This window comes from Lepidochelys kempii, chromosome 3, assembly GCF_965140285.1.
Source record: "Lepidochelys kempii isolate rLepKem1 chromosome 3, rLepKem1.hap1, whole genome shotgun sequence".
Classification (NCBI taxonomy): domain Eukaryota; kingdom Metazoa; phylum Chordata; order Testudines; family Cheloniidae; genus Lepidochelys; species Lepidochelys kempii.
The window spans coordinates 176,671,787-176,743,875 of NC_136382.1; the positions used below are offsets into that span (position 1 = coordinate 176,671,787).

The 72,089-nt window shown below is 44.2% G+C and overlaps 1 protein-coding gene across 1 annotated transcript; it reads right to left on the reverse strand.

The window, feature by feature from the left end:
- Positions 1-343: 343 nt before the first annotated feature.
- Positions 344-16,674, reverse strand: LOC140909558 (GTP cyclohydrolase 1). Its single transcript, XM_073339122.2, has 6 exons — positions 15,832-16,674; positions 13,109-13,218; positions 8,713-8,768; positions 7,134-7,165; positions 6,167-6,251; positions 344-4,830 (listed from the first exon to the last, which is right to left on the reverse strand). Exons 1-6 carry the CDS (start codon positions 16,100-16,102, stop codon positions 4,704-4,706), a joined length of 681 nt encoding a protein of 226 aa, XP_073195223.1. The 5' UTR covers positions 16,103-16,674; the 3' UTR covers positions 344-4,703.
- Positions 16,675-72,089: the final 55,415 nt, after the last annotated feature.

The following is a 72,089-nucleotide window of genomic DNA, read 5'->3' on the forward strand; positions in this document are numbered from 1 at the left end:
CATCTGCTTCAGCCCCAGGGGCTGTGTGACTCCCTCGCAGCCAGCAGGGTCCTGGCAGGGTTCCAGCGACATGTGACAGCCTCCTGAGGGGGCCCTCTTCAGGGCTGTAGTGACAAGCAACAGCCTCACTGGGGAGTGGAGGGGAGAAGAGTGTGCACCTTGGGTGAGCACCTGGGGAATATGGTCACCCTGCAGCTCCAAGTTGCTGTGGGCAGAGGGGGGGTGGGGCCCATTGCAGCTTCCAGCTGCTACAGGCAGAGGGGGAACCCCACAGTTCCCAGCCACTATAGTGGCAGGAGAAACCATGGAGCCAAAGCAGCAAAAATCACAGGCAGATCATGGCTTCCTTGAATTTTTGTTTATTGCCCGTGACTTTTACTAAAAATCACCATGACAAAATCTTAGCCTTATAGTACTCTGTTTTGCTCCTTTTAATCAAATCCAAATTTTTCATTATCACTGCTTCCTCGGCAGCTGGCTGAGAAACACACGTGTTAACACTGGGCTTTGACTAAGACAGTGATAGCTGCACAGAAAAGAAGTAGACAACTCAGCATTATGGTAGATGAAGTGTATATATATCTTTTAAAAAAAATGTTACATACATTATAAAATTGAAAACATATTTTGGCTACTGAGCTCAGGTTAAAAACCAAAACATACTAATGTTATAAAGTACATAAAATCATTTAAAAACCCCTGTGTTAATTTCCCACTTCATTTTGATCTCTGGAAAGATTAGATGAAGGTGATAGCCTTCAAAACCATGGAATTAGGGGCCTGTGTATTTAAAGGGGGTAATCATTAGGCTTCTGTATTTATGAAAATATTTTAAAAGTATCAGATCATTTGAAATGTAGACCACAATATTGCAGGATCATTTGGATCTGAATTTATGGGTTACTCATATTTTAGCATAAATACCACACACTGCTGGATTTGAGGTGTGTGTTTGGTTTTTTTTAAATTTCCATCCTACATTACTGGGTGCACTAGCTGCATTTTGTTTCCTGTTTTTCTGTTCTATGTGTAATGTAAAATCAGGGCTCAAATTGAGGGAGTAGAGCATAACAGTAACACTCAGCACTGACTATTTTCCTCTTCAGAGCACTTTGCAAACATTAACTTAGCCTGACAACGCCCCTGCAAGGTAGCATTCAATCCATTTTACAGAAAGGGAACCTGAGGCAGAGTGACTTGTCCAAGGCTACAAAGGAAGTTATCTTCCTTTGGGATTAAAACTCATGGAAAATTCATGGCTCCTAGATTGCTAGACAAACATGTCTTTGCCTTCTGTTAATGCAAAATAACTAGGGCTGTCAAACTATTAAAAAAATCATGATTAAAACTGCAAGTAATTGTAATTTTTTAAATCTCATGATTAATCACACCATTAAACAAAAGAATAGCATTTATTTAAATATTTTTGGATAGTTTCTAAATTTTCAAATACATTGATTTCAATTATTACACAGAATAAAGTGTATAGTGCTCACTTTATTACAAATATTTACACTGTAAAAAAGATAAACAAAGGAAATCATATTTTTCAAATAACCTTTTACAAGTACTGTAGGGCAATCTTTTTATCATGAAAGTGCATTACAGGTAGGACCCCGTAAATGTCAACAAACATGTTTGTCTTAGTGATTGGCTAAACAAGAAGAAGGACTGAATGGACTTTATTTTTGAGTGCAGTTATGTAACAAACAAACAAATCTACATTTGTAAGTTGCACTTCCACAATAAAGAGATTTCACTGCAGTACTCATCTGCGGTGAATTTAAAAATACTATTTCTTTTGTTTATTATTATGGTGCAAATATTTAAACAATATAAAGTGACCACTGTCCACTGTGTTGTAATTGAAATCAATTTATAATTTTTAAATTAGTATTCTATTATTGTTTAACAGTGCAATTAATTGCAATTTTTTAATCGAGTTAATTTGTTTTGAGTTAATCGCTAGAATTAACTGTGATTAATTGACAGCCCTAAAAACAACATGTCTGATATATGTGAGAAAAAAAGAGAGAAGATGGAGGAGGCAATATCTTTTACTGGACCATCTTCTGCTGGTGAGAGGCAAGCTTTCGAGCTTGCACAGGTCTAAATTTCCTGATCCAACACAGCTACAACAACACTGCGTATGTGAGAATAGGACACACAAAAGAGTTTGCCCCACAATCCCCATGTAACAAAGCAAAAGGCTAATAATATGCATATCTGTGCTTCAAAACTTTTTTGAAAATGCATTAATGCAATTTCCACAAAACTTGTATATGTATTTTAGCACCACTATTGAACACTGTTATGCAGCTCTTATTGATAGAAAACCTTCTTCTCTAAGACTGTTCAACATTTACCTTTGAATCAAATGAGCTGCAAAATGTTTCTCTATTGAACATTTCATTTATAAAACCAGTATTTACCAGTTTAAAAGCAGTGTCTGAGTAAATGTTAGCAGTAAATTAATGTGTTCCCCCATTTTACCAAAGATTAAGGCAGATTCTCAAACTGATTTGGCATATGGATAGTAAAGATATCATTCTAGTACATTTAGGATATACACACAGATGTATCTCAAAATACATTTGCTTGAAAAATACAGCATCTGTAGGGTCCTTTTTGTTTTTTATTTTATTTAATTTTTCCCAGGAATTTCAGTGTTTTACTACAACAAAAACAGCTGAAAATCAGAGCAAAAACCCTTAATTTTTCTGGGTAAATACTGGGGTTTATTTTGGTGAATTTTCATTTTCTTCCCATTTTAGCATCAAATCTTTAAACTGTTGTCTGCTAACAGCTTGAAATGTTTATGCCATGAGATTCATCAGTATGTTCACATACACATGCGCTTCAGAGCTTGCGTGCATGCCTGTTTGTTTATTGTGTGTATCTTTTAAACTAATACAGAGCCTTACTTCAACAGGCAGCTTTGCACATACAAGAATACATTAGTCGGTGTGTAATACATATATCTCATGAAATGTATTTTCCTAATAACCAGGTTGTTTTATTTATTTTATATATACACATATATAATATAAAATTCGAATGATACAAAAAGTAGGGTGAAAACCAGAAAACCAATACTTTTTGTAAAACCCGGGATTTTTTTGGTAAAAATCAGCTTAAACTGAAAACGAAGGGTCTTAAGAGTGTGTGAAATGATATTGTTCTAACACTGAGGAGTAGATATTAAAAATCAAGCATCAGTCAGATAGGGGACAAAGCATTTAAAGAAAACAAACCTTTATTTGAAACTCTGTTATGGCCATATTCTGCTAACTCTACTCAGGTTGAGTAGCAATGCCTCACTCCACGAGTTGTCTCATTGAAATGAAAGGGATTAACTGCACAGTAAGGATAGCAGAATATGGCCCTCTAGTGTTCTATATTTATGATCTCCAGGAGGAAATTCCATAGCTACATCTTTGTTCTGACTGGTTTAGTAATGCTATGAGGCTTACTATCAAAACAAATGTCAGTTCTGTTGGAGGGTTAATAGCAAGCCTTTATAAGAATTCAGCTCTCCAACATTATACATACATTGCAGTTTAAAAAGAGCTGATCTTTTATCTATGCATGGGATCTGAAAAACTACTCAATCCCAGAGACAATTCTGGACTCAGATTATGGTATCAAAAATTTGTATCATGACCTTAAGGAACAATCCTAGTGCCATATCATCTCCTGCTTTTTCTTCAGAAGGGATCAAAGCAAGGTTAAGAGTGAGCTGGACTGGGACTTAGCCATAAACAGATCTTTGTGATGGGTGAGAGGTGTTGGGATATTATGCATATATTGAAAAAAATCTGCTGGAGCACTAATGGGTCACTAAGATCTAATGAAGCACTATTGTGTGGCAATGACAAACCTAGGCCTTCTGGGAGACTGGTTCAGCTCAGGGGAGCTTAGCTGGGCAGGAAAGAGGCAGAGCTAGAGAAGTGCCATTTTCCACACTGTCACCTCCAGGCACATCCATGGGGACTCCCATTCATATTCCTAATGGTGGCTGTGGGGAATCAGCCTGGCCTTGAGCTCCCTACTACTCCATGCTACACCCAGCTGGCTATGGCTCCCAAAGACCATTCACCAGATAGGAATTGGTGGAGCACAGTGGTCATGCCCCTTCCCATCCTGCAATTTTTCTCTCATGCCCCCTACCCTGGGGGCCAGAAGAGGATGGTATAGGATCAGATTCAACAGTTCCATGCCTCCCAGACATCCCCTTACACCAGATGAATCTCCAGTTGGGGAGATCTGTTGGCTTTCTGACCCCTTTGTCTAATACAAGGAGCACAAAGGGGCTGAAGATTGAGTGATAAAGGCCACAGGATTTTGTGCTTAATTTCACCTTCCTGTGGCTGCTTGTTTTTTTGTTTTTGGGGGGGGGGTGAGGGGGGAGAAGGGGTGGCTTATTTTAGCTCCCATCTAGCAACATGTTTTCATAGCACTCTATGGTTAGCATTGGGAAACAGCTAATCTCTTTTCAGTTCAGTAATTCTGATTGAGGCATATTCATTCTCTACCAAAAATATTTTATGACATTACGAGGCATTAGTGAGAACCAAGCTGTCACACAGCTATTTCTAATACACAGACGCTACAGACAGTCCTGCATCACACATGGTAATTAATTTCTGGCAATTGGTTTTACTGTTAGAGCCAACAAACAGTGAGTGGGAAGCCGTTTCCATTTAATTCTTGATCAGCGTAAGAAATTCTTCTCTGGCTTTTGGATCTTCTCGCAAGACTCCGAGCATGGTGCTGGTGATAGTCTTACTGTTCATTTTCTGAACCCCTCGCATAACCATGCACATGTGCCTAGAAGGTAATTAGTTAAATAGCCAACCTTCAGTTTAATACGTTGTTAACCTGCACACTGGGATAACTGGATCTAATTACCATTTTGATAATCAGCAATACACTGTGTACCAAGTAGTGCCTTTGATTCGTTAAAGCATGTCCAGATATTATTGGGAGCTACCAGTTCACTCACAACTATTGATAGGAGAATCATTCTTGAATTCTATTTTCTTTAAATGTTGTAGTATTTCAAAACATGTAGTGAGGGGGGTTGTTTGTTTACAACCATACTTGTTGACTGAAGTTGAAATAAATGAATAAATATTGACAGGAAGCTTAAGCAGATTATGTTTGAACTATTCAGTCTACATTCACCACTTTTGCCTTGCAGAACAGCACAAACCAGGCCAATAAAAGGTATGTCTACCCTACAATTAAACACCCATGGCCAGCCCGTGTGAGCTGACTCAGGCTCATGGGCCTAGGGCTACGGGACTGTAAAACTGCAGTGTAGATGTTTGGGCTAGGGACCCCATGTGGGGTGAGGATCCCAGAGCTTGTGCTCCAGTCCAAGCCCAAATGTCTACTCTGCCATTAAACAGCCCCTTAGCCCAAGCCCCACAGGCCTGAGTCAGCTGACATGGGCCAATCACAGGTGTTTAATTGCAGGGTACACATATCCTAAATGTATTGGTGCCAGATGTGACTGGTCCACATGTTGTTAGAATACACTTGGACAAGTTTTGGGGTAAGCCTGAAAAAAAATGTACACATACATGTCTGTATCCGTGCAAATGACTAACCATCAGCATCCACAACTACTAAGACTTGTACCAAATTTGAGCACACAAAGTGACACAGTGCAATATATGCCAAAATCTTTATAGCCCACTTTTAGTCACTTTCACTTTACATTGTCCGTTCAAGCCAAATTACCCGTATATACCCTGCAGCAATTGTTGGAGTGTGTGAGAAAGGCAGATATCGACAGAGGTCACCATTTCTCATAAGCTAGTATCTGAAGTACTGTAATATTTCTCTATACTCAGAAGTTATCTATCCAGGTACTTAAATGGCCCCATCACCATGGCATCTGAATACCTCAGAGTTATTAGTGAATGCATCCTGATGTGCCCAGTGAAGAGCAGTGATATTAGGATCCTCATGTTACAGATGGGGAACTGAGCTAGAGAGATTAAATGACTTGTTTAAGGTCCTATAGGAAGTCTGTGGAAGGAACTGAAACACAACTCTCCCAAGTCTGTTTAGGTAACAATGACATCTCAGATACTGTGGTGTGGTAACTGTTCTCAGAGGTTGACTTTAATGAGACTAACAATAATGAATTACTTACGACGCTTCTACAATCACAGCCACCCCAGCAGGTTTCAGAGCCTCAGTAATTGCCAGAGCGATCTGTCTGGTAAGCCTCTCTTGAACTGAAAAGAGAACAGTATGATTTTTCTATATGTAATTGCCACTCTTGGTACTCCTTGCAAATTCTTAAAGAAAATACATTCCTAAGGTGCTCTAAATACAGTCCCTCAAATTCTCCCACTAGCTAACTAAAGTAAAATGAGCCCCTATGCTAGAAATGTTTTTTTTAATTATTTTTTCAATGTGACTTTAGTGTTTGTAAAAAGTGCTGGAATGACACCTTTGGAGCCCTGAAATCTGTTCATCCAGTGAGCAGATATTTATCCACCTTGACTGCCCGCAGAATTTTTAATAGTTAACAAAACCACCCTTACACCCTGTGAAATACATTATCCAAAGTCAGTTTTCCCCCTACTTCAGTGACTGCTGTCCTTCTTGGCTACTTATCAGGGGTGGCCTATGCACCTGAGTATCAGAGTAGCAGCCGTGTTAGTCTGTATCTGCAAAGAGAACAAGTACTCCTGTTCTTTATGCACTGAGTACACTTCCTCATTCTTTCAGAAAAGAGAACCCAACACACTTCTTATTTTATATGCATACCTTCCCCATTATACCGACCCAGCTGTTTATTCCTGAGTCCAGAACCTCACTGATCGACACCTCAAGCTTCCAATAAAGGCAATAGACTGTTAAGGTGTAGAATCAGGCTGCTTTAGTTGGATGTTTTCTGCTTGGTCCCTTGACAACTTTAACAAATATGCCACACTGATTATGGTCCCAGTTCAGGAGAGTACTTAGGCCTATGCCTAACCTTAAATACATTTACTTCAACAGAAGTAGTGTCAATTAAAATTAGGCATACGCTTAAATATTTTCTTCAGTTGAGCATCATCTAGCTGAAATATAGTTTAGCAGAACAGAGATATTGTAGAAAGGATACACACCTTGCAGTCTTCGACTAAAGATTTCAACAATTCTGGGGGGGGGAAAAATGTAAGAATAATAAATATTTCCTCCTGATTTAAACACAAAATTTCAGTTGAACTTAATAGACTCTTTGGGTATCACAGGTGTTAGAGTAGGATTTTATCCTGGCTATTTAGAAGGCTAAATATATTGTAGTACAAGTGATTTTACATTACAGTATGTAATGTGATTTACATACAGCTGATATTCAGTCTATTTTAGAATACCTTATATATTGAGTATTAATATATTCTACTTTATACCACTTATTTTAACCCAAGTACCTTATAAATGGATTTAGAATCCCTTAGAGAAAGCATATTTTTAAAAAATAATTAAGTACTCCCTCAAAAAGATCTTATTTAACCACACTATAATCTGTTTTCAGTCTGTGGATTATCAACCTATGTGTCACATTTGTAAAGCAGCCTCTGATTAACCATTAACATGCTGGTGCTCAGAATGCAGAAGACTATAACAGGGCTACTACTAGATACTTAATTATAGGCTGCTATTGACATCGGGACTGTTCTTTTAAGATGTATAGGCCATCAACTTTTACTTAAACTCAGCCTGTTAAGTAGAAAAGTAAATTTCATTTATAAAAAAAATGTTCCTATGGAAAAAAAAAAAAAAAAGAGGCACATAGCTGAAAACTGCAGGCAACTCTGATATATGCTAACAAAACAAATAAATTAAATCCAAAAGCGAAGGCAGCACCATTTGCAGCAGCTGCCAATAAACATAAAACTGCCAGCCATTCACTTAGCTGAACTATTCACGTAAGTCCTTAGACACGGTCAAGCCCCTCCTTCCTGAGAGGCAATACCCAAGCACTGCAGCATGCCCACAAAGCTGACACAGCAAGGCTATTTCAGTCCAAAGTGGGGAGCCAGTACCAAAACTGATGATCCCTCAAAGAGAACGCTCTCCCACTAGCCCCCTTCTGTTAGCAGGTGATGGAGTGCTCTGTATGCACAGATTGAGGGGTCTCAGTGGTTGGGGGACATTACATATTCAGCACAATTATGGGATAAAAGGTTCATATCAGCCACAAACATTTATGCAGTTTCTCTTATGAGAAGTCATCCTTAAGAATCACAGTGAGGAAATCCAAATTCTCGGTCCTTCTCAGCTCACCTTCATAATCCTGGTTATTGGCTTACACAAACAGTGGAAAATCCTGCCCCCTGGAGCCATAGAGGACCCCACACCACTGTGAAAGGGAGATCAGAATGCCATACAGGAGTTCCACATCCCTCTGCAGCAGCTCCACAGTAGACTCCATGCACTCCAGTGTGCAGGGCAAGTGGGAACAAGGGATCTGCTACTGCAGACCCACCAGACCAAAGGAGCCCCAGGGCTTACTGCAGCCTTAAAGCCTCAGTAGTGCCTCTGGAGCAATAACTTTGTTGCTAGCATACATCTCAGGGGAAGTATTCTTGTCCCTTTCCCTCTGCAGAGCATCCCAGTACATGGCATCCTCAATTGGGCTGTGCACTGAGAACAGGATTTCGCCTTTACACCTTCACTATCACATTGCATAGATGCACTTACCTTGCAAGCTTGCTTAGTCCAACCACTTTCTTTATAGGTAAATATCCAATATGTACCTGCAAATATGAACAGGAGTCTAAGTGCTGAATGGTTACTACACACCTGATTCTGCAGGAAAGTTGAAGGTCTGAATAAACTCAGGGCTCTGAGGTGCAGTGTACAACGCACAGTCAGATGGCTGTGTCTGAGAAGCTCTAGCCTAGTCAATGGGTCTCCACATTCATAGCAGTCTGTCCACTCCAGTGGAAATTGCAGGATCAGGGCTCCCAGAACCTAAACCTGCTGACTTCAGGCCTGATCTTTCCTCTAGTGATGTCAATGGGAGTTTCAGTGCAGCTTTTAATGGAATCAGGACTGGATCCTTAATGCAGACAAAGTGCCCTGTGAAGTCAGACCTGCACCATGTAGTAGAGGGAGAAGATGCTTATGTACAGATGCTGTGTAGCTTATGGGCATATGTAGAGCAAGTAGATTTATTGGTAAGGAAGAAGACAGTTCATATTGTTGTATATTCCAAACAGTTTGAGCTCTCAAGAATTATCAGTCTTCATGGAAAAAGTGTCAGAGAGGCACAAGAAGGGAAAGAGGCAAGTAGGAGAGGAGGTTTATTGAGCGAGAGAGAGAGAGAGAGTGAAGCTGGAGAAAGGAAAGGAGGCTGTTACAGGAGAAAAAGCAATGTGGAAGGGACAAAGATGGAGCTGGGAAGAAGCAGGAGTAAGATACATGGAACTATTTGTTTAATCAGTCTTCATTCTAGCAGACCCGTGCATTGGGAGCTTTGGTTGTACAATGACTGCCAGTTTGGGATGCTGAGTGCAATCACTTTTAAGGAGTTTAAGTTGTGTTTGGAAGAGACTTCAGGGAAAATTTCCCTGCCCATACTCAGACAAGCTTGATCATATATCTATGCAGGCAATGCCCCGCTCACAAATTGGCTTCCGTGGATATTTAGTGGGTGCAAGGGGCAGGAATCCTAGTTTTCCATGATAAAAAAAATCCAAAATTCTCAGATTTACAACAAAAAAAAAAGACCTGTGTTTTTCCACAATTAAAATGAAATGTTGCACTTTAGTTTCCCTAGCTACAATATATATAGGTATCAGCTGAACACAACGTTTTATTGATATATTTACAATTTTAAAGCAAGTTCCAATTCTACCAGCATCACCAATCATAAAATCTTCCAGTCACAGTGTATTGTTTCTTTACTGTTGTTGATGGCCCTCCCTGCTGTTTCAACCTCTTCTTTTCATTGTTTGTTTAGTGCTTTCCATGTGTTCTACAATTGTCTGCCTGTAATCTACAGCCTTGCTGCATACAGTACAGAACAGCACATTACCATTAACATGAAATTTGTCCTTGCCAAACTTAGTGACATGGGCTTTAGGGGTGTTTTTTAAAGCTTTTTGGCATATTTTCATAACTTCAATTACTCACGGCTGGAGGCTGAAGTGAACTCAATAAGAATGGGGGATTTCAGCTATCCCCATATTGATTAAGAGCACATCACCTCAGGACGGGATGCAGAGATAAAGTTTCTTGACACCTTAAATGACTGCTTCTTGGAGTAGCTAGTCCTGGAACCCACACAAGGAGAGGCAATTCTTGATTTAGTCCTAAGTAGAGCTCAGGATCTGGTCCAAAAGGTGACTACAGCTAGACTTCTTGGTAATAGTGACCAAAATATAAATTAAAGTTAACATCCTTGTGGTGGGGAAAACATCACAGTAGCCCAACACTCTAGCATTTAATTTCAGAAATGGGGACTTCATAAAAAGTTAAACAGAAATTAAAAGGTACAATGCCAAAAGTGAAATTCCCTGCAAGCTGCATGGAAACTTTTTAAAGACACTATAATAGAGGCTCAACTTAAATGTATACCCCAAATTTAAAAAAAAAAAAAAAATAGTAAGAGAACCAGAAGTGCCACTGTGGCTAAACAAAGTTAAAGAAGCAGTGAGAGACAAAAAGGCATCCTTTAAAAAGTGGAAGTTAAATCCTAGTGAGGAAAATAGAAAGGAGCATACACTGGCAAATGAAGTGTAGAAATGTAGTTAGGAAGGCCAAAAAAGAATCTGAAGAACAGCTAGACAAAGACTCAAAAAGTAATAGCAATTTTTTTTAAAAGTACATCAGAAGCAGGAAGACTGCTAAACAACCAGTGGGGCCACGGGACGATCGAGATGCTAAAGGAACATTCAAGGATGATCAGCCCATAGCGGAGAAACTAAATGAATTCTTTGCATCGGTCTTCATGGCTGAGGATGTGAGAGAGATTGCCAAAGCTGAGCCATTCTTTTTAGGTGACAAATCTGAGGAAATGTCTCAGATTGAGGTGTCATTAGAGGAGGTTTTGGAACAACCTGATAAACTAAACAGTAATAAGTCCCCAGGACCAGGAGGTATTCACCCAAGAGTTCTGAAGGAACTCAAATGTGAAATTGCAGAACTACTAATTGTAGTTTGTAACCTACCATTTAAATCAGCTTCTGTACCAAATGACTGGAGGACAGCTAATGTGACGCCAATTTTTAAAACAGGCTCCAGAGGTGATCCCTGCAATCGCAGGCTGGTAAGCCTGACTTCAATACCGGGCAAACTGGTTGAAGCTATAGTAAAGAGCAAAATTGCCATAGAGACATAGATGAAGATAATCTGTTGGGGAAGAGTCAGCGTGGTTTTTGTAAAGGGAAATAATGTCTCATCAATCTACTAGAATTCTTTGCTTGTTCATCGCCTCATGTGGGCCAGGGGCATCCAATGGATACAGCGTACTTAGATTTTCAGAAAGCCTTTGACAAGGTCCCTCACCAAAGGCTCTTGAGCAAAGTACGCGGTCATGGGATAAGAGGGAAGATCCTCTCATGGATTGGTAACTGGTTAAAAAATAGGAAACAAAGGGTAGGAATAAATGGTCAGTTTTCAGACTAGAGAGAGGTAAATAATCCAAGCTATACATAAAAAATGAGGGGATATAAATTAGCTGTTACCACTCAAGAAAGATCTTGGAATCATTGTGGCTAGTTCTCTGAAAACGTCCACTCAATGTGTAGCAGCAGTCAAGAAAGCAAACGGAATATTGGGAATCATTAAGAAAGGGCTAGATAAGACGACAGAAAATATCATATTGCCTCTATATAAATCCATAGTATGCCCACATCTTGAATACTGTGTGCAGATGTAGTCATCCCATCTCAAAAAAGATATATTGGAATTGGAAAAGGTTCAGAAAAGGGCAACAAAAATGATTAGGGGTATGGAACGGTTTCCATATGAGGAGAGAACAATAAGACTGGAACTTTTCACCTTGGAAAAAAAAAAACAACGGGGGGGTGGGCAGGATATGATCGAGGTCTATAAAATCATGACTAGTGTAGAGAAAGTAAATAAGTGTTATTTACTCCTCATAACACAAGAACTAGGAGTCACCAAATGAAATTAATAGGCAGCAGGAAGGAAGTATTTTTTCCCACACATCTCAGGGTCAATCTGGAACTCCTTGCCAGAGGATGTTCTGAAGGCCAAGACTATAACAGGGTTCAAAAAAGAACTAGGGTAAGTTCAGGGAAGATAGGTCCATCAATGGCTATTAGCCAAGAAAGGAAGGGATGTTGTTCTTTGCCTGTTTGCCAGAAGCTGGGAATGGGTGACGGGAGATGGATCAATTGATTATCTGTTCTGTCCATTCCCTCCTGAGCATCTGGTATTGGCCACAGTCAAAACAGAATACTGGGCTAAATGGACTTTTGGTCTAACCCAGTATGGCTGTGCTTATGTTAAATTTGAGATGCATTAAAACATGAACCCCTTTATGCCGTTGAGTAACTTATATACGCCAGAAGCAGTTTATTGGGGATGTTTAGCTATGTAGATTTAAAATGCATTCAAAAAATCAACCACAAGAGGGGAGGTTGCATGCACTGAATAAGTGACACTGGTACTTTCAGTAAAATTTAGTTACTAGTTAATACATTTTTAGTTTTCCACAAAATGTAAAAACTAAAGAGTCTCTGTAAAAATGCATATTCCATGTTTTTCCCCGCAGCAAACGGATTTCTAGGAGCCTGCTGAGGAGCCTCTCTGAGGGTAATCAATTTCCTATTACCATATTGTAGAAAATATGGCTCTTATTTCCTGTTGCTAATATGCTTCATACTGCAGATGCAGTTAGTCCACAAAATAAATCCTCTACTTATCACCTCAAAATGCCCACATCATAGTTTTCATGTTTTAAAACTCTTCCTAAGAATGATTATTCTGAATTCTATAGGACTACACTGGCTATGAGCAAGAACTCACCCTAGTTTTTCAAAACACATTTTATTTCCCTTTATTCAGTAGAACACACAAGACCTCTGAATGACAAATATTTGCTATAAGGCAGATGGATAACTACCTTGCCAAAGAAGGGTACCAAGTGGTGCTCACAAAGGGAAAACATATCAATATCCTTAATGATAACCATTTCATTATGATCTTCATCAAAGATTGCATCATTGAGTATATCTGAAAGGACAAGATGAGCAGTTAATGAAAGATCCTACACAGGATTCTATCCTAAATAGCATTATGCATGTACTGCAATTGGTAAGTACTTTTCTAAGCACAAAACAAAATCTGATGTGAGAGAAAAGCACAACCCCAAACCTTTTAAAAATAGTTTAAAATATGGACATATTCTTAGCTGATATTCAATGGTTGTATAGAACTGACAGTATATTTTTAAAAAATCAGTTTTAAGTACAGGTAGACTCCTACATTCAACTCACACACCCCATCTTACATGCATATAAGTAACTTTATACACAGGTGTCATCTAATGTACTTCAGCCCTGCCAAGCAGTGCTAAACTTCTTTTTATGCGGTTCTTACTTTTGGGGGCCTACTGAATGCTCCCAGTCACAGACAGGGTGAAGGGAGCATTGATCACAGCGCATGCCTATAAAGAGAGAGGCCAGCACCCATTGTTAAGGTGTATATGAGCTTATTTCCTAATAAACTAGTATAGAATTTTATCTGTTTGGAGACAATGGGTCCCTAGTACATACATTCTTTATCAAATCTGTACTTCAGAAGCTGCAAAGCCTTATTTGTTTAAATTAATTTGAAAGAAAAGTCTAAACATTGAAGATGAGAAAAATTTGTCATCACAGAGACCAGCTCCTATTGTGGATATTAAGATACAGAATAGAGAACCAGAAAACTACAAAATGTGGGGAAATGTAACTACTATAAATGCCAACAGTGGAAAAAGAAGATTAAGATAAAAATCTCTGAAAGGTAAAATTGCAATTGATTCTTACTCCTAAATATAAGTGTTTGCATAATTTCACTTCTGCAAATAGTAACATTAAACTTAATTGCATGTCCCCCCCAAAATGTTTGCAGTCTCAGGGCCTTATTTTACAAATTTAAGGTAACAAAGATACTATTTAAGTTTAAACTTTATTAGTATACCTCCAGGAATAATTAATACACAACCCTCGAGCCTGCTGCCACTTGCCTTCCCCCTCCCTCTTTTTTAACTGATGTTCAAGCTGAAATTCTTGTTTCCTGTTGTTTGTATCGCAGTAGTGCAAAGGAGCATCAGTCCTGGACCAGGACCCCATTGTGCTAAGCGCTGTACAAACATAGCACAAAATGGCAAATTAGTTTTCTATGAGTAATGCATCTGACTGTGTTTAGATTCATTTATTTGAAAATTACTTCCCACTTCCCCCCCTCCCCATGGCACTTATACATATGATTATCACCCTGAAGCTGGGGAGTAAAATGGAGAAGTTTCCCTGTTTTTAATTCCCCCATTTCACTGATAGAACATTTCATACAGTCAAGTTTGAGAGACTGGGAAGGGTTTTGAAGCTTTATAGAGGTGAAGGCTGTTAAATGCAAGAACTGAAAGCCATAGAGCACCTTCCAGGAATGTGAGAATCTGCCCCCTTAGTGAAGTGAAAAATGATGTGTGATTGTAGCGCCAGGATATCAGAGAGATAAGGTGGGTGAGGTAACATCTTTCATTGGACCCACTTCTCTTGGTGAGAGAGACAAGCTCTGGAGCTTACACAGAGCTCTTCTTCAGGTCTGGGAATCTTAGTCACACTGCCACAGCTACATACAAGGTGGAAGAGATTGTTTAGCAGAAGTAGTTAAAATGTATTTCAAGGGGCCTGTCAAAGTGAAGTGGTCTTTAACCCTCCAGTTGAGGGAAGCACCTGGGGGCGAGGCGCTATTAGTGGATTACAGATTGCTGTAACAAGCCATAAATCCAGTGTCTCTATTCAGTCTCTGACTTTTAGTGTCTAACAGAGTTATGAATTTAAGCTGCCAGGCTCCTTTTTCAAAAGTGTTGTGCAGGTTTCCTTTGAGTATGAGGACTAAGGGATCAGCTATAGACAGACTGGATTTATGGCTTATTACAACAATCTGTAACCCACTACCCCCCACCGCCTTTTCCCCTCCCTTTCCCCCTTATGACTGGAGGGATGTTAACAGGCCACTTCACCTTGAATGATCCCTGTGAAATGTATGATTAATGTGATCGGTATGATTAATGTGTCTTTTGCTCAACAAAACCCCAACCACTAAACTTTTGCTCAACAAAACCTTTACCCTAACCACTCTGTGCCACCTTGTGGTGAGCTGTGACCCACTGAGTCAGTTTCCCAGCCCAGAAGGGGCGCTTGGTGTAGCTCTCACCCCCAGCCATGAGTCCAATACAAGCTATACCCCCACCCCCTTGTCTCTGGAGGACGGGTGGAAGGCAATGAAGCAGCAGCTGAGAGGAGAGGAAAGGGTCCAGCTGAGGGTCCCACTTGGTGAAAGGCCATCTGGGCTCAGGGCACTTTGGTTTCCATGAGCAGGCCGGCAGAGACCAGGGGCACTTGCAGGTTCCCCTTCATAGGCTCACAGAAGATTAGGGTTGGAAGAGACCTCGCTCTGGAGGCCATCAAGTCCTAGGGTGACCAGACAGCAAGTGTGAAAAATCAGGACAGGGGCAATAGGCGCCTGTATAAGAAAAAGACCCCAACATCAGGGGTCCCTATAAAATCGGGACATCTGCTCACCTTACCTAGTCCAACCCCCAAAACCGCCACAGCCAGGCCGGCCAGCAGGACTCACCCTCGATGGTTTCTTGGTAGCCTTTCGTGAGGAACTGCATGGCTTTGGCAGCCCTCCTGGGCGTCAGGAGCAGCCCCTGCCTGGCAGGGTTCTCGCCCAGGCGCTGCAGGATGCTCAGGTAGGCGTCCTCCAAGGCCGGCAGCTCGCCGCCCTCCGCCGCCTCCTCCGGGCCGTACCGCACCAGGGCCCGGCGCGCCTCGGCCGACGGCAGCTCGCTGTAGCCATTGCAGCAGGGGCGCGGCAGCTCCTCGCCGGCCGCCGGGCACGCCATGCTGCGGGGCGGGGCGGCGCCGGGTAGCGCCTGGGCTTGCCGGCCTCTATTTATCCCCGCTGCCTCTCCACGGCTATTTCCCGCGCTCGGCAGGTGACGTCCTCGGGGCTGTCAGCTGGGCAGGCTCCTCTGAGCGGCCATTGTCCCCGGCGGCCGCTGTGCCCGGCGGCCAGAGCCCATCTGACCTGCCGGCAGTAATCAGAGGACGCGGGTGCTAGTCACGCTCCCAATGCGCCTCCTCTCCCGGGCCTTTTCAGCGGCTCCGGGACCGTAACCCAGCCGCGAACCGCTACATATCCGCCCGGCTCCTTGCCTCCCGCCGCCGCGCCCGGCTTCGGGGTGCTTTGCTGGGGGGCTGCTGGCCCCTCTTCCTGGCCGAGGGCGCCGCGAAGCAGGAGGATAAGCTGGTTCCTTATCCCCAGCTCCTGATGCGTGGTTCCCAGGCCCTTATTGCAAGGTCAAAACTAGTTAAAATACATCAGCATGGGGTCTTATACAATCACATTGCGTCACATTTCTGTGGTCAAAATTTAAATTACAAGCCAATTCTGCATTCATTCCATACTCAAGGAGCTGGGATGTGTCTGACCGGAAATGTAATGTGTCATTCAGGTCTCCCCAAGTGACCCGTCCCCACAACCATCAGATTTTGCTGAAGGAGCTGGGACATGCCACTCCATGACCCAAAGCTTGGTTCCTGCACAATATGCTGCCACATGTCATGCCTCTGCCCCTCTTCTACACTGTAAGGAGGGCTTGAATAAGAAACTGGGGTTTTACAGCCTGTATATGACAAATTTTGTCTTGGGTCACCACAGGCACAATGTCCCCATGACCTTCAGGCCGTTCTGAGGGAGCTGGGACACTGGGATATGCCACTCACCCGGCTCCACCAATGTTTGGGTCTGGGTCTCTGCCCCATCCCCGCCTGCCGTCCCCATGCACCTCCCTCGAGTGTCCCCCGACCTTTCCACCAAATAAAGACCAAAAAAACAAAAAAAGTTAGAAGAGGACAGAAATAACTGGCAAATGGAGCAAAATGAAAGAGGCTAATTCAATATTTACTCCTGAGGGCATTCTGCACCAAAAAATTAAAAATTCTGCACACAATATTTTAAAATTCAGCAAAATTCTGCACATTTTATTTGTCAAATAAATGTGAAGGATCCAGCATGGCATTGGGAAGCACACGCCACCGGCTGCACAGAGGTGGCTAAAATTGGCCTTCAACATTGGTTCTCCACTTGTAAAGTACCTCCCTTCTCTTCATTTGCCAATTTATATTTATGCCTGTATCTGTAATTTTCACTCCATGCATCTGAAGAAGTGGGTTTCTTACCCACAAAGGCTTATGCCCAAATAAATCTGTTAGTCTTTAAGGTGCCACCGGACTCCTCGTTGTTTTTGTGGATACAGACTAACACGGCTACCCCTCTGATATTCTCTCCCAGAGGTGAACCTTTTTATTTCTGGTCTGACAAATATATTACCCCAACTTTTATTTTGTGTTTTCTTTGTCCGTTAACATACAGTATGCATGTAAAAACCAATAAAAAGCTGTCATAAATATAAAGGGAAGGGTAAACCCCTTTAAAATCCCTCCTGGCCAGAGGAAAAAATCCTCTCACCTGTAAAGGGTTAAGAAGCTAAAGGTAACCTGGCTGGCACCTGACCAAAATGACCAATGCGGAGACAAGATACTTTCAAAAGCTGGGAGGAGGGAGAGAAACAAAGGGTCTGTGTCTGTCTGTATGCTGCTTTTGCCAGGGATAGAACCGGAATGGAGTCTTAGAACTTTAGTAAGTAATCTAGCTAGGTATGTGTTAGATTACGATTTCTTTAAATGGCTGAGAAAAGAACTGTGCTGAATAGAATGACTGTTCCTGTCTGTGTGTCTTTTTTGTAACTTAAGGTTTTGCCTAGAGGGAATCTCTATGTTTTTGAATCTAATTACCCTGTAAGGTATCTACCATCCTGATTTTACAGAGGGGATTTCTTTACTTCTATTAAAAGTCTTCTTGTAAGAAAACTGAATGCTTTTTCATTGTTCTCAGATCCAAGGGTTTGGGTCTGTGGTCACCTATGCAAATTGGTGAGGATTTTTACCAAACCTTTCCCAGGAAGTGGGGTGCAAGGGTTGGGAGGATTTTGGGGGGGAAAGACGTGTCCAAACTACGTTTCCCAGTAAACCCAATTAGAGTTTGGTGGTGGCAGTGGAGATCCAGGGACAAAGGATAAAATTAATTTGTACCTTGGGGAAGTTTTAATCTAAGCTGGTGAAAGTAAGTTTAGGAGGTTTTCATGCAGGTCCCCACATCTGTACTCTAGAGTTCAGAGTGGGGGAGGAACCTTGACATGGTGGCAGAGTGGTGGGATTAACCTGAAATCATTTTGAGATCAATTTGAGATTTTTTGAACTAGAAATACAGATTTTAAAAAGGAAAAAAAAATTTTTTCCTTTGGGGCTGCTGGAAAGGAGGTCCAACTGAAAGCAGCTAGTTTTTTCTCTGCTTTGAGGCCAGAGCAGAGACAAATGGGGATTATCTTTTTGAATTGCAGGGTTTTATTGCCTGGAGGCAGGGTACTTAAATCCTGCAGGGAAATTCACAGTCTTCCAAATCAGAGGTTTTTTTTTCCCCCTAAAAGTAAACGGGGGGTGGGGGGTGTTCTTCCCATTTGCCTGGAGACAAAAGTGGCAAGAGGTTTTTTTTAGGATTTTGATTTTTTTTACAAGAAGCACCGGTTTGAAAAGGAATTTTTTTCCTTTAGGCTGCTGGTAAGCAGGTTTCCAAGTAGTTGGAGGTTTTTTGATTTGATTTGGGGCCAGAGCAGAGACAAGGGAATTGTCTTTTTCTGTAGGCTGACAATCACTATCAGAGAATAGGTATCCTATTCCAGCACAGCAAAATTTTACAGCCAAGTTTTGTTGGTTTATTTCTAAACCTCGGGTGTAAAGTTAGTTAAAAACAGGGAGGTTAGGATGACAGAATCCACGGCTCAACAAGAGCTGGAATTAGCCAGATTTCAGGCTGAGGAAAAACAAAAGGAACATGAAAGACAGATAGAACTCATGCAGCTGGAGAAGGAGGTACAGGACGCTGCCCACAGGAGGGAAATGGAGACAAGGAAGCATGTGGAGGAGGAGAAGGAAAAAGAGAGGAAGCATGCACTGGAGATGGAGAAGGTAAAGGCTCAGCAGAATATACCAACAAACCCTAGCAATCCTTCTCCAGGTACCACTTTCCATCCCAGAAAGTTCCCCACCTACAAGGCAGGCGATGATACTGAGGCCTTCTTAGAAAACTTCGAAAGGGCCTGCCTTGGGTACAGCATCTCTACAGACCAATACATGGTAGAGCTGAGGCCGCAGCTCAGTGGACTCTTAGCTGAGGTGGCGGCTGAAATGCCTGAAGAACACATGAACAAGTATGAACTGTTTAAATCCAAGGTGAGAGTCAGAATGGGGATAACACCCGAGCATTCTCGTCGGAGGTTCAGAGCCCTAAGGTGGAAACCAGACGTGTCATTTACCCGAAATGCCTACCACATTGTGAAACATTGGGATGCCTGGATATCAGGAGCAAGTGTTGAATCTCCAGTAAATTTGCCCTTCCTAATGCAAATGGAACAATTCTTAGAGGGTGTTCCTGAGGAAATAGAAAGATACATCCTAGATGGGAAGCCCAAAACTGTAATCGAGGCAGGAGAGATTGGAGCCAGATGGGTGGAGGTGGCAGAGAAGAAGAAGAAAACTGGTTGCAGTTGGAGCGGAGACCAGAAGGGACAACCCCAGACCACACCCTATTACCGGGGGCTGCCCAAGGCCCCACCTCCCTCCCAAAGAACCCTCCAGACACCTTATCTTCCCACCACCCCCTTCTCCAGCAACCCACCTCGCCCCAGTGACCCGTCAGCTGGACGATGTTTTAAATGTAACGAGCTGGGGCATGTAAAGGCCAACTGCCCCAAGAACCCCAGCAGATTACAGTTCATTGCACCGGAATCACACCAGAGGTCCGCAGGCCCAGATACCTCCCAGATACCCTTGGAGCAGAGGGAAACTGTGAGTGTGGGCGGGAAGAAGGTCACCGCATGGAGGGACACCGGAGCTCAAGTGTCCGCTATCCATGCTTCCTTAGTTGACCCCAATTTAATCAACTCAGAGATCCAAGTGACGATTCAACCCTTCAAGTCCAACTCTTTCAATTTGCCTACAGCCAAGTTGCCTGTCCAGTACAAGGGCTGGTCAGGAATGTGGACTTTTGCAGTCTATGATGATTATCCCATCCCCATGCTGTTGGGGGGAAGACTTGGCCAATCATGTGAAGCAGGCCAAGAGGGTGGGAATGGTCACCCGCAGCCAGGCTAAACAAGCCGTGAGGCCTAGCTCTGTTCCGGAAACTTCTATCAGGACCCGGTCAGAGGTGATGGACCTGGACCCCAGGCCAATGTCTGCAACAGCAGTAGTGGATCCAGTCCCAGAGACCCAGACGGAACCAGTCCCAGAACCGGAACCAGCCGAACAACCAACACCAGACCCCGTGTCAGCACTGAATCCAGTACTTGCAACCTCAACACCAGCGGGCCCCACCGAACCTGTTTTGAATCTAATTACCCTGTAAGATATCCACCATCCTGATTTTACAGAGGGGATTTCTTTACTTCTATTAAAAGTCTTCTTGTAAGAAAACTGAATGCTTTTTCATTGTTCTCAGATCCAAGGGTTTGGGTCTGTGGTCACCTATGCAAATTGGTGAGGATTTTTACCAAACCTTTCCCAGGAAGTGGGGTGCAAGGGTTGGGAGGATTTTGGGGGGAAAGACGTGTCCAAACTACGTTTCCCAGTAAACCCAGTTAGAGTTTGGTGGTGGCAGTGGAGATCCAGAGACAAAGGATAAAATTAATTTGTACCTTGGGGAAGTTTCAACCTAAGCTGGTGAAAGTAAGCTTAGGAGGTTTTCATGCAGGTCCCCACATCTGTACCCTAGAGTTCAGAGTGGGGGAGCAACCTTGACAAAAGCAATATTCAGCCAGTTTGTTGGAAATCTAGCTGTAATGATTTCACAGAAATTATAAGATAGTTACAAATGTAGACATCTGTAGGAATGTTCCTTTGTTGTTAGATGAATTAACAACAGAAAAAATGGGTGTTTACTGAAATTCCTTTAATTATGTTACAGATATAAAAATATTTGGTATGATTAATGTGTCTTTTGCTCAACAAAACTTGTAAGACGACACTGCTTGGGCATAGTTGGTTCCCAAATACTCATGTTTATTAAATATATGCAAACATACAAGTCCTAGCTTAATGTATACTGCTGCTCTGAGTGTTTTCCAGTGGCTTCTGAAATAGAGAAAACAGTGAACGCCACTAGAGTGCTCAAAAACTAGTTTTAAAGGCATACTACTGTATTCCTATCTACTACCATTAGTTGAACCAGCTAGTGTCTTTAGTGTTGCTGTGAGATTTATACAGCAGCAATATCGTGCTGGAACTAGCGGTGCTAGGAGTGCTGCCATACCCCCTGGCTTGAAGCGGTTTCCATTATATAAAGGGTTTACAGTTTGGTTCAATGTCTCTCAGCACCCCTTCTATAAAAATTGTTCCAGCACCCCTGGGCTTGGTACACTTGAATAGAATTTGGATAAATCTGTCTGTGGCTAGAATAGCCGCACCTCGTTTCCTTTTTAATTCCAAAATTCTATCATAGAAAAGCCAGTCCTCAGTATGATCAAGTTTGTGGAAACGTACAAAATATGTATTGTGTGTTATTCCAGCATCTTTGTATCTATAGTGATACGAGCTTTGCTTTAATAAACTCTACTGTTAATGCAAATAATTTTGGTGACTTCTATGGAACTAATCAATATTTGAAACATGTTAAATATTAATGCTATATTCAAGTTACATGGAAAAGTGCTACAGAGAAGGCAGATAAAGTATTTTTCTGGGATACAGGCATTTCATATTTGTCTGAATAGTCCCAGCAAATGGTATTTGAAAAAATTCCGGTCACTATTTTGAGATGCATCCACCAAAATGCACCTTGTTTCCTTTCAACTTACCTGCTATCATGCACAGAAATCGCTGACGGAAATAGCCAAGGGTCACATTTTTGTATCTTTCTGTGATAAGACTTTACTGCAAGTGTAATGAGTAAGATGCATAGCTCACAACTGATGAAATGATGTAGTTACCTGACATAATCCATTGCATTTGTTCACTTTGACTCTGAAATTGTAAAATAAGAAATTGATATTCAGTATAATAAAAAAAATAATTGAGCAATTAACTGAGCAATTGTTGCTGTTGTTGATGCTGCCCACTAGTGATATTCCCCGGGGACCGGAGTATGTGCAGTGGAGTGTCTTCTTTTGGCTGAGTTTTGCATTGTTTTTTTTTATGATGTAACTTTTTCCGTTGCTATGTGTTTGTTAGAGAAGTCAAGGCCAAAGAAATGAGTCTTGCAGGTGGTGAGGTTTGTGATGATGCTTTAGTTCCTGAGGGAGGTCATTCCACAATCTGGGATCAGCCTCCCCCGCACACACACCAAAAAAAAAAGTTTGTCTCCCACACAGCTAAGCATTGTCCTGATCCTAGAGCATTCCATTGTGCCTGACAAGCAGTGATATTGACCATGATCTTTGTTCCAGAGCTTAGGATGTTTTTTTTGTTTTGTTTTAAGACAGGGGTCGGCAACTTATGGCACGCGTGCCAAAGACGGCATGCAAGCCAATTTTTAATGACACGGACCCTGGAAAACAGCAGCGTACCATTTAAATTCCTGCCTGTCCCGGCCCGTTCTTTTCCACCCACCACTCTCTCCTTGCAGGGCAGGCAAGCTTCCCCCTCCCCCGGCCTCTTCCCCCAGCGTGCTGGGTTCCTGCCCCTCTTTCTCTCCCTCCCTGCCGCTGATCAGCTGACGGCCTTTGCTACAGGGGAGGAGAGGGAAAAGTGGAACCACAGCACGCTCTCTGCTCCGGGGACCTTGGGGAGGGGGGTGGAATCAGGGCATATCTCCTCCAGACCCCTGCCGTGAGCTGCTCAGGGCAAGGGGCTGGGAGCACCCCCATGACCCCAGCCCACACCCCCAGCCCTCTGCCCTGACTCCTGCATCCCCTCACACACACCCCAGCCCTCTGCCCTGACCCTTCCTCACACACACCCAGCCCTCTGCCCTCACCCCTGCAATCCCCACACACCCCAGCCCCGTGCCCTGACCCCTGCACCCCACAACCTCAGCCCTGACTCCCGCACCCTCCTCACACACCCTAGCCCCCTGCCCTGAGCACCAAACGGGAGCTCCTGCACACACACACCCCACATTCCCACCTGCACCCCTCACACCAAATGGGAACTGCCCAGGTAAGCACTCCACACCCAAACCTCCTGCCCCAACCCTGAGTCCCCTCCCGTATTCTAGCTCCTGGCCAGACCCTGCTCCTGAACCTGCTCCTTCACCCCCAGCCCTGGTCTCAGTGCACTCCCACTCTCATCTCAGTGCAGAGAGAGGAAGAGAATGGCTAGAACCAGGGAGAAGGTAGGTACCTATTCTATTTGGACAGGGCCGGGACCCCAGACCAGCAGCGGGCTGAGCAGGGCCGGCAGCCAGGACCCTGGCTGGCAGGAGCCGGTGGACAGAACCCCAGACCGGCAGCGGACTGAGTGGTGGCGGGCTTCTGGCTGCCGGCTCCTTGCCAGCCGGGGTCCTGGCTGCAGGCCCTGCTCAGCTTGCTGCCGGCCTAGGTGAACGGAACCCCAGGCCAGCAACGGGCTGAGCAGGCCGGCTGTGTAAGATCAGCATTTTAATTTAATTTTAAATGAAGCTTCTTAAACATTTTGAAAACCTTGTTTACATACAACAATAGTTTAGTTATTTAATATATACACTTCTAGAGCGAGACCTTCTAAAAAATGTTAAAATGTATTATTGGCACGCGAAACCTTAAATTAAAATGAATAAATGAAGACTTGGCACACCACTTCTAAAAGGTTGCCGACCCCTGTTTTAAGATATCCTGGGCTCAGGCTATTGAGTGCCTTGAAAATAAGGACTGAGACCTTGAATTTGATTTGAAATTCCACATGAAGCAGTATAGAGAGTGGAGGATAGGTTTAATATGTTCAGAGTAGCTTGTGTTGCTGAGGAGATACAGAGAACTCCTGAGGGTTGGAAACTGAGACTTGGAAAATATCTGATGGCAAAGGCAATGAGACCCCAATCAGACCTAGGCTCAGTACTCCCCCAATACATCAGTCTCAACAAGTGACCTCCGACCATGAGCTTGGTAGGGTTGCCAGATATTTGGTTTTCTACCAGATTGCCCAGTCGAAAAGAGACCCTGGCAACTCCGGTCAACACCGCTGAGCAGGCCATTAACAGTCCGGTCAGTGGTGGGCCAAGGCTAAGGCAGGGTAGTTCCTATCTGTCTTGGCACCGCGCTGTGCCCCGGAAGTGGCCAGCAGGTCTGGCTCCTAGATGGAGGTGCCACGGGGCTCCGCAGGTTGCCTCCTCCCCGAGCACCGGCTAGGCACTTCCATTGGCTGGGAACCGTGGCCAATGGGAGCTGTGGGGGGTGGGGGTCTTCGGGCAAGAGAAGCGCAAGGAACCTCCTGACCGCTCCCCCCCACCGAGGAGCTGTACCTGCTGGCCACTTCCGGGGCACAGCTCAGAGCCAGGACAGGCAGGGAGCCTGCCTTAGCCCCGCTGTGCAGCTGAGAGGGAGTTGCCTGAGGTAAGATCACACCCCAATCCCCTGCCCGAGCCCTGCCCAAACCCAGAGCTCCCTCCTGCATCCCGACCCCATCATCTCTGGCCCCACCTCAGAGCCCGCACCCCCAGCCCAGAACCTGTACTCCCTCCTGCACCCCAACCCCCTGCCTCAACCCCCTCCCACACTCCGAATCCCTCATCCCCACCCCGCAGCCTGCAGCCCCCTCCTGCCCTCCAAACCCCTCATCCCCAGCCCAGAGCCTGTATCCCCAGTACAGAGCCCATACTCCCTCCTGCACCCCAACTTGCAGCCCCCCCCGGCACTGTGAATCCCTCAGCCCCATCCCCCAGTCTGGAGCCCCCTACTGCATCCCAAACCCCTCAACCCCATCCCAGAACCTGCAGTCCCAGCTGGATCCCTCACCTCCTCCCACACCCCAACTCCCTGCCCCAGCCCAGAGCCCCCTCCCACACCCTGAACCCCTCATTTCTGGCCCCACCTCAGACCCCACACCCCCAGTTAGAGCTTTCACCCCAACTCCCTGCCCCAGTGAGTGAGGTTGGGGGGAGAGTAAGCCACCAAGGGAGGGGAATGTAGTGAGCGGGGGGGGGGGCACAGGGAAGGGGTGGGGCTAGGGTATTCAGTTTTGTGCAATTCGAAAGTTGACAACCCTAGAGATTGGGAGCAGAGACTAAGACTGCAAAGCCTAAGGAGAAGGTCTCACATGAGAGCAGAGGGCACTCTCATAGCCATAAGGACAAACCATCTTCATCTAAAACTGCCCTGAAGAGAAAAGATCCCTCCCTGACCCCATTTAAATTGACAGAGCCAGTGTGCATTGATGCTAAGGACTTAAACTCGAGTATATCTTCTCAGCAGGAGAAGGAGGCATGCAAAGGTATCGTTCTGACATCTGCTCTGATGGTGAAGGCTCAGGATAAACAGCTCCTTGTGCTCCCATCCACTTCTAAAGCCAGTGTGGTACCGGTAGCGACACAGCCCTGGAGGGAACTTCCACGGTGACCAGGGAAGCTCTGGCTCTGCCAATGAACGTGCCTCATACCGCAGGGCAGTCTGAGACCTACATCTCCTCTGAGGACAACTTTGTTATCCCCTATGTGCATTCACTCCTCCTATTGGGACTGTGTCTATGCTGGGACATTATTACACCAGCGGAAGAGACTATCCTGATGAGGCAGAATCATTCTTCCATCCCACTTGCCAGCCTCAAAGCACAGGTGTCGATTCTACTGGTAGTGCAAGATCCACCTCTCTCTTTGGATGAGTCAGAGGCCCTGAAGAGTCTCTGTGGCACTGGGTGGAGATGGCATGGGACAGAAGCCCTTACAAGATCAGGCTTCTGGAGTCAGACCAGACACGATTGGCCAAGAGACCCTTATGCCATGGAGTCCTCCTCCACTGGTTGATCCATCCTACTGGCTGTATTGGGGACCATGGGAGCCCTACCCTAGACACCCAGGATTGGTTCATGTGTCCTTTTTTGCCATTGCGTTGCCATCCACAACTGGATGCACTGATGTATTCAGAGCTGGAAGATGAGCCGCATCTGCCAATTCCAGGAGCAATTCCATCATCTTTGCTGTTATGAGGAGAGACCTGTGGTTACAATCCTCAGGTTTTGCTAGAAAGGTGTAGAGTACCATCCAAAATCTACCCTTTGATATGATCAACCTTTCCCTTGAGAAGACGGATGAGTCTGTCCACTCCCTTAAGGGCTGAAGGAGAATGCTTTGCTTGCTGGGCAGCTATACTCCTATCCCTAAGAGAAAACACCATAAACAGGGGTAGAGGGCAAGACTGCATCCTCAGCCTTTTTATCACCAGCATCCTCAGTATCCACCATGTAAGAGACTGAGGATTTATAGATCCAGGAACCCAGCCTCTGGAACATCCACTGCCACATCATACTCTAACCCCCAAGGAAAGAGTTTCTTTTGATTGGATTGTCGAGACCCACATCCTTTTATTGGTGCCTCTTCATTCCCCTCCTCAGATATTTGGAGGTCACCTTATCTAATTTGCCAAAAACTGGAGCACTATAAATGCAGACAAATGGGTACTAGAAGTTATTCATGGCAGATATTTGACCAAGTTTCTGGCAATGCCTACCCACAAACCCTCTTTCCAGTTCCTTTTCAGGGACCACTCTCACAAGGCAATTCTACAACAGGAGATGAACTCCTTCTCCTCAGGGGACTTATAGAAAAGATGCTACCACAGCATAAGGGAAGTGATTCTATTCCCCTTACTTCTTGATCCCCAAGAAGAATTGGGGGTTGAGGGCAATTCTCTATCTACAACAACTGAACCTGTTAATCTGAAAACTAAATTTCTGCTTGATCTACTTGGCATCAATAATCCCTCTTTAGAGAAGGGCACATCGTTCACAGCTCTCAACATGAAAGACTCATAATTTCCCATAGACATTTGCCCAGTGCACAGGAGGTTCCTTGGGTTCCTCTTTGGTCAAGATCATTACCAATTCAGAGTTCTCCCCTTTGGACTGGCCACAGCACCTACAGTCTTTACAAAGGTTTTTTCAGTGATGGCATCTTGGATGAGAAAAGTGGGATTTACAGTCTTCCCATATCTCAATGATTGGCTTCTGATAGGCAACTCATATGAAGAAGTCCAGCGGGCAACCCATGTTCTGCTCAGCCTTCTGTTTTCCCTTTTGTCAACTACAAAAAATCCACATTGACCCCCAAGAGGTAAATAAACTTTACGGTGGCAACATTGGACTCAACCGCAAGAGCATATCTGCCTCTTAAGAGGTTTCAGGCTAAGAGTGCTTTCAGACAATAAGTCACTATCAGACACAGGATGTCAATCAGAACTTGCCTTTCCTTTGTCAGCCACATGGCTTCATGCACACGTGATGCCCTTCACCAGGCTTCATCATTGTTGCCTGCAAGCCTGGATTCTCTCCATTTACTTACCAGATAATGGCAGGGTGACAATTCCATCCAAGGACTCTCGTCTGGTGGACAAAAATCAGAGAAGGTTGGGTGGGGATTCCTTTTCTCCCGTTGACTCGCGAGGCAACCATTGTTACCGATGCCTCCCTCTTGGGTTGGGGTGCTCACATGGGTGACCATATGGCACAAGACACCTGGACCCTGCAGGAGTCCAGGATGCATATCAGTTTACTAAAGCACAGGCTAGTCCCTTGGGCCTGCAACACCTTCCTCCTGCTCATCCAATCCAGACATGTCCAAATAATGTTGGACGACACAACAATGGTATTTTATATAAACAAGCAGGTGGGAATGAGATCTTGCCCTTTGTGCACTGAAGCAGCCACCCTGTGGAACTGGTGCATCAGTCCTCCGATAACCCTATCTACATCATACTTACCAGGAGTGCAAAACTTGCTAATGAACAGGCTGAGTAGACATTTTTCCGCAAATTACGAATAGGAGATTCACAGTTGGATTCTTGATGAAGCCTTCACCCAATGGGGAACACCAGCCTGGGACCTTTTCACTTTGAGGGCAAACAGGTAAATTCCTTGGTACTGCTCCAGAGCAGCCTTGGGCAAGGCCAAATGGGAAATGCCTTCCTTGATGTCATGGAATGGTCGCCTAGAATATGCCTTCTCTCCCATTCCATTGAAACCACAAGTTCTAAGGAAGATCTGCCAAGACAGTGCTCGAATCATCCTGATTGCACCCAACTTGCCAAGATATTTCTGGTCTACAGATCTACTGAAGCTCTCAGTTCAACCACTCCTGAACATCCCTCCAATTGCTGGATCATCTAACACAGCACAGGGGCAGGTTCAGGCTTCCCAATCCACAACCACTACAACTCAGACCTAGTATTTGGATGGGGATCAGAAATAGAATGCTCATGTTCCAGAAAGGTGTGATCCATCCTTACCCAAACCAGAAAGGATTCTATGAGGAGCTGTTATTCAGCAAAATAGAACTATATCTTCCCTTGGGCTTACCAATGCCACTTGTCTCTGGAATCTGCCTGAATCCCTGCTATCTTAGAGTATCTACATACCCTGAAGTCTTTGGGTTTCACACTCAGTGGACATTTAGCAGCAATCAGTGCTTTCCATCCTCCAGTGGATAACCATATGATCTTCACTCATCTCGTCACAACTAGATTTCTGAAGGGGGTTTTCAGTTTCTTTCCACCATTAGTGAAGTTTGCACCTCAGTGGGACCTCAACTTTGTTTTGTCGTCTCTCACTAAACCACCCTTTCAGCCTGTAGTCAGATGATATATGGCCCATATGTCTATGGAGGTGGCCTTTCTAATAGCTATAGCATCAGCAACAGTCAGTGAGCTGGGGGCACTCAAGGCAGACTCACCATATACTATATTTTATAAAGAAAAGGTCTCATTATGCTCCCTTCCCAGATTTATCCCTAAAGTAGTTTCTGAATTTCATATGAGTCAGGTCATCCACTTAGCAGTATTTTTTTCCTAAACTGCATGCCTCGGGGGAAGAGAGAAGGCTGCATTCTCCAGACATCTAAAGGGCTTTGGCCTTTTATCTACAGAGAACAAAGAACATTAGAAAGACCCAAACTATTTTTTCCATAGCAGAGTGATCAAAGGGTCAAGCTATATTGGCGCAGAGACTTTCTAAGTGGATCTCGGGTTGGGGTTGTATTGCTCTTTGTTACCTACTAGCTTTAACTTACCCCTTTGTGGGCAGTGGTGGGTGAGGGCTCATTCCACCAGAGGGCAAGCTTTCTCTCTGAGAGATGTACCCCTACTAGAGATATATAGGGAAGCTACTTGGAACTCTTTGCATGCCTTCATGAGACATTATGCTTTGGTACAGTCATCCACAGCAGATACAGCTGTGGGGACAGCAGTACTTAGGGTTTGTTTATTTCTTAGGTAATCTTCCTGGATCTGTACACTATTACTTATCATCACTTAAAATCTATCTTTCTGTAGTTAATAAATCTGTTTTATATTTGTACCTAAAACAGTTGTTTAAAATGCTAAAGGGAAAGTTACTCAGGAGCAAGAGCTGGTGCATTGTCCTTCCCACATTGAGGGAGAGGCGGACTGGGTAATTACTTTACACTGGTCAGACTTTTGACAAGGGTAGGGAGCTGTGGGGGAATTGGTTGAGCTTCTATTGTTGGTTCATGAGTAACTCAGCTGAGTGTGGCCCCTGCCTGTTAATGTTGGTGTGAGTGCAAGCTTGGAGAGCCTTGCAGCATATCACATGGTGTGAGAGGGAGCCCAGGCTGGTGAGACAGAGGGCTCAATAGTACCCCAGTTTCAGGTTTTACCCTGGGAATATCCATCACCCACCCCCTGGTTTGCAGCTCCTGTTACCTTGCTAAAGGGTGCAGGTGTGTTTGGGGGTGGGGAAGGGCTGGTGACATGAACCACAATTTTTTGCAACGAAAAAGTTTCAAGTAAGGGATTTCCATGCCTCTGCTATATCAGAACAATTTAATTGTTGTGTGGACGTGTCACCTGAAGTAACCAGAGACTAATATTATTACATACAGCCAGTCAAAATCCAGTTCCTTATTCAATCACTATTTACAATACAGAAGAGGGTCGGAGCATGATATGTGGCAGCGTACTGCTCAAGAACGAAATGTTGGGTCAGTAAGTGGCATGTCCCAGCTCCTTCAAAGCAGTCGGACGCTCACAGGGATGTCACTTGGGATGACATGAGACTTATTTTATTCTATACAGGCACCCAAAACCCAGCTTCCTATTCAAGCCCTATGTACAATATGAAAGTGGGGTTGTGAGGGGCAGGGGTGCATTTTGCAGCCTATTGCCAGGAACAAAGCCTTAGGTTGGCAAGTGACATGTCCCAGCTCCTTCACAGCTGTTGCAGGGATGTTTCACTTGAGTGACCAAAAACTTATTTTGTCATGTACAGTTGGTCAAAACCCAGTAATTAAGTAATTAGTCATTTACATTTTTATCACATTGATTTGATTACACTTCTAAAAATTAATCTTACATTGATATATTTGTATATACTTTTGCCCTTTGAATAAGGAACTGGGAACCACAAATAAGGAGCTGGTATCATGAATAAAGAACTGGGAATAAGAAACAAACTTCAACCTCTTTAGCAACAGAAACTTCTTGAACAGGGCATAGTCTCTCTTTTATCAGGATAAACTCATGAAAGGGAGGATATTTCCTTTAATTGATTTACTGCTTTATCAGAGAGACCTTTTAGAAGAGATAAACTGTGACTTTAATTTAGCAGGGTTTGTCCAGCTTTTCAACAGCTGTATTGTTCACACCAACAGTAACTAATCCTTGATGTAAGAGTGATTCACTTCTCAGATTGATCAGGATATCATTGCACATCTAGGGTTGTTTTAATTGCACATTTGTATTTTACTTTGTTTTATTCTTAAATCAGTTTTGTATCTTTTTAAAATGAAGTTCATTGCTAATCTATTTTTATGGCTGAAAGGCCAGCTGGTGTAAATTCCCATAGCTTCTTTGAAATCAATGAAGCTATGAAGATTTACATCAGTTAAACATCTGACCCAACCAGTAGATAATTTGGGTGCTCTTTCTGATTTTGTCATTCACCAAGCATTTGGCAATATTGGTTAATAAGTAAAATATTGGCTTTAAAAAATCAGAAATATACCTCTTTGAATGCACTGCCCTTGAAAAAGTTCCCAGATCCAGTGTAGATTAACACAACTTATAGTATACATCAGAAGTGTTCCTTTGGTGGTTACTCTACACAAGGGACATTTACTAGAAGGTTTGTCAGGTGAAATGAAAAGCTCTTTCAGTTGCAAAGTTAGAGTTTGCAATGGGTGGGGTCACTATGTAAATAAGTAACCCATGCAAATGTTATGTAAATTAGCTTCATTTTTATGAATGAATGACTTTCACAATATCCAATGTGTTGCATAGCAATAGTTTTTGAGATCCTAGCAGTTTTGCAAAGTAATCACTTGTATTTTCTGTCAGTTTGTAAGTGTCTTGGGTCAACTCTCAATGCTAAACCTCCAGGCTAGTGCATTCAGATGGGCCACAGCCACTGTAAGAAGTCAATAACCTTTCATGTAAACCCAAGTTTTGTTCTGTTCTGTGCAGGTTCTTATACCGCTCTCATCACCATAGTATCGGAGCATCTTCCAACAGTGCATTGAGTGATTGGCTAACATCTGCCATGTGTGGTTTTTCTCTGACTTGGGGAGAACTGTGCATGCGATGGAATGATTTGCTTTGGTTTTATTTTCTTTTTAGAAGAGGAAAAAGTATGAGGAAAGTGAAATATGTGGCTATTATAAAAAAAATACTGGTTCATGTTGAGGCAGAGTCTCTGTAATGTTATTAGGAATAGACTCCTTTCGTTGCCAATATCTCTTTCTCTGCTGGTACCTAAAACAGGTTTGATGTTTATCATTAGGTAAATATGGCAGGTAGTGGCTAACTAACTGATCAAGTTCACTGTAGTTTTATTTGCTGAAATATTTAGGCAGCAAACCAATAAAACAGAGGCACTTTTTTTTTATACTGTAAGCTCTAAATTAGTCATTTAGGTACATGAGGAAATCTTCCAGAAATAGAATAAATAGTGCAGTTATGTGATTTTTGCTGAACAGGGTGTGATGGTACATTCTATCAGTGTTGTTATCACTTGACAGAACCTTAGGCTAATGTCACTTCGCATTTCTTTTACTTGTGTAGAGTTTGTTGAATAAGTCTTCATTTTGATGTCAGGCTTGAAAGATCTGATCCGTCATTTTTGTATAGTTGTTGGCTGCAAATAACTCTGTAGCAGAGCCCTGTTGTCTACTCTCTCTCAGAAACTGCTTCAAGAATCTGAGTATTATTATAAATTCTGTGTCCTGTAAAGCATGCATCTTCTGGTGTATTCCAACCTTTCATGTGGAGCTGGTCAAACCAGGAGGGAATAATGCAAATGTTTCCCCCTCAACACTTTTTTTTGTTTTGTTTTTTTCAATTGAAATCTGAAGGAAAAATGTTGTTGACATTTTTAATTTCAAAAAAAGTTAGCCTGCTCAGTAACTGGTTGGAAAAAGGAGGAAAAAAGTTTCATGATACTTCCTGCCTCCCTTTCTCTTTCCAGATTCTAGTTTCTGAGGGGGGTGGGGGCGTGTCAAAATTTTGATTAAATGTTTTGACGAGCTCTACCTGCATATCCTCCAAAATATCCAAAACACATGGATACAAGTATGGAAAATAATGACAGCATCATGTTGATCATCCCACTGAATGTCAGTAAATATATGGAACCATTTACTTGCTGTACCATCAGATTTCAGAGCAGCAGCCATGTTGGTCTGTATTCGCAAAAAGAACAGGAGTACTTGTGGCACCTTAGAGACTAACAAATTTATTTGAGCATAAGTTTTTGTGGGCTACAGCCCACTTCATAGGATGCAAGCAGTGGAAAATATAGTAGGAAGATTTTATATACAAAGAGAATATGAAACAATGGGTGTTACCATACACACTATAACAAGAGTGATCAGTTAAGGTGAGCTATTACCAGCAGGAGAGAAAAAAAAAACTTTTGTAGTGACAATCAAGATGGGCCATTTCCAGCAGTTGACAAGAACGTGTGAGGAACAGTAGGGGGGAAAAATAAACATGGGAAATAGTTTTACTTTGTGTAATGACACATCCACTCCCAGTCTTTATTCAAGCCTAATGTAATGGTGTCCAGTTTTCAAATTAATTCCAATTCAGCAGTCTCTCATTGGAGTCTGTTTCTGAAGTATTTTTGTTGAAGAATTGCCACTTTTAGGTCTGTAATCGAGTGACCAGAGAGATTGAAGTGTTCTCCTACTGGCTTTTGTATGTTATAATTCTTGACGTCTGATTTGTGTCCATTTATTCTTTTACGTAAAGACTGTCCGGTTTAGGCAATGTACATGGCAGAGGGGCATTGCTGACACATGATGGCATATATCACATTGGTAGATGTGTAGGTGAACGAGCCTCTGATAGTGTGGCTGATGTGATTAGGCCCTATGATGGTGTCCCCAGCATAGATATGGGGACACAGTTGGCTTTGTTGCAAGGATAGGTTCCTGGGTTAGTGTTTTTGTTGTGTGGTGTGTGGTTGCTGGTGAGTATTTACTTCAGGTTGGGGGGCTGTCTCCCAAGATCTGTGAGAGTGATGGGTTGTCCTTCAGGATAGGTTGTAGATCCTTGATGATGCGCTGGAGAGGTTTTAGTTGGGGGCTGAAGGTGACAGCTAGTGGCGTTCTGTTATTTTCTTTGTTGGGCCTGTCCTGTAGTAGGTGACTTCTGGGTAATCTTCTGGCTCTGTCAATCTGTTTCTTCACTTCAGCAGGTGGGTATTGTAGTTGTAAGAATGCTTGATAGAGATCTTGTACTTGTTTGTCTCTGTCACCTTAACCCACCCAGCAATATTGTTAATCTATCCAGCTATACTCTTAGCCCAACAGAAGAATCTGTCCTATCTCGAGGCCTCTCCTTCTGCCCCTCCACCCCACAAACATGATACAATTCTGTGGTGACCTAGAATCCTATTTTTGAAGTCTCCGACTCAAGGAATATTTCCAACACACCTCTGAACAGCATACTAACCCACAGAGACCTTCCTACCAACACTACAAAAAGAAGGATTCTGGGTGGACTCCTCCTGAAGGTCGAAACAACAGACTGGACTTCTACATAGAGTGCTTCCGCTAACGTGCACGGGCTGAAATTGTGTGGAAAAACAGCATTGCTTGCCCCGTAACCTCAGCCGTGTGGAACACAATGCCATCCACAGCCTCAGAAACAACTCTGACATCATAATCAAAAAGGCTGACAAAGAAGGTGCTGTCGTCATCATGAATAGGTCGGAATATGAACAAGAGGCTGCTAGGCTTGTTGCCCCGACTGTACCAGAGGGAAGTTATGTGACTCACCCATGCCATGCCCGTGGCTGGGCACCTTGGAAGGGAAAAGACCCTAGCCTGGATATTAGCCTGGTTCTTTGGTCCAGGGGTCTACCAAGACGTGGCAGACTTCTGTGCCTCATGCCCAGAGTGCTAGCTCACTGCACCTCAGCCAGCTGAGAGAGCCCCATTGATCCCCCAGCCGCTTGTAAGTGTACTCTTTGAGCAAATTGGAGTGGACATAGTTGGTCCACTGGAGAAGAGCGCTGTTGGATACTGGTTCATTCTTGTTGTAGGTTTTAGAGTAACAGCCGTGTTAGTCTGTATTCGCAAAAGAATAGGAGGACTTGTGGCACCTTAGCGACTAACCAATTTATTTGAGCATATGCTCAAATAAACTGGTTAGTCGCTAAGGTGCCACAAGTCCTCCTATTCTTGTTGTAGTGGAAACTATGCGACCTGGTACCCTGAAGCAGTGCCGCTGCGCTCCATGAATGCCAAGGGGGTGGCTGCGGAACTTATGAACATCTTTGCCTGAGTCAGGGTGCCCTGGGAAATCCTGACAGATCAAGGGACAAACTTGAGATATGATGAGGCATCCCAACTGGGGGTGGCAGAGGTGACAAACTTGCCGTGAGGTAGGAAGAACCAGGACCTGTGGCTGGAATGCATGACTTTGTGCCACCTAGTCCAGCTTGCTTATACAGACAGCAGGTTACCAGTGCCAAAACCACATGCTCCGACAGCAAATATCAGGTCCAGTGTCTCTTTTGTCCTTAATGATGGGAAGTATTTTTGTTCCCATTGCAAATCATCGTCAGTGGTCCCTGGATTGAAGGATGATCTCTACCTCAGATTTACATATGGGTCCTAAAAAGACTCAGAAGTCTGACCCTAGAACCACAACTCCACAAATAGAAGCATTTCTGTGGGAGGTGTGTGGGTCAGCATGGTTCCCTCATCTACTGTGGAGGCAAGGAGAAGGCCCAGTTGGTGGGAAGAACAGCAGTTTCCAAGGCCTCGGTACTCCAACAGGATCAGTGAGAGCAATTCTGGAAAAGGCTCCTTCCCCAATTAATTTACAGGTGTTATGGACTCTGCTATTGGATTATCCTAACAGGACTTCTTTATGTAATGGATTTTTTCAGCAGGTTTTCAAATACCATATGAAGGAGCAAGGTGATATGTGAATGGAAAACTTGAAGTCTGTTGAAGGATAGTAACTACAGTTCAGGATAACATTTTGATGAAGATGGTATCTAAGAGAGTGGTTTTGTTTTTTGGGGTTTTTTTTTAATCCTACCAGTGCCAGATCTATGAACATCACCCCTGGTTGTGGCATCTAAAAGGGCCAAGGGAAAACACAGGATTATCCACCACTTATCCTACCTCCAGACTCCTCTGTAAATGACAATCTTGCCCCTCAGTTTTGTTCAGTTAAGCGTTCCTTGTTTGATGTGGTGGTTACCATGGTGAGAGGCAGGGCCGTCTCCAGCTTTTTTGCCGCCCGAAGCGGTGAAGAAAAGAAAAGAAAAACCCAATTGAACTGCCTCCGAAGTGCTGCCGAAGAGGAAGGGAGAGAATGAAGGACCCACCGCCGAATCATAGAATCATAGAATATCAGGGTTGGAAGGGACCCCAGAAGGTCATCTAGTCCAACCCCCTGCTCAAAGCAGGACCAATTCCCAGTTAAATCATCCCAGCCAGGGCTTTGTCAAGCCTGACCTTAAAAACCTCTAAGGAAGGAGATTCTACCACCTCCCTAGGTAACGCATTCCAGTGTTTCACCACCCTCTTAGTGAAAAAGTTTTTCCTAATATCCAATCTAAACCTCCCCCACTGCAACTTGAGACCATTACTCCTCATTCTGTCATCTGCTACCATTGAGAACAGTCTAGAGCCATCCTCTTTGGAACCCCCTTTCAGGTAGTTGAAAGCAGCTATCAAATCCCCCCTCATTCTTCTCTTCTGCAGGCTAAACAATCCCAGCTCCCTCAGCCTCTCCTCATAACTCATGTGTTCCAGTCCCCTAATCATTTTTGTTGCCCTTCGCTGGACTCTCTCCAATTTATCCACATCCTTCTTGAAGTGTGGGGCCCAAAACTGGACACAGTACTCCAGATGAGGCCTCACCAATGTCGAATAGAGGGGAACGATCACGTCCCTCGATCTGCTCGCTATGCCCCTACTTATACATCCCAAAATGCCATTGGCCTTCTTGGCAACAAGGGCACACTGCTGACTCATATCCAGCTTCTCGTCCACTGTCACCCCTAGGTCCTTTTCCGCAGAACTGCTGCCTAGCCATTCGGTCCCTAGTCTGTAGCTGTGCATTGGATTCTTCCGTCCTAAGTGCAGGACCCTCCACTTATCCTTATTGAACCTCATCAGATTTCTTTTGGCCCAATCCTCCCATTTGTCTAGGTCTTTCTGTATCCTATCCCTCCCCTCCAGCGTATCTACAACTCCTCCCAGTTTAGTATCATCCGCAAATTTGCTGAGAGTGCAATCCACACCATCCTCCAGATCATTTATGAAGATATTGAACAAAACCGGCCCCAGGACCGACCCTTGGGGTACTCCACTTGATACCGGCTGCCAACTAGATATGGAGCCATTGATCACTATCCGTTGAGCCCGACAATCTAGCCAGCTTTCTACCCACCTTGTAGTGCATTCATCCAGCCCATACTTCCTTAACTTGCTGACAAGAATACCGTGGGAGACCGTGTCAAAAGCTTTGCTAAAGTCAAGAAACAATACATCCACTGCTTTCCCTTCATCCACAGAACCAGTAATCTCATCATAAAAGGCGATTAGATTAGTCAGGCATGACCTTCCCTTGGTGAATCCATGCTGGCTGTTCCTGATCACTTTCCTCTCATGCAAGTGCTTCAGGATTGATTCTTTGAGGACCTGCTCCATGATTTTTCCAGGGACTGAAGTGAGGCTGACTGGCCTGTAGTTCCCAGGATCCTCCTCCTTCCCTTTTTTAAAGATTGGCACTACATTAGCCTTTTTCCAGTCATCCGGGACTTCCCCGGTTCGCCACGAGTTTTCAAAGATAATGGCCAATGGCTCTGCAATCACAGCCGCCAATTCCTTCAGCACTCTCGGATGCAACTCGTCCGGCCCCATGGACTTGTGCACGTCCAGCTTTTCTAAATAGTCCCTAACCACCTCTATCTCCACAGAGGGCTGGCCATCTCTTCCCCATGTTGTGATGCCCAGCGCAGCAGTCTGGGAGCTGACCTTGTTAGTGAAAACAGAGGCAAAAAAAGCATTGAGTACATTAGCTTTTTCCACATCCTCTGTCACTAGTTTGCCTCCCTCATTCAGTAAGGGGCCCACACATTCCTTGGCTTTCTTCTTGTTGCCAACATACCTGAAGAAACCCTTCTTGTTACTCTTGACATCTCTGGCTAGCTGCAGCTCCAGGTGCGATTTGGCCCTCTTGATAACATTCCTACATGCCCGAGCAATATTTTTATACTCTTCCCTGGTCATATGTCCAACCTTCCACTTCTTGTAAGCTTCTTTTTTATGTTTAAGATCCGCTAGGATTTCACCATTAAGCCAAGCTGGTCGCCTGCCATATTTACTATTCTTTCGACTCATTGGGATGGTTTGTCCCTGTAACCTCAACAGGGATTCCTTGAAATACAGCCAGCTCTCTTGGACTCCTTTCCCCTTCAAGTTAGTCCCCCAGGGGATCCTGGCCATCCGTTCCCTGAGGGAGTCGAAGTCTGCTTTCCTGAAGTCCAGGGTCCGTATCCTGCTGCTTACCTTTCTTCCCTGCATCAGGATCCTGAACTCAACCAACTCATGGTCACTGCCTCCCAGATTCCCATTCACTTTTGCTTCCCCCACTAATTCTACCCGGTTTGTGAGCAGCAGGTCAAGAAAAGCGCCCCCCCTAGTTGGCTCCTCTAGCACTTGCGCCAGGAAATTGTCCCCTACGTTTTCCAAAAACTTCCTGGATTGTCTATGCACCGCTGTATTGCTCTCCCAGCAGATATCAGGAAAATTAAAGTCACCCATGAGAATCAGGGCATGCGATCTAGTAGCTTCCGTGAGCTGCCGGAAGAAAGCCTCATCTACCTCATCCCCCTGGTCCGGTGGTCTATAGCAGACTCCCAGCACTACATCACTCTTGTTGCACACACTTCTAAACTTAATCCAGAGACACTCAGGTTTTTCTGCAGTTTCGTACCGGAGCTCTGAGCAGTCATACTGCTCCCTTACATACAGTGCTACTCCCCCACCTTTTCTGCCCTGCCTGTCCTTCCTGAACAGTTTATAACCATCCATGACAGTACTCCAGTCATGTGAGTTATCCCACCAAGTCTCTGTTATTCCGATCACGTCATAGTTCCTTGACATCACCAGGACCTCCAGTTCTCCCTGCTTGTTTCCAAGGCTTTGTGCATTTGTATATAAGCACTTGAGATAACCTGTTGATCGCCCCTCATTCCCAGTATGAGGCAGGAGCCCTCCCCTCACAGACATTCCTGCCTGTGCTTCCTCCCGGTATCCCGCTTTCCCACTTGGTCTCCTTCCCCCGGTGAACCTAGTTTAAAGCCCTCCTCACTAGGTTAGCCAGCCTGCTGGCAAAGATGCTCTTCCCTCTCTTCGTAAGATGGAGCCCGTCTCTGCCCAGCACTCCTCCTTCATGGAACACCATCCCATGGTCAAAGAAACCAAAGCCTTCTCTCCGACACCACCTGCGTAGCCATTCGTTGACTTCCACGATTCGACGCTCCCTACCTAGGCCTTTTCCTTCCACGGGGAGGATGGACGAGAACACCACTTGCGCCTCCAACTCCTTCATCCTTCTTCCTAGAGCCACATAGTCCGCAGTGATCCGCTCAAGGTCATTCTTGGCAGTATCATTGGTGCCCACATGGAGAAGCAGGAAGGGGTAGCGATCCGAGGGCTTGATGAGTCTCGGCAGTCTCTCCGTCACATCGCGAATCTTAGCCCCTGGCAAGCAGCAGACTTCTCGGTTTTCCCGGTCAGGGCGGAAGATAGATGACTCAGTCCCCCGGAGGAGAGAGTCCCCGACCACCACCACCCGCCTTCTCCTCTTGGGAGTGGTGGTCGTGGAACTCCCAACCTCAGGACATAGCATCTCATGCCTTCCAACCAGCGGAGTCTCCTTCTGCTTTCTCGCCCCAGACATATCATCTGGTCCACTCTCCGCAACGATACCTGTGGAGAGAACATGAAAGCGGTTAGTTACCTGTGTCTGTGTTACTGGAACCCGGACATTCCGCTTACCTCTTCCGAACTGTCGCCGAAGATCAGGACGTGCCACCCCAATAATGGACGGCATGCTGCTCCTTTCTATTGGCCTCCCCAGGCACCTGCTTCCACCCCCTGGTGAGAGGGTGTGGCTCAGGGCTTTATTTGCCAAATGTGACACTAAGGTTATGTCTACACTGCAACCCTCCTGCTCCCCCACACAGCAGCGAGTGTCAGATCCTGGGGCAACTGACTTGGGTTCATGGGGCTAGCACTAGGGAGCTAAAAATAGCAGTGTAGACATTCAGCAGTGTAAAGTGTTCAGGAAGGACAGGGAGGCCAGAGAAGGTGGGGGAGTTGCACTGTATGTAAGGGAGCAGTATGACTGCTCAGAGCTCCGGTAGGAAACTGCAGAAAAACCTGAGAGTCTCTGGATTAAGTTTAGAAGCCTGAGCAACAAGGGTGATGTCATGGTGGGCGTCTGCTATAGACCACCGGACCAGGGGGATGAGGTGGACGAGGCTTTCTTCTGGCAAGTCGCAGAAGCTACTAGATCGCACGCCCTGGTTCTCATGGGCGACTTCAGTCATCCTGATATCTGCTGGGAGAGCAATACAGTGGTGCACAGACAATCCAGGAAGTCTTTGGAAACTGTAGGGGACAATTTCCTGGTGCAAGTGCTGGAGGAACCAACTAGGGGTGGAGCTCTTCTTGACCTGCTGCTCACAAACCGGGAAGAATTAGTAGGGGAAGCAAAAGTGAATGGGAACCTGGGAGGCAGTGACCATGAGATGGTTGAGTTCAGGATCCTGACACAAGGAAGAAAGGAAAGCAGCAGAATACGGACCCTGGACTTCAGAAAAGCAGACTTTGACTCCCTCAGGGAACTGATGGGCAAGATCCCCAGGGAGAATAACATGAGGGGGAAAGGAGTCCAGGAGAGCTGGCTGTATTTTAAAGAATCCTTATTGAGGTTACAGGGACAAACCATCCCGATGTGTAGAAAGAATAGTAAATATGGCAGGCGACCAGCTTGGCTTAACAGTGAAATCCTTGCTGATCTTAAACACAAAAAAGAGGCTTACGAGAAGTGGAAGATTGGACAAATGACCAGGGATGAGTATATAAATATTGCTCGGGCATGTAGGAATGGAATCAGGAAGGCTAAATCACACCTGAAGTTGCAGCTAGCGAGGGATGTTAAGAGTAACAAGAAGGGTTTCTTCAGGTATGTTGGCAATAAGAATAAAGCCAAGGAAAGTGTGGGCCCCTTACTAAATGAGGGAGGCAACCTAGTGACAGAGGATGTGGAAAAAGCTAACGTACTCAGTGCTTTTTTTTGCCTCTGTCCTCATGAACGAGGTCAACTCCCAGACTACTGCAGTGGGCAGCACAGCATGGGGAGGAGGTGGCCAGCTTTCTGTGAAGGAAGAAGTGGTTCGGGACTATTTAGAAAAACTGGACGTGCACAAGTCCATGGGGCCGGATGCGTTGCATCCGAGAGTGCTAAAGGAATTGGCGGCTGTGATTGCAGAGCCATTGGCCACTATCTTTGAAAACTCATGGCGATCGGGGGAAGTCCCAGAAGATTGGAAAAAGGCTAATGTAGTGCCCATCTTTAAAAAAGGGAAGAAGGAGGATCCTGGGAACTACAGCCTCACCTCAGTCCCCGGAAAAATCATGGAGCATGTTCTCAAGGAGTCAATTCTGAAGCACTTAGAGGAGAGGAAAGTGATCAGGAACAGTCAGCATGGATTCACCAAGGGAAAGTCATGCCTGACTAATCTAATTGCCTTCTATGATGAGATTACTGGTTCTGTGGATGAAGGGAAAGCAGTGGATGGGTTATTCCTCGACTTAGGAAAGCTTTTGACACGGTCTCCCACAGTATTCTTGTCAGCAAGTTAAAGAAGTATGGGCTGGATGGATGCACTACAAGGTGGGTAGAAAGTTGGCTAGATTGTCGGGCTTAACGGGTACTGATCAATGGCTCCATGTCTAGTTGGCAGCCGGTATCTAGCAGAGTGCCCCAAGGGTCGGTCCTGCGCCGGTTTTGTTCAATATCTTCATTAATGATCTGGAGGATGGTGTGGATTGCACCCTCAGCAAGTTTGTGGATGACACTAAACTGGGAGGAGTGGTAGATACCCTGGAGGGTAGGGATAGGATACAGAGGGACCTAGACAAATTGGAGGATTGGGTCAAAAGAAATCTGATGAGGTTCAACAAGGACAAGTGCAGAGTCCTGCACTTAGGACGGAAGAATCCAATGCACCGCTACAGACTAGGGACCGAATGGTTAGGCAGCAGTTCTGCAGAGAAGGACCTAGGGGTGACAGTGGATGAGAAGCTGGATATGAGTCAACCGTGTGCCCTTGTTGCCAAGAAGGCCAATGGCATTTTGGGGTGTATAAGTAGGGGCATTGCCAGCAGATCGAGGGACGTGATCGTTCCCCTCTATTCGACATTGGTGAGGCCTCATCTGGAGTACTGTGTCCAGTTTTGGGCCCCACACTACAAGAAGGATGTGGATAAATTGGAGAGAGTCCAGTGAAGGGCAACAAAAATGATTAGGAGACTGGAACACATGAGTTATGAGGAGAGGCTGAGGGAACTGGGATTGTTTAGTCTATGGAAGAGAAGAATGAGGGGGGATTTGATAGCTTCTTTTAACTACCTGAAAGGTGGATCCAAAGAGGATGGATCTAGACTATTCTCAGTGATAGCAGATGACAGGACAAGGAGTAATGGTCTCAAGTTGCAGTGGGGGAGGTTTAGATTGGATATTAGGAAAAACTTTTTGACTAGGAGGGTGGTGAAACACTGGAATGCATTACCTAGGGGGGTGGTGGAATTCCCTTCCTTAGAAGTTTCTAAGGTCAGGCTTGACAAAGCCCTGGCTGGGATGATTTAGTAGGGATTGCACCTCCACGTGGCTCCTGGAAGCAGTGGCATGTCCCTCCTCTGGCTCCTATGGGTAGAGGCAGCCAGGGGGCTCCGCACGCTGCTCCCACTCCAAGCACCGCCCCTGCAGCTCCCAGTGGCCGGGAACTGTGGCCAATGGGAGCTCCATGGGCGGCGCCTGCAGATGGGGCAGCGTGCTGAGCTGCCTGGCTGCTCCACCACATAGGATCTGGATGGGGGACATCCGCTGCTCCTGGGAGCTGCTTGAGCTAAGTGCTGCCCAGAGCCTGCACCCCTCCTGTGCCCCAACCCCCTGCCCCAGCCCTGATCCCCCTCCTGCTCTTAAAACCCTCAGTCCCAGCCCGGAGCACCCTCCTGCACCCCCAACTCCTCATCCGCAGCCCCACCCCAGAGCTGGAGTCCTCTCCCCCAGCTGGAGTCCTCCCTGCCTCCTGCACCCCAGCACCCACTTTTGTGAGCATTCATGGCCCGCCATTCAATTTTCATACCCAGATGTGGCCCTCAGGCCAAAAAGTTTGCCCACCCCTGTTATAAGGTCTTTGGATCTTATATTTGTATAGCACCCAGCACAAGGGGGGCCCTCATACCGATTGAGGCATGTGGGAACTATCATGACAAATAATACATGATAATACATGATAATAGTAAGTGGTTTGTAATGTTACCCAGTCTGGAAGGATCCCAGTATTGCCAACCCCAGGTATTTAAAAATAATGAGTCAGGCTCTACAAATAATGAAATTGGCTTAAAAATCATGAGTCCAAAGACTTTTCCAAAATGACCTTTGGATTCTTTTATTTGCCTTCTTGGTTTTGGAGCCCTTAGGGTTTGAGTTTTCAAGATTTTCTGTGCAATCACCACAAGGAAGGTAATTCATACATTTTAAAATGAAAGCTGAGAGTCTGACATAATGACACAACTCCAGCAACTTTAAGAAAAACAACAAATGTCATGAGATTCATGCTAAAATCGCAAGAGTTAGTTGGCAATGCTGGAAACCTTTCTTCTAACTAGCATGCTAGAACCTCAGAAGTAGCAGAAACTTTTCTGTTTTTTTATTTAGGTTTCCACTTTTTGGAATAAATCTTGGAATAAATGCACCTATAGTCTTTGGGTCCAATCTAACTTCCACTGAAGTCAATGGAAAGACCCCTGTTCACTTTCTAAGTAAACTTTTTAAGTACTGCTGTGCTCGGAACAATTAATTTTGTGACAATTCACTAAAGCTTCTTAAATATGGGGTTCATAATTGAAACAATCTCAATTTTAGAGCCTATGACAATAAGGGCCTGATCCAACTTCCTTTTAAGTCAGTGGGAACTTTCCATTGATTTCACTGGACATTGGCTCAGGCCCCAATTCAGCCATTAATCCAAAGCACAGCCATAAAGGTTAAAACCTGAATAGTTTCTAAATAAAACTGATCGCCTCAGTGAGATGCTGGATAATGAGCTTAATACACTGCCAGACCATAATTCAGTGGGCGCACACACAGGATTGTAATCTAATTTACGCAAAGAAGTGTAGGGGGAGGTTGTTTTGTTTTTTTAAGAGCATAGATGAATAGATTCAAATACAGTCCCAATTCACAACTAGATTTGATTATAAAACAATTTTTGGCCTACATAATGTGTATGAAATACTAGACTCATCTTTTGATCAGCTTATTGCTGTATGATGTAATTGTCCAATATCTGTAGATCTAGCTGCTGTCCATATTAATATGTTTAAGAGTGACTCAAAGCAGGACTTCTGCTGTGTTGGCAAGAAATGCGTCAAATCAGGGCCTGCTTATGCTCTGCCCCAGTGACACTGTCATTGCTCATGGCCTAAGTGACAGCAAAATGGTCACCTACGTTAAAGACACTGCTTGTGACTAATAGTTGGCAAGGCAAGCCGGATAAAGTGTGGTAATTGTACACGGAGAGTTTGCCTGTTCTCACGCCATTGACATTTATATATGCTCACAGCTTGTCCATTTTCAATCCAGCTGCTTGTTTTCATGTTCCGTCTATCGCGCAGTTGATCATGTCATCCCCCACAGTAAGTATAATACTGTAGACGCTCATTTGCAGCGACAACTTATAACAGCAACATTTCTCCTGGGAACACTTTCCCGACCATGAATTGCCCCCTTGGTAGCAGCAACATAGAATATCAGAGTTGGAAGGGACCTCAGGAGGTCATCTAGTCCAACCCCTGCCCAGAGCAGGACCAATCCCCAACTAAATCATCCCAGCCAGGGCTTTGTCAAGCCTGACCTTAAAAACTTCTAAGGAAGGGGATTCCACCACCTCCCTTCATGTGAACCAGAGAGAACCAAAGAATTATATACATGTAGGTTCATTCTCCTTTCTGTTTAAACTACTCAAGCCATGGGGTTTTCATCACTTCTACTGAGAGGCTGTTCTCTGTCCAATTAATCTCAACACTAGAAAACGTTCTTGATATTCAGCTTTTGCTCAAGTTTTCCAGCATCCTTTCCTACTGTGACTGGGTGCGCTCACACTCTGGCACCTCCTGCTGGTTGTCATGGGAATTAGCTCTGCATGGTAATGAGTCCTCTTTTGGTGGTGCCTCACCCCCATTGCTTCTGCTCTAGGACTCACATCTCTCCAAGGACCGTGTCTTCAGTGACACGGCCCTCCAGCCGAGCCACACACTGTGCTCCCCGCTTCCGGGGACCTCCAGCCTGCTATTCAGCCACTTCCCTTAGTGGCTACTGCAGCGAGTTGTCTGGCCCCTTCCTCGTGGACCCAGCATCCTCTTTGCCCTTGCCTCAGGCCTCAGCCTGCAAACCCCAGCAGCCAGCCAGGAGCTATCTCCTGCTCCCCCAGTTCCAGCTTGCAGCACTGCTCTGTGCAGGTTGCTGGCAGTTCTCTCAGCCCTCCAGAGAGTCCTCCTTCCCAGAAGAGAACTGCCTTCCTCTTCCCTGCAGCTCCCTTTTTAAATGGGCCTTCTTGGCCCTGATTGACTGCTCCCTTCAGCCCTTCTCTAATTGGCTGCCATCGGTGCAGCCTCCCTTGGGCTGCTTTTAACCCCTTTTCTGCCAGTGAGAGGCAGCCATCCCATCACACCCTCCTTCAGAACATTGGGTTATGCCATATATCCTCTCTCCCCATTGAAGACTGGACTATTTTATTTGTTTCTACCTGTGTTTCACAAGTGTTGTAGCTAACACATGATTGTGAAGTTTTGAGTTCCAAACCCAGTTTGTCTTCTTGGTGCATCATGCGGCTTGAGTCAATAGAGTGCTGAAAATTAGATGCATAATTAAAGGTGTTGGGTCCCTGCCCTTTTCAAAGCTATGAACATAGCCGCCACATAAGAGAAAAATTTGTCACATTGTGATGTCACATGCAGGGGTGTTTTCCCCCCCAAAATTGCATCTTTCCACTCCTTTCCCGACCCTGACCCTTCAGCGCAGCTCCAGGATGCACAGCCCCATCCAGTTGCCCTACCCGACAGAGCCTGCATGGTGAGCATGTGTAGGGGGAATTTAGGGAGAGGGTCTGGAAGAGAGGGAGCTGGGGTCAGGGGAGCAACAAAGGCACAGCTGGAAGGTTTCCTCCTTCCTTCCTCAGTGTCTGGCTTGCAGGTGGTGGGAGGACGACTATTTTGCAGTGTGGAGTATCGGGGACACCCTCCCGTCTCTGCTCTCAGTGCGTAAAGCTATGCCCCCACCACCTCATTGCAGGCAGCCCACAGTGCTCTCTTCAGCCATCCATCCCTCACCAGGGTGGGAGCATCCTCAGCTTGTCCCCAGCAGCTGGGCTTGTTCAGCCATTTTGATGACTATGGGCTCCCCTGCCAAACCCAAGGTTCCCCTGTCCCATTCCTCTCAAACTTGGGGTTCCCCCACTCCACACATCCCCATTTTCCACTTCCACAACGTAGCTGCCCCACCCCCTCCAAAACACCCTTACCTCTTCATACATCTTTTGTCAGACTGCTCTCCATAACAGCAACAGCTGCTTAAGAGCAACATAGCAAAAGGGCACCTATATGTTGCTACTAACGAGTGTCTACTGAAATGCCATGTAGGTTTAGTGCAGAGAAAGACTGAGTAGCATCAAGTCACTGCTAATAAAAACCACTGCTTCAAATTAATCTCCTCCACCTCCCCTCTTGCCTTGCTTCCACCCTCTTTTTGTTACTGAAACATCTCTCAGCGTGCTCTCATAACCTCTGGATGGACACGTCGAGGCCTCAACTCCTACCCCATCTTCCTTGACTGCTCCAATGCTTTTGACACTGTCAGTCACACACTCCTTGAAATACTGGCCTCCCTTGACTTTTGTGAATCTATCCTCCCTTGGGTCTAATCACGCCTGCTGTTTCACTTTCAGTGAGTTTTGTGCCTCCTCCTCCCATGCCTTTTAGATATCTCACAGAGCTCCATCCTTGGCCTTCTCTTCTTCCACCTTTACACCCTCTTTTTGGGTGATCTTACTCTCATGGTTTCAACCAATATCCCCACATCCCTCCCAGCAGCCAGGTACTTCCAATTACTGCCAAAAGCAATGACAGTTTGAGTGAGGGCAGGAGAAAGGTGGAAGCCCACCTTCAGGGTCTTGGGTAGCACCTCCTCTGACAACAGCAGAACCTGTTCATTCTGCAGAGAGACTGGAATTCCCTATGACAGAGTCTGGGGGTTGCCAGTCTTAGTGGACATCAAGGACGGGCTTCAGCAAAAAACACATTGACATTGAAAGGAAACATATATATTTTTAAAAAGGAAGAAAAATACTAAAACAAAACATGATTGTGTTAATCAGTGAGCAGATGTGCAATGGCTGAGAAAATTAAGTTTGGCTTAAATATAAAGAATAAAATAGACTAGGGATAATAGTTAAAACTCAGAAAGAACTAACAAGAGCCAGATCAAATGGGATTTTATATATAAATATTAAAGGAAACATGCCTATCATCATGGTGATCATTTTGCTTGTGAGTTTCATTCCTTTCCCCACCTTTCATCTGGCCTGAATTGCTTTGAAAGCAGCCTAGGCCAATTTGTAAATATCTCCAGAATTGCTAACTATTAGTTCCAAATCTAATGGTCACGCATAAAGGAAAACTCTCTCAGGCAAATAAAACAGATAAGGGCCATTCATTGAAAGTGAAACAAGGGGACATTCAATCAAACTGAAAATCTAAAACTGGGAAAAGGAAATACTACTATATATATATTTTTTAAAAACACAACACATGAGTGGCCTGGGGAGTGCGTTAGCACAAGATACATACGTGGGTTGAGACCTTGGCTTAGTCATTGTTCTGTTCACAATGGCTCTGATGCATGCAAAAGGGTATCCTGGTGGTCTCTGCTGAGATATTCCCCAATGTAACGTTTTTTAATTCTTGAAACAGAACCAAAGAAATTCCATACTAAGAGCTACGCGAACAGAAAGTGACCATGCTCAATCTTTTGGCCACCAAAATGGGCACTGCAGGGAAAGGCACCAGATGCATCCTCACTGTTTGGCATCCATAAGCCGAGCTATAATAGTGACTTCCTCTCAGTACACTTCTCTGTACTCCTATGGCACATCACTGGCTCAGGCAACTGCCCCTCTTGCCACAGTTTCTGCAAAGTAGTTTGTTGAAGCAGTACCCTTTGGACAATGCAATAGCATTCAGAGACATAGAGCCAGCTGCTTTTCTGAATATCATTCAAGGGTGCCTGAACTAGGTCATTGTCTTTGCTGTGGACCGAGCCCCATGACAAGTTGGCAGAAGTGCTTTCCTGGTTTGTTAAACATTCCTCTTCATGGACTCTAAGCTCTCAATCCTGTAAATACTTATGCCCGGAGTCAATGCAACTAATCAAGTGATTCAAGTTAAGCACAAGCATAAGTATTTGCAGGATTGGAGCCTAAAGCTGTATTCCCAGCTCCTTCTATGGTCAGTTCCTCCATATTGTTGCCCCTTTGCAAAGTAGTAGCAGACAACTATGGATGCCTCTACTCAGATCCTGGTGTGGATTTGCAGAGACTGCAGCCTGCATTTCCCACTCACGGAAAGCCAGGCTCGGAGGACCATCCAGTGTGAAAGGTGCCTGCTGGTGGAATCTCTCAGAAAGCAGGTGGGAGAGCTACAGGAGGAGGTGGCTAGGCTGAGAAGCCTCTGCACCCATGAGGAATTCTTGAGAGTATTCATATGGAGATATTCAAGGCTGAGGAGGTTATCCAGCTACAGAGGATGTTGTCACATCACCGGGGCAGGAGGATATGTCTCTCTCACAAGGAGGATACTGGCTGCTGGTTACTTCTGGCAGCAGGCAGTGCTCCACCCCTACTCTCAACCCAACTACCATGGTGACAGAAAACCGATATGCCCTGGCAATGAGCAATGAGGAATCACCCCCAGAGGAGAAGGAGAAGTCATGTACCTCCAAGGCTGGATTGGAGCCACCACTCCCAGGAGGAAACATAGGGTAGTGGTGGTTGCTGACTCTCTTTGAGGGGGATGGAGGCACCCATCTGACATGGCGTACCGGGAGGTGTGTTGCCTGCCAGGGGCCTATATCCGAGACGTTAGAGAGGAATAGTTGAGGATCATCTGGCCCTCTGACTACTACTCCATGCTACTCATCCATGTGGGCATTAATGATACCCCGAGGTATGACCCTCAGCAGATCAAAAGTGACTACAGGGCTCTGGAGTAAGGGTGAAGGAGCTGGGAGTGCAGGTGGTCATCTCTTCGATCCTTCCAGTCAAGGGTAGGGGCCCAGGCAGAGACAGATGCATCCTGGAGGTGAATGCCCGGCTGCAAAGATGGCGTCATCAGGAGGGCTTCAGCTTCCTTGACCACAGAATGCTGTTCCAGGAAGAAGGACTGCTAAGCAGAGATGGGGGCCACCTATCGAGGAAGGGGAAGAGAATATTTGGATACAGACTGGCTAACCTAGTGAGGAAGGCTTTAAACTAGGTTAGAAGGGGGCAGGTTACCAAAGCCCACAGGTAAGTCAAAAACATGGAGACCTGGGACAAGGGTCAGAATTTGGGTGGAGCATGGGCTGTTACAGCAGGGATAAAGGAGAGACAAGATAGAACTCAGTGGGCTGGAGGAGCGGGGAAATCAAATCAGTATCTTAGATGTCTGTATACTAATGAGAGAAGTATGGGGAATAAGCAGGAAGAACTCGAAATGCTAGTAAATCAACACAACTAAGACATAGCTGACATCACAGAGACCTGGTGGGATAATATGCATGATTGGAATATTGGTATAGAAGGGAACAGCTTGCTCAGGAAGGACAGGCAGGAAAAAAGGGAGGCGGTGTTGCCTTGTATATTAAAAATGTATACACTTGGACTGAGGTTGAGATGGAAATAGGAGACAGACATGTTGAAAGTCTCTGGGGAAGGATAAAAGCGGTGAAAAACAAGGGTGACGTCAGGGTAGGGGTCTACTGCAGGCCACCGAACCAGGAAGAAGAGGTGGATGAGGCTTTTTTTTAAACAACTAAGAAAATCATCCAAATCCCAGGACTTGGTGGTGATGGGGGACTTCAACTACCCAGACATCTGTTGGGAAAACAACACACCAGGGCACAGATTATCCAACCAGTTTTTGGAATGTATTGGGGACAGTTTTTTATTTCAGAAGGTGGAGACAGCTACTAGGGGAGAGGCTGTCCTAGGTTTGATTTTGACAAATAGGGAGGAATTGATTGAGAATTTGAAAGTGGAAGGCAGCTTGGGTGAAAGTGATCCTGCAATGATAGAGTTCATGTTTCTAAGGAATGGTAGGAGGGAGAACAGCACAATAAAGACAAAGGATTTCAAAAAGGCAGACTTTAGTAAACTCAGGGAGTTGGTAGGTTAAGATCCCATAAGAAGCAACTCTAAGGGGAAAAACAATTGAAGATAGTTGGCAGTTTATGAAAGACGTTATTAAGGGCACAAGAGCAAACTATCCCACTACATAGGAAAGATAGGAAGTATGGCAAGAGACCACCCTGGTTTAACTAGGAGATTTTCAATGATCTAAAAATAATAATAATAAAAAAAAGAGTCCTACAAAAAGTGGAAACTAGGTCAAATTACAAAGGATGAATATAAACAAGTAACACTAGTATGTAGGGACAAAATTAGAAAGGCCCAGGCATAAAACGAGATCAAACTAGCTAGAGACATAAAGGGTAACAAGAAAACATTCTACAAATACATTATAAGCAAGAGGAAGACCAAGGACAAGGTAGGCCTGTTTCTCAATGAGGTGGGGAAAACAACAGAAAATGTGGAAATGGCAGAGGTGCTTAATGACTTCTTTGTTTTGGTTTTCACCAAGAAGGTTGGTGGTGATTGGACGTCTAACATAGTGAATGCCAGTGAAAATGAGGTAGGATCAGAGGCTAAAATAGGGAAAAAAGTTAAAAATTATTTAGACAAAGTAGATGTCTTCAAGTCACCAGGGCCTGATGAAATGCATCCTAGAATACTCCAGGAGCTGACTGAGGAGATATCTGAGCCAGTAGCGATTATCTTTGAAAAGTCATGGAAGATGGGAGAAATTCCAGAAGACTGGAAAAGGGCAAATATAGTGCCCAGCTATAAAAAAGGAAATAAGAACAACCCAGGGAATTGCAGACCGGTCAGCTTAACTTCTGTATCCAGAAAGATAATGGAGCAAATAATTAAGCAATCAATTTGCAAACATCTAGAAGATAATAAGGTGATAAGTAACAGTCAGCATGGATTTGTCAAGAACAAATCATGTCAAACCAACCTGATAGCTTTCTTTGACCGGGTAACAAGCCTTGTGGAGGGAAGCGGTAGTATATCTTGACTTTAGTAAAGCTTTTGATACCATCTCACTGACATTCTTATAAACTAATTAGGAAAATGCAACCTAGATGGAGCTACTATAAGGTGGGTGCAAAACTGTTGGAAAGCTGTTCCCAGAGAGTAGTTATCAGTGGTTCACAGTCATGCTGGAAGGGCATAACGAGTGGGGTCCTGAAGGGATCAGTTGTGGGTCTGGTTCTGTTCAATATTTTCATCAATGATTTAGATAATGGCATAGAGAGTACACTTATAAAGTTTGTGGATGATACTAAGCTGGGAGGGGTTTGCAAGTGCTTTGGAGGATAGGATTAAAGTTCAAAATGATCTGGACAAACTGGAGAAATGGTCTGAAGTAAATAGGATGAAATTCAATAAGGACAAATGCAAAGTACTCCATTTAGGAAGGAACAATCAGTTGCACACATACAAAATTGGAAATGACTGCCTGGGCTGGAGTACTGCACCAAGGGATCTGGGGGTCATAGTGGACCACAAGCTAAATATGAGTCAACAGTGTAACACTGTTTTAAAAAAGCAAACATCATTCTGGGATGTATTAGCAGGAGTGTTGTAAGCAACACACGAGAAGTAATTCTTCTGCTCTACTCCATGCTGATGAGGTCTCAACTGGAGAATTGTGTCCAGTTCTGGAAAGATGTGGACAAATTGGAGAAAGTCCAGAGAAGAGCAGCAAAAATGATTAAAGGTCTAGAAAACGTGACCTATGAAGAAAGATTTTTAAAAATGGGTTTATTTAGTCTGGAAGAAAGAAGACTGAGGGGGGACATGTTTTCAAGCACATAAAAGGTTGTTATAAGGAGGAGGGAGAAAAATTGTTGTTCTTAACCTCTGAGGATAGGGCAAGAAGCAATGGTCTTAAATTACAGCAAGGGAGGTTTTGGTTGGACATTTGGAAAATCTTTCTAACTGTCAGGGGGTTAAGCACTGGAATAAATTGTCTAGGGAAGTTGTGGAATCTCCATCATTAGAGATTTTTAAGAGCAGGTTAGACAAACACCTGTCAGGGCTGGTCTAGATAATACTTAGTCCTGCCATGAGTGCCAGGGACTGGACTAGATGACCTCTTAAGGTCCCTTCCAGTCCTATGATTCTATATCTGGGGCCTAAGTGTATGTCTACGCTGCAATAAAACTCCTGCAGCTGCCAGCTGACTCAGGTTTGAAGGGGTTGGGCTGCGAGGCTATAAAATTGCAGTGTAGACGTTTGGGCTCAGGCTGGAGCCTGACCCGCCGGTACCCTCGTTATTTGGAAGTATGGAGTTGTCCAGTCTCCTAATGCACTGATTTGGGGTGCTCAGTTTGTTCTATTCAAACAGAGTTTTCATGTTTTTTAATGGTTTTCCCCTTTCCCCAGATAAAAAGATATGTGTATTTCTATATTCTCAAGGACTTCTGAATGCTTGCAAGTGGGGAAGAATCACCTTCAAAGAGATGAGGGAGATTTTATTTTAATGTCCCAGAGCGAGAAGTAGGAGTACTTGGGTGGGGGCTCAAGCTCTAGATTTATTTTAAAAAAGGCTCCTTAAACATATTGAACCCAGCCTTTGATGCAGTCATTGGCACCTGGCAGAAAGGTTATACTTGCCTAACAAAACTAACCACAATACGCAGCATGTCTTCCCAAGACTGAACACTTACTTGCATGCTAAGGAGAAACTTGGATGACTATGTGGGTTCAAAAAAGAATTAGAGAAATTCATGGAAGATACGTCCATTGATGGCTATTAGCTTTTGGCAGTCAGAGGTTTATCGATACCTGGAGCTAAGACTGGATGACAGGGGATGGATCACTCAATAATTTCCCTGTTCTGTTCATTCCCTCTGAAGGGCCTTGCAATGGCCCCTGTCAGAAGACAGGAATTAATGCGGGATAGACCACTTGTCTGACCCAGTATGGCCATTCTTACATTACGTTATGTGTAACAGTTCCACTTGGTGACACTGGCCCTAATAATATGAATTGTGCTCTGCAACCTCTAGATTATCCTAGGGTTCTTTATTTTCAAAACAGACTGATCCGTAAGGGCTTTCAACAGAAAGTGAATAGTGAACTTATTTACAATAGGACCATTATTACAATAGTGATTCCACAGTATTTTCTTTTTCCATTTGTTGTCTTAGATGAAATACATCTTAGCTAGAAAATACGGTATTGGTACATAATGCTTTAAGCATATCTATGAAACCTTTATACACCAATTCATCTGGTTACTATGGAAAACATGTCATCAAGCACTCCAAATATCAGTTTACCCAGCAGTGGTAAGAACTTTGAACACATGCTTCAAATTCTTCCTCCTTTTCACCACAGCTTACAGACCCATGCCTTGCTTCAATAAAGCATTCCCCATTCAGCAAATGCTTAAGTGCTTTCTGGAATTGGGGCATGTAGGACAGAAGCACAAGACAGTTTGTCTTGGGAAATCCACAAGTGGAAAAATGTCTCCCCTGTTTGCCCTATCAGAATTATTATGTTTGGTGAACTGTTTGCATCTTGAAGAAGCCTTTATTTATCAAAAGCCACCTGGTCAGTTCATGTTTTGCTATAGGATATGAACCAATGGTAACTTAATTCAGGAACCTGGGAAAAGGCACAGCCAAAAAAGCTAAGAAAGCAGAAAGACACTAAATGTCCTTTTTAAAATGAGAAATAGTATCAGAACACAGATTTTTTTTTTTGCAACTCTTTTTTAAATCTTACAGTCAGAATAGCAAAAAGGGATTGACATTTAATAGATACCAGGAATATCCAGAGTTATCAAAATGAATTACAACAAAATTTTGGAAGGGATATTAAGCCATGTGCTTCAGGGCTTAAGCCAATCTACAATTATTAGAGATCAGGAGGAGACCTAATATGGGGAGGACAGGTTACCTCACATGTGCCAACTGTAGGTTCTTACACCTTCTTCTGTAGCATGTTGTGCTGGCCACTGTCAAAGGCAGGATACTGGACTGGATGGATCTCATGTCTGATCCAGTCTGGCAATTATGTTCCTATATTACAGTTAGTTTTCAGAGTTGCTGTTTGGTCTTCCACTCTGTAGAATTTGACAACTAGTTAGTGACTTGTGAATTTACTTGGGTGCAGTCATATCTGCATATAAATTTAATTATTTTTGTAATATGATGGCTAACAAGACATTTTGCTGGGGGTTTTGTAGTCCATGTAGCTACTCTTAGGCCAAACTGGAAATATCACCTCTTACTGAAACCATATATTTTTTTAAAATCAATCTTCCTTTATACGTGAATCTTTAGCACCACCTAGTGTTTGATAATCTCAGTAATTCTTTTGAAGATTTCACTGCATGCTGATTTTCACTATATAAACTAAATTTAGGTAACAACAACAAAAGCTGGAGATGCTGCCAAACTTGTTGAAAATCAGCTAACTTGTTGAAAATAACTTTTTCATTGGTCACATTACAAATATACTGGAGCACTATATGCAAAGATATTTTCACAGTTCTGAATTCAAAGATCTGCCTCTCTCCCATACTCGAATTAGAAGAACAATTAAATCTTCCATTGAGCATTAAGAAATGAGTGCCAACATATCTATTAATAAAAACATTATAATACTCAGCAATAGAAATTGAACATACCTGTAGTTTATTTTGAATGACTGAAAAACTGTCAAGCACAGTTTTGATAGAGAAAGTGACTTGATGCATTGACAAAATGGTGAAAATATGCTAACATTTGGTATCACATTAATGCATTCATTGATTCCAAGGTCAGAAGGGACCATCGTGATAATCTATAACAACCTGCTGTATAAAACAGGCCATAGAACTTCTCCAAAAAAATTTCCTAAAGCATACACCATATTTCTAGTCTGAATTTCTCTAGCTTCAGCTTCCAGCCATTGGATCATGTAATACCTTTCTCTGCTAGATTGAAGAGCCCATTATTAAATATTTATTCCCCATGTAGATACTTACAGACTGTGATCAAGTCACCCTTTAACCCTCTCTTTGTTAAGCTAAATAGAGTGAGCTTTTTGAGTCTAGTACAATAAGGCATGTTTGGCTCTTCTCTGAACCCTCTCCAATTTGTCAACAACCTTCTGGAACTGTGGACACCAGAACACAGTATTCCAGCAGTGGTCACACCAGTGACAAATATAAAACAAAATCCCCTACTTGAGAGTCCCCTGGTTATGCATTTCAGAATCACATTAGCTCTTTTGGCCACAGTCACGTTGGAAGCTCATGTTCAGCTGATTATCCACCATGACTCCAAAATCTTTTTCAGAGTCACTGCTTCCCAGAATACAATCCACCATTCTATAAGTGTGGCCTACATTATTTGGGCTGGCCTACACTAGAAAATTAGATTGACCAGCCCTGTCACTCAGGGGTGTGAAAAATCCACACCTCTTACTGACATAGTTAAATTGACTTAAATCTCCATATAGACAGTTCTAGGTTAACAGAATTCTTCCATTGACCTATCTACGGCCTCTTGGGGAGGTGGATTACCTACACCAATAGGAGAACCCTGTGTTGTGTCTACACTGAAGCACTACAGTGGTGCAACTCCCTAGATAAGCCCCTAATTCCTAGATATATACATTTGCATTTAGTTGTATTAAAATGCATACTGTATGCTTGCACCAATTACCAGGCTGTGACCTGTCCTCTTCATTATTTACCACTCCTCCAATTTTTGTATAAACAAAATCATGACTGAAAGCTTGCAGATTTCTTCCAGGTCATGGATAAAAATGGTCCAACACTATTTAATAAGAACCAATCCCTGCAGAAAGCACACCCATTTGATGACGATTCCCCATTTACAATTACATTTAAGACCTATCAGATAGTTTTAAATCTATTTAATGCATGGCATATTAATTTTATACCATTCTAGTTCTTTAATCAAAATATAGTGTGGTACCAAATCAAATGCCTTACAGACATCTAAGCATATTACATCATTATTACCTTGATCCACCAAATTTATAATCCCATCATAAAAATATATCAAGTTAGTTTGACAGTGTCTATTTTCCATAAACCTATTTTGAGTTGCATTAAATTACATTACCCCCATTTAATTCTTTATTAATCGAGTCCTGTATTAGTCACTCCATTATATTGCATGGGATTGATGTCAGGCTGAAAGGCCTATAATTACCTGGGTCAACCTGTTTTTAAAAATTGGTACAACATTAGCTTTCTTCCACTCTTCTGGAATTTCCCCAGTGTTCTCCAAAGCTTAATGAAAATCAACATGAATGATCCAGCAGGATCCTCAGCCAACTCTTTTAAAACACTTGGATGCAAATTATTACACCTACTGATTTAAAATGTCTAACTACAGTAGCTTCTGTTTAACATCCTCCAGAGATACTGTTGGAATGGAAACAGTGTTATCACCATATGATGAAAATATATCATCTGTTTTTTCCCAAATCTGTTTTTCAGAACAGAAATATTTAAACACTTCTGCATTATTATTGATAATTCTACAGTTTCCATCTAGTAATGGACCAATACCAATTTTCAGGATTCTTTTTGTTCCTAATATATTTAAAAACCTGCTTCTTATTGTCCTTAACTTTACTGGCCACGGACTTCTCCTTGTGTCCCTTTGCTTCCCTTATCAATTTTCTACAATCCCTAACTTCTGATTTATATTCATTACTATCAACCTCCTTTCTTCTGTTTGTTACATATAATTTTTTTTTTATAGCTGCCTTCCTCTCAAAACCAGGTCAGTTTTTTAAACAGTACAGCCTTTTTCCACAGTAGTAGGACTGCTGCTTCTTGGGCATCAAGTATGGCAATCTTTTAAGAACATCTATTATCACTCACATGTTTCTGATTAAAATCTTCCACCCAGATGATTTGGCGCAACTGTTTTCAGCTTTGTGAAACTGGCTCTATTAAAACCCCAAAGTTTTTTCTGCTTGTACATTATAAATGTAATCAAGTCATGATCAGTTGTACCTAAGATATCATTAATTTTTAGTTCTGTGATCAGTTCCTCTTTATCTGTTAAGAGGAGGCCTAATACAGCATTCCCTCATATTTGCTGTAACAGTTTTTGAATTAGGAAATTGTCATCTATAATGTTTCCAAGGATGTTTTAGTACTGGCATCTGAGACCACCAGCATATGTCATTCAGCTTGAAGTCCCCCATGATCATGCAGCTTCCTCCCCCCGCCACCCACCCCCCCCACACACACACACACTACAGAGAGGTGGATAAGGTGGTGGTCATTCTTTTCCCTAGTGGGATCTGATAGTCTGTAGAAGACACTAGCTTATATCCTATCTTGTGCTTTATCTGTTAGGACATTGTGAATCCATATGGATTCACAATCATTTTCTTCTGAGTTATCAATGACTTGAAAACACATGTCATTTTAGACAGAGTGTCACTCCCCTTCCCCTTTTTCCCCACTTGATCCTTCCTAAGTAGTTATAACCATAGATTTTAACATTCCAATCATGCAAATCATTTCAGTAATATGGACTAGATTGAATTTCTAGTCAAATGAGCAATTCTATCTCCTCTTGTTTGTTACCCAGGCTCCTAGCATCGGTGTACAGGCAATTCAAGAATTTTTTCTTCATGTCCTTTAGTTTCTTAATTTTGTTCTCAACATCTCAACTTTGTGCTGAATGTTCATATTTCCCCTCTTTCTACCTTCCCAATTTGCTATTAATTTGATGCCCTCTTGACTACTCTAGCTAGACTGTCCACATTAATAAAGTTATGTAATATGGCTAATACAGGATCTTACCACTAAAATATTCTATTTGTAACTGGTATTATGGTCACAAACTGTGGTTTTCCTGTGGCAACATTTAAAAAGAAAAGGAAAACAGATGCTAAAAGCATTAGGTGATGGACTTATACTTTTGCAATCCTTTGTCCTGATGTCCATTATAATATTTGTTGTATTACTGTAAATGCCTTGCTTATTGCAATTTAATTTTTAAATTATAAAACCCAAAGATTAATTTTTTCATTAAAGAGAATCTTACTATTTGAGAAAACAGCTTTTGACTTACTAAACCAAGAGCTGTGTCCTGCTGTTAGTAAGTGCTTTGGATCTGTCAACCAGTTGTCTGTGGAATTCTTAGCCCAAATTCTTCTCCTCTTTACCACAACAGTGTTGGCTGTTTCAATCTTGCCAACACTCCTACTAAATAAAATCTCTTCTTCTGCCTATCTTAGATACTTATCTAGCCTCCATTACCATAGCATCTGAGCACCTCAGTCTTTAACATATCCTTACAATGCCTCTGTTGTTGATTTCTAGAGAAGTTAGGAGCCTAAATACCTTTGAGGATCTGGGCCTAAGTAAATTGCCCAAGGTCACACAGAATGTGTGTCAGAGCAGGAACTGAACCTGGAGCTCATCAGTTCCAGGCCAGCACTTCTTTCTTCTTAAACTTCAAATAGGGCAAGACCCTCTCAAATAATGCCTTAAAGCTTCTGATCCTGCTGAAGTTTCCTCCAGTGTTGGTGCTATTCAGCAGTGTTTCCTAAGGAAAAATCCTTGTCCCTCCATTTTTTTTTTAGCCACATTACTGTTCACAGCAGGCGTTGAAACTGCAAATACAGGTGGAGCGAAGGACAGACATGACTAAAATCTTTCCCAGGGTGCTAATGTTGTTGGATATAGAAAGATAGTTACTGGATATCAGCTGGAGGACTCCCAGATGGCCAGCCCAGAACTTCAGTCTTTTCCCTTTCCTGTATCTCCAGCTTTCAGGAAGTGATGTGCTGAAGGATACAGGGCTTTTATCCCATTTCTGCTAGGTGGTCCAACTCATGAGATTAAAAAAAATAGATGTTGTGTTCTTCTTATTTGCCTTCTGGTTTCTGAGCCTTTATGGTTCACATTTTCAAGCTTTTCTCTGCACCCAGTTTTGCTCTAGGTTCCGCCTAATGTCTGTATGTGTGGCCCAGTTACATTCCCCCTGCTTTCCAAGACTGGATCCCCAGGAGCCATTTAGACCTTTCTTCTGATCCCTATAACTAGTAGCTTCCTCCCTCCTCTAGGTAAGAGATTGAAGCCCAGGACCTCTATGGTAGCATCCTCTGAGATGCTCCCATTTCCACGTGCAGGGCTAGTTAGACAGGCAGAACTGCAGAGTCTCACTGCATGGATGAGACAATGGTGTAGGGAGGAGGGGTTTAGATTTATTAGGAACTGGGGAAACTTTTGGGAAACGGGGAGCCTCTGCAGGAAGGATGGACTCCACCTAAACCAAAATGGAACCAGATAGCTGGCACTTAGTTTAAAAACTGCTATACGACCTTTTAATGTTAAGGGCTGGGGGAAAGCCGACAGGTGCGGAGGAGCACATGGTTCGGAAATCCCTTGGGGAGGATCGATTCATAGAAAATCTCTATGTCCTAGTGAGGACAAGAGGATGGAAAATGATAAAATACAGGCAGTGTCTGATCAGAAACAGTCAAATAAAAAAAAAGAGAGTCCCATTCAATTACATTGTGTAATGGCAGACAGCTAAAAGGAGACAAGTTTTTAAAGTGCTCATATACCAATGCTACAAGTCTAAATAATCAAATGGGTGAACTAGAGTGCCTTGTATTAAATGAGGATATGAATATAATAGACATCACAGAAAATTGGTGGAATGAGGATAATCAATGGGATACAGTAATACCAGGGTACAAAATATATCAGATGGACAGAACAGGTCATGCTGGTCAGGAAGTGGCATTGCAAGTGAAAGAAAGCATAGAATCAAATGAAGTACAAATCATAAATGAATCAAACTGTACTGTAGAATCTCCATGGATAGAAATTCCATGCTCTAATAAGAATATAGAGGTAGGGATATTACCAACCACCTGACTAGGATGGTAATAGTGACTGAGATGTTCAGGGAGATTAGAGAGGCTATTAAAATAAACTCAATAATGGAGGATTTCAATTATCCCCATATTGACTGGGTATATATCACCTCAGGACGGAATGCAGAGATAAAGTTTGACCCCTTAAATGACTGCTTCTTGGAGCAGCTAGTCCTGCAACCCACCAGAGGAGAGGCAATTCTTGATCTAGTCCTAAGTGGAGCACAGGATCTGGTCCAAGAGGTGAATATAGCTAGACTGCTTGGTAACAGTGACCATAATATAATTAAATTTAACATCCCTGTGGCAGAAAAAACAGCACAGCAGCCCAACACTGTAGCATTTAATTTCAGAAAGGGGAATTACACAAAAATGAGGAGATCAGTTAAACACAAATTAAAGGGTACAGTGCCAAAAGTGAAATCCCTGCAAGCTGTGTGGAAGCTTTTAAAGACATTATAATATAGAAGTTCAACTTAAATGTATACCCCAAATTAAAAACATAGTAAGAGAACCAAAAAAGAGCCATTGTGCCTAAACAAAGTAAAAGAAATAGTGAGAGGCAAATAGGCATCCTTTAAAAAGTGGAAGTTAAACCTAGCAAGGAAAATAAAAAGGAGCGTAAACACTGGCAAATGTAAAAATACAATTAGGAAGGCCAAAAAATAATTTGAGGAACAGTTAGACAGAGACTCAAAAAGTAATTTATTTATTTATTTTTAAAAGTTCATCAGAAGCAGGAAGCCTGCTAAACAACCAGTGGGGCCACTGGGTGATCGAAGTTCTAAAGGAGCACTCAAGGATGATAAGGCCACTGCGAAGAAACAACATGATGAATTCTTTGCATCAGTCTTCACGCCTGAGGATAGGAGGAAGATTCCCAAACCTAAGCCATTCTTTTTAGGTGACAGATCTGAAGAACTAACCCAGACTGAGGTGTCATTAGAGGAGGTTTTGGAACAAATTGATAAATTAAACAGCAATAAGTCCCCAGGACCAGATGGATAAACAGTAAGGTGGCAAAATTTGCAGATGATACAAAATTACTAAAGATAGTTAAGACCTAGGCAGACTACGAAGAGCTACAAAAGGATCTCTCAAAACTGAGTGACGGGGCAACAAAATGGCAGATGAAATTTAATGTTGATAAATGCAAAGTAATGCACATTGGAATGCATAATCCCAACTATACATATAAAGTGATGGGGTCTAAATTAGCTGTTACCCCTCAAGAAAGATCTTGGAGTCATTGTGGATAGTTCTCTGAAAACATCCACTCAATGTGCAGCGGCAGACAAAAAAGCAAACAGAACGCTGGGAATAATTAAGAAAGGGATAGATAATAGGACAGAAAATATCATATTGCCTCTATATAAATCCATGGTATGCCCACATCTTGACTACTGCATGCAGATGTGCTCACCCCATCTCAAAAAAGACATATTGGAACTGGAAAAGGTTCAGAAAAGGGCAACAAAAATGATTCGGGGTATGGAACTGCTTCCATATGAGGAGAGATTAAGAAGATGGGACTTTTCAGTTTAGACAAGAGACGACTACGAAGGGGGGATATGATAGAGGTCTATAAAATCATGACTGGTATGGAGAAAATAAATAAGAAAGTGTTATTTACTCCTTCTCATCATTCAAGAACTAGGGGTCACCAAATGACATTAATAGGTAGCAGGTTTAAAACAAACAAAAGGTATTTCTTCAAACACAGTCAACCAGTGGAACTCCTTGCCAAAGGATGTTGTGAAGGCCAAGACCATAACAGGGTTCAAAAAAGAACTAGATAAATTCATGGAGTATAGGTCCATCAATGGCCATTAGCCAGGAATGGTGTCCCTAGCCTCTGTTTGCCAGAAGATGGGCATGAGTGACTAGGGATGGATCACTTGATGATTACCTGTTCTGTTCATTCCCTCTGGGGCACCTTGTACTGGCCACTGTCAGAAGACAGGATACTGGTCCAGGTGGACCTTTGGTCTGACCCAGTAGGGTCATTCTTATGTTCTGTTCAGACAGCCATAATTTTATGGACTTATGCAGGTGCATAAGCTTAAAATTTGATACATCAAAGGCTGACTAAGCAGATTTACATGAAAAAATAGAGTAGGGAAATGTTCTTTAGAGATATATGGTACCATTAATCACATACTTTCCTGACACTGAATTTAGGCCCACAAACCAAACAGGAAGAAGCTGCATTTTACTTTTATTATCACAGGGCATACTACCCACCGCTTGCAGCGCCTCCTGCTGGTCATTCTGGGGATTAGCTCATTCAGTCAATGGCTTGTTCCAACTCTGTCTGGCCTGCAGCCCCGCTCTCTCCATCTCAGGAACTGCAGTATCCTCTCTGTGACTCACCCCTCCAGCTAGCTCACTCAAAGTTCTCCCTTCACTGCCTCTGTGTTACTCCCTCACAGGCTGGAGGAACCCAGGACCACCTTCATCTCTGGATTCCAGCCTAGGGACCCTCAGCTCAGCAGTCCAGGCTTTCTCTCTAGCCTCACTGCTCTTTTCCTGGTCTTTTTCCTACCTAGGGTTGCCAACTTGGTAATATTTAAAAATCAGACACTCCAGCAGGAGTGCCAGAGCCTCCCCTGCCCTGCTCCTTCCCCTCAAGGCCACTTATTCCCCCCAAAGCCCAGCCCCACCCCTCTTTGCCCCCATCACTTGCTGCTTTTCCCCTCCCACATCTGGAGGGACTTGCCTGTGGAGCCAGGGTTGGGAGTTGCAACTGCCTAACAAACATAGGAGGCGACCCCAGCTGAGTAGGAGCTGTAGCCGGGGATGACCTGGTGCCTCCACCACCTACAGTAACCCGACTTTAGGTGTCCAGTCAGTAGATCTGACCAGACGCTGTCGGGTCCCCCTTTTTCACCAGACTTTCTAGCTGAAAACCAGACACCTGGCAAACCTCTTCCTACCACTAGTTCCCCCTTTCTTCCTAGGTTTACCAGTTCCAAAAGCCTCCTCCAAGAGAGTGATACCCCCACTCTTCTCTTCTCTTCTCTTCTCCTAGAAGTGTCTACCCTTTCCCAGCATCCTATTTCTTGTCTTTATATGTCCTGCCACCCAGCTCATTCCTCCACAGCTGGGCTCCCTTACTCACTTTGGGGATTACTTGCCTGCTTGATTCCCTTCAGCTGTGGCCTGTCAGGTTAATTATCCTCCTTGGCTCTCAATACTACTGGAGGAGGGGGGAGGGAACACCCTCTCATGTTATGTTCTGCTGTGTTTTCCCAACACATATCTTCAGTCTACATGATTTCTATTTTAGGCTAAGTAAAATAAAAAATCTCCCAGAGAGGGCATCAGTCTCCATCTTAAAATCTCCATTTTAAGAGAGAGGATGATTAACCATTGGAACGAATTACCCAAGGATGTGGTGGACTCTCTATTCCTTTAAGTCTTTGGGTATGTCTACACTTTGAGCTGGGGCTATGACTCCCAGCTCAAGGAGACATACCCACACTAGCTCTGATTGAACTAGTATTCTAAAAATAGAGTGTAGCTGTGACAGCCGATCACCACCCCAAGTACATACCTGTCTAAGACACTAGGCACATACTAGGGGCAGCTAGCCCCTCCTACTGCAGCTACACTCAATTTTTAGCATGCTAGTTCAACCAGAGCTACCGTGGGTATTTCTCCTCAAGCTGGGAATGACACCCCAACTTAAATTGTAGACATATCTGTCACAGGGTGGCTGGCCCCTGTAAAAGAAACAGGTCTAGCGCCCCTGTGCCAGAACAGTTGTTCCCACTTTGGCTAATTAAGAGAGCAGGTGAGCACCTGGGGGCTATAGATGATTGGGGAGACGTGGTAAAAAGAAGTCAGTGAGAAGCAGTCAGGAAAAGAGACAAGTCAGAGCTGTTGGGGAGTTAGAGCACTGGAGAAGGTCTATTGGGAAAGCTACAAAGAGCAGACAGCTCTCTGCTGATCCTCCTTGGAAAGAGGGAGGAATTCTCAAGAAGCCGGTGGAGGGACTAGCTATTGATCTTTTAGCCAAAGCTAAAAAGAGCTGAGGGCGAGGGAACAGTCCTTAATTTGTGCCACGGCTTACCAGGCCTAAGCCTGGCACCTTTAGGCTTAGTACAAGGGTGGGCAAATTTTTTGGCCCAAGGGCCACATCTAGGTATAGAAATTGTATGGTGGGCCATGAATGCTCATAGAAATTAGGATTGGGGTGTGGGAGGGGGTGAGGGCTCTGGCTGGGGGTGTGGGCATTGGGGTGGGGCCAGAACTGAGGAGTTCAGGGTGCAGGAAGGGGCTCTGGGCTCAGGCTGCTGGGGGGGGGGGTGAGGGCTCTGGCTGGGGATGAGGGGTTTAGAGGTATAGGAGAGTCTCTGGGCTGGGACTGAAGGGTTTGGAGGGTGGGAAGGGGATTGGGGCACCAGGGGGTGAGAGCTCTGGCTGGGGGGTGCAGGCTGTGGGGTGGGTCTGAGGATGAGGGGTTTGGGGTGCAGGAGGGTGCTCTGGGCTGGGACCAAGGGATTTGGAGGGCAGAAGGTGGATTGGGGTGGGGTGCAGAGGGGGTGGCGCAGGCTCCAGGCAGCACTTACCTCAAGCAGCTCCTGGAAGCAGCACCGAACTTCTATGGGGAGGCGTGGCCAGCCGGCTCTGCTGCGTGCTGCCCCCTCTGCAGGCACTGCCCCCATTGGCCATGGTTCCTGGATAATGGGAGCTGCGGGGGCGGTACTTGGGGTGGGGGAAGCATGCAGAGCAGAGCCCCCTGTCTGCCCCTATGCATAGGAGTTGGAGAGGGGATATGCTGCTGCTTCTGGGAGCCAATAGGAGCGGCCTCCGACCCTGCTGTCCGTCTGGAGCACCAGAGTGGGGCAGGCTCAAGATCCTGCTCCCCAGCTTGAGGGATGGATTAAAATGGCTGGATGTGGCCCATGGGCTGTAGTTTGCCCACCCCTGGCTTAGCAGTTCATAGCCCTAGCATCTCTAGGCTTGCCACATCAGTTAGGAATGTAAAAAGCTTGCTTGAGCCCTGGAACCTGTTTCATTAGAAATTAAGCACTGCCAGGAAGCCAGAGGAGGGGTCAGGCCTGCTGATCTTCCTGATTCAGAGAGCCACAACTACAGATGGTGGGAGAAGGCTGAGAGAAGCAGAAGGAGATGCCTATTGGCTCTGTGAGCTGAAGCTAGAGGGTCAGAGAGAGCTGATGGCTGTGGTGAGGTGAAGCTAGACATGCCAGAGCTGTACTGGAGAGCTGGGGCATGGTTAGGGTTGTCAGCCCTGCAGGATTGTCCTAGAGTCTCCAGGAATTAAAGATTAATCTTTAATTAAAGACTGTCATGTGATGAAACTTCCAGGAATACGTCCAACCAAAATTGGCAACCCTATGTGGGGGGGAAGAGGGGGAGTAAAGAGATGTCAGAGCTGTAGTGGAGAGTTGGGATCTGATGAGAGATGTCAGAGGTGTATTGAAGAGCTGGGGTGTGGTGAGAGATACCAGAGGCATACTTTGTGTGTTGCATGGACTGTTTAGACAATCCCATGTAGGACTTTATGATTTGTGTGCACAGGACTTTTGTACTAACCCACAAAAGGCTATATAGGGTTGAAGAGCCTTAAGGATTACTTTTGGGGGCTCTGAAGGGGAAACTGAGGCAGTACACTGGCCATGCCATGGTTTGATGCTGGAGGATGCTCCAGGAGGGCTTGTCCTATGACAATTCCCTTTAAATCAAGGGTGCACATGCTGGAATGGGACCTCTGCCATCATGACACAAGGGGCAATGGCTGCATGCCCAATCCCTGTTCCACAATGGCTCTGCTGATCAGTACAGGGTTAAAATGGAGCAATGCTTCTGTCATTAGTTCACCTCGGTGCTCTCCTCACCCTTGAACAGCTGCCCCTTGAGTATAAAATCCTTGTGGAGGTCCCATGGTTTGCACTGTCATGCTATCAGCATTCTGCAAGTTCTGTGCTTGATTGAACCAGATGGAATGGCAGAGAGATGCTGTCTGCCCTATTAATCGAGTGACGTCTGCTTTTTTTTCCTATAGTCTGCATTCTAGGCAGTCTGTGGTTCCTTCTGGGTGTCCAGATTTTTTCAGCTGTGCTCGACTCCTGTCTCAGCTGAAGCCCTCACCACAGTCACCTGTACCTTTGTCACCTCCAGAATGCCTTCCACTCAGTGCTACTCTGACGAACACTGGGAAACTTCAGCTGGTGCAGAATATGCCTGACCACTTTCTCTGCACTGTTTCAGACATGGAGCATACTTCACTGGCATTGCATAGGCTGCACGGGCTTCCAGTTCACTTGTAGGTACAATTTAAGGTGCTGGTTTTGAGCTATGAAGCCCTTTAAGGTTTGGGCTCTGTCTACCTTGGAGACTTCCTCTCTCCTTGTGTTAGTCAATGTCCTTTGAGATCAGCTAAGATGGTTGAGTTGACACACTAGATTTGTACATCTCGGAACTGGTGGCTGCCTATTCTCAGTGCAGCCACTTGAATTTGCTTCATCCCCTTGGTTCACCAATCTTTAGGCCTTCTAAGAATCTTGCAAGGCCTACCTATTTATTCAGATTTCTTCTGAGGATATGGGTCAAGCTGGGAGGATTTTGCTTTTCTCCTAGACTTCTGTGGGAGAGGGAGTTCTTCTTGTAGTGTAATTTTTTTGGCACTTTGTTCTCCTGCATTAGCTCATCTTTTGTGTGTGTGCCTAGACTGTCATAACAGGCAAACTGTACAACTCAAACAAATAAAGGCCAGATTGAGTAAGGGTATTAAAATATAGCCCTCAATAAACAAAGCCTTGTTTGTGGTCCAAACTTAATTCTGATAGGTTATTTTTAGTGCCTGCTTGGAACTCCCCCTGAATATGTACAAGTTTGCACTATATGCAATCTGATTAACTGTGCAACACTATTATAGACTGGTGGTTTAAACCCCAAGCCCTTCTAAATAGCCAAACTAAGTGTCTTTTGAGAACTGTTTGGGAATGGGCTCATGGTGCCAAGTTTAGCTCTGAATCTGAACTTCCCCAGCTCTAGTTTAGTTGGGTGATATTTTTTTATGATCCCATTTGTCTTGAAAGTAGCCTTGAGCAAAAACTGTCCCTGTGCATCTGCTTGTTTCCTTAGGGTAAGAAAAGCAAGGTTTGATAATTGAATCATGAAAACTGAGATACAAAAGATCCTCTAGTTTATCCCTATTAGGGCAAGACTAGTGGTTCTAAAATATAACAGACCAGATCCCTTGTTGGGCGCAGCTCTGAGGAGCAGGGAAGGTCTCTCTAAGCCATTTTTCATTGATCTTCTGATCATGGGGCTGAGTTTTACATAGAGACATGGTCCTCTTGGGAGCTGGAGAGCAGCATGCTTTAGCCACACTTCCTCGTGCCTCCAGCCACACCCGTGGCCTGCCTCCATGGCAGTGCTGGGGCAGAAGCATGTGGTGTATCACTTGCTATGCAGGTTTATGCCTCCTCTATGTCAGTTGAATCCCCAGCTGCACCATTAGGGTAGTTTTCTGGCTACTTCATGTGGTTTGAGCAGTAGACTATGGATCAGGATCTGGTCCAGTGACCTTTTTCTTTTAGAATCCTAGTGATTAAATATTAGGCTCCAATTTTAACTTCAGAACCTAATGAATTTCTAAGGGCTTGTCTACACAGTGCAGAGCAAAAATGTAGACTAAAGAAAACACGGCACTGCTCCGTTAGGCCTTAACTATGTAATGCAACAGTGCACACCAGAAGGGTATAAACTGTAGAGCACTCTGAAGCGTTGAGCTCTAACTGCCCTGTGCAGATCCTGCTGATGTGCTCTGAAAGGTACCCAGCGCATGTTGATGTAGTCCTGTCTGAAATAGTACTACGGTGGTGAGATCTTTAATGTCTCCTTCTTGCAAAATAGATTGCACAGAATTGATTTGTAATAGCCTCAGCAGTCCTGAAGCTCTTTAGTTTTGCTAGCGCTCTATTTCAGTGCTACTGACAGTATTCAATTTTTCCAACAGAAGGTCAGTCAGATTTAAATCCCATACACGGAAGTAAGGTTTGAGGGCAGATAGACTGCAAAAATTGACTTTAGACCAACTCAGGCTGCTATTTTAGTGTAGAGACTTCCTTCTCTGATGCAAAGATAATTCTTGCAGACAGAAACCACTTAAGTGCTCGCTCACTACACAGGCCAGCCTCCTACAGCAGCAGCTGGCCACCCTCTAAACCAGTGCTTCTCAAGCTATCTGATGTGGGGGACCGGCGTTTTGGTTTTTTCCCCCAATGTGTACACAGACTAGCAGCCAATAGCTCGTAGACCAGCACCGCGGTGTCTGCGGACCACCACTTTGAGCAGCACTGCTCTAAACACGCCCTTCTGCAGAAGCTCATTCTCTGTACCCCCACTCTATTCTTAAAGGGGCAACTCCCATTTCTCTTATATAATTTATATCACCATTAATAAAGATATGTGCTATAATAAATATTCAAAATTACTACTAAAAACACATCTGTTTCTAAAACATCTGTTTCAGGGCCCTCACACTGAGCTCGATTGAAAACCCGGCCAATGGCGCACATCCCCTTATGGAATCTTCATGCACATGCATAAACAAGAGTCTGATTTCTACAAATAAGAACTCCAAAAAGAGAATATTTTTCGGTAATAGTTCCTATACCATGTCCGTAATGAAGAAGAAATTTGCTGTACGTCTAAATATTGATCATTCTTAAAGAGAATAAGATATATGCCTTTCTTCAGGTGCAGGGACAAATAATAAAGAATTGTTTTATACACAGTAACTATAGTTTGATAAGAGGAAAGTGCAACAATTATAAAAAATAAAATAGTATTCCCACAGCATGCTCATGTTTATTTGCTCAGATACTTACATGCACACACAGTATCGTGCGGTTCCTCCTTTTGGTTCAGTACTGTAAAGATCATGTGTTCAACATAGACTATGTAGCTTAGAGTCCACTATTAAAATTAATCTCTCTTGCACAACTGCCAGACTACCAATTAACATGGATCCTCTTGCAGAGCTTTTACAACTCCCACCAGATTGGTAATAAATCGCTGAAACTATAGCCTAACTATGTGCCTAAACTCTCTAAAGATTGACCTTGTAAGATAACAACTGAGCAAATAAGGAAGCCACAATGATAAGGCTCATGTTTCTTCAAATCTTGATTTATGTTACTTTAAATAGTGAGCGGCAGTATTTAATAAACAAAATAATTAAGCTTCCAAAATGGTAATCCTACTGAGAGGACTAAAGTACAGCTGCTAGGAGACTTTCCTCTAATTCCAATTGTCACATTAAAGAAACATTCCCCAGGGCAATGAGCTCAGAATCCAGTTGGATCATTGCTTTCCATCAGCAAACCAAAAGCTCAGCAAAGCACAGGGAAAAAGCAAAAAAACCTAACCAAACAAACAGTAAAACAACCAAACCAAACAAGCAACCAACGCCCCCACTCCCCAAAACCCCCCACAACACCTGTGCTTCAGAATGTGCATATAGACAGTACAAGCAGTCTGAATTTTGATGTATGCAAAAATAAATACAAAAGCATTGCACATGTGAGACAGAGGGCCTGATTCTGCCATCCCTAGTTATGTGGAATAGTATGAAATAGCCCCACTTATTTCCCTGGCTACTCATATTATAAGGTTCTATTCAACATGAAGAAGGGTAGCAGAACTGGAAGTGAGAATGAAATCAAAGTTAAGACTGGTTTCAGAGTAGCAGCCGTGTTAGTCTGTATTCGCAAAAGAAAAGGAGTATAGAATCATAGAATATCAGGGTTGGAAGGGACCTCAGGAGGTCATCTAGTCCAACCCCCTACTCAAAGCAGGACCAATCCCCAATTAAATCATTCCAGCCAGGGCTTTGTCAAGCCTGACCTTAAAAACTTCTAAGGAAGGAGATTCTACCACCTCCCTAGGTAATGCATTCCAGTGTTTCACCACCCTCCTAGTGAAGAAGTTTTTCCTAATATCCAACCTAAACCTCCCCCACTGCAACTTGAGACCATTACTCCTTGTCCTGTCCTCTTCTACCACTGAAAATAGTCTAGAACCATCCTCTCTGGAACCACCTCTCAGGTAGTTGAAAACAGCTATCAAATCCCCTCTCATTCTTCTCTTCTGCAGACTAAACAATCCCAGTTCCCTCAGCCTCTCCTCATAAGTCATGTGTTCCAGACCCCTAATCATTTTTGTTGCCCTTCGCTGGACTCTCTCCAATTTATCCACATCCTTCTTGTAGTGTGGGGCCCAAAACTGGACACAGTACTCCAGATGAGGCCTCACCAATGTTGAATAGAGGGGAATGATCACGTCCCTCGATCTGCTCGCTATGCCCCTACTTATACATCCCAAAATGCCATTGGCCTTCTTGGCAACAAGGGCACACTGCTGACTAATATCCAGCTTCTCGTCCACTGTCACCCCTAGGTCCTTTTCCGCAGAACTGCTGCCGAGCCATTCGGTCTCTAGTCTGCAGCTGTGCATTGGGTTCTTCCGTCCTAAGTGCAGGACCCTGCACTTATCCTTATTGAACCTCATCAGATTTCTTTTGGCCCAATCCTCCAATTTGTCTAGGTCCCTCTGTATCCTATCCCTGCCCTCCAGCGTATCTACCACTCCTCCTAGTTTAGTATCATCCGCAAATTTGCGGAGAGTGCAATCCACACCATCCTCCAGATCATTTATGAAGATATTGAACAAAACCGGCCCCAGGACCGACCCCTGGGGCACTCCATTTGACACCGGCTGCCAACTAGACATGGAGCCATTGATCACGACCCGTTGAGCCCGACAATCTAGCCAACTTTCTACCCACCTTATAGTGCATTCATCCAGTCCGTACTTCTTTAACTTGCTGACAAGAATACCGTGGGAGACCATGTCAAAAGCTTTGCTAAAGTCAAGAAACAATACATCCATTGCTTTCCCTTCATCCACAGAACCAGTAATCTCATCATAGAAGGCGATTAGATTAGTCAGGAATGACCTTCCCTTGGTGAATCCATGCTGACTGTTCCTGATCACTTTCCTCTCATGTAAGTACTTCAGGATTGATTCCTTAAGGACCTGCTCCATGACTTTTCCAGTACTTGTGGCACCTTAGAGACTAACAAATTTATTTGAGCATAAGCTTTCGTGAGCTACAGCTCACTATTCCCACCCTAAATCCTACCATTAGGCAAAATCCTGACCACATCTGCACCCCTTTAAGCAGACATGGAGCTTTGACTGCGTATTGAGGCCAAGCTGGCTCCAGGCTCACACAACATTGCTCCAGTCCTAAGAAATGAAAGCTGTTTGGGCAGTGAACACACAGCTGTCCCTTGCTTTTCTACCTGAAGGCAGAGAACCAGGGGTGAAAAACTGGCCCCACTGAAACCAGTGGGAGTTTTGCCATTGACTTGAAAGGAGTCAGGATTTTATTCCAAGATCCTATCATCCCCACTTCCACATCCATAGATGGTAGTGGGGTTCTTAGGAGCTGACATCAGCAGTGAGGCAATGCCTCTCCCAGCAATCGCACAAGAGAAGAATCCCTTGCTGAAGAAAAAT

Excerpts from the sequence above, each read along its gene's own strand:
- LOC140909558 (XM_073339122.2), bottom strand. The coding sequence starts at position 16,102 with ATGGCGTGCCCGGCGGCCGGCGAGGAGCTGCCGCGCCCCTGCTGCAAT. Across the intron at positions 8,769-13,108 it reads TGGTACCCTTCTTTGGCAAG|GTACATATTGGATATTTACC; the intron begins GTAGTTATCCAT and ends TCATATTTGCAG. Across the intron at positions 6,252-7,133 it reads CTTTAGTCGAAGACTGCAAG|TTCAAGAGAGGCTTACCAGA; the intron begins GTGTGTATCCTT and ends TTCTCTTTTCAG.